Genomic DNA, 72,089 nt, shown 5'->3' with positions numbered 1-72,089 from the left:
CAAACTTGTTTGCAAACTAAATAGATCCTTCTAACTTGACTTTTAAAACACTTCAAGACCTATAATATATCATAATGATATGCTAACTTAACAAGATACAACTTGATTTTACAAAGAACACCTTAAAACTGAATCTACATTGTTGGAGTGCAACCGGGGGCTATTTTGGGTTGGATAATTAAAAACCATCTTAAAATTTGAATTGGAAGTTTATATTCTGAAAAAATGATATTTCTTATGAATATGTTAATATATAAAAATCTCATGGTGTAACTCAAAGTGTAAGTGTTTTTGTAAAAATGATCATCTATGTGTTGTTTTTACAACGGAAATGATCACTTTCATAAGATTTACCAAAGTTTGACCTATAACCTGTGATTTCGAATGCAAACTAAGGTATTTATAGTTCATATTCATAAATAACGACTCGATCCAAGGAAGTGACAAGTTGAACCAACAAAAACGGAGTTGTATTGAAGAAACTACGGCTAAAACAAAATTGGGTATCCGAAGCTAGTTTAGCTACGAAATTAATTGGAGTAAAACTAAACTAATCATGTCTTTGCTAATTAATATGATATTTTATATATATTTACTTATGATTTGATTTTATATATTTCAGGACCACCCGTAACAACACGAGAAGATTAACCATAAGACCTCATGATTGTACGCAACACGTCATTTGACAACACGGTACTTTATGTACGCAACACGTCATTTGACAACACGGTACCATGGGTCGAGATTAATTCCGATCAATACGAATACGATGGGGTCTTTATTTATTTTATTGAACAACTAATTGTGGACCACTAATATCGGACTGCTAACTACGGACAATTAGATATTAAAAGTATTATAAGTATACATGTAACGATTATTTGAAAAGAAAACAAGTTGATATATTATATATGGTTAGGTTCGTGATATCTATCGGAGACCAAGTCGTATTAAATATCTTCAAGGCAAAAGTGAGTATATAGTCCCACTATTAAACTCTAAATATTTCGGGATGAGAATACATGCATTTTATGATTTACGTTATGGACACAAGTGATTAAAAATATATATTCTACGTTGAGTTGTACCACTGGCATACTTCCCTGTAACTTGGTAACTACTATTTACATGCGATATTGTAAACGCGAATCCTGTTGATAGATCTATCGGGCCTGACAACCCCAACCGGACTGGACGACCAGTATTCAACGGTTGCACAGTACTTCGTTTCGGTAACTATACTTGGTACGGTGTAGTGAGATTTCATAATAAAGGGAATATGCGACGTTGATTAAATGTTAAGTATGGTTATCAAGTGCTCAACCACTTAGAATATTTTAATTAAAACGTTTATGTATATGAAATCTTGTGGTCTATATTTATAACGCTGCTAGCATTAAACCTATATCTCACCAACTTTATGTTGACGTTTTAAGCATGTTTATTCTCAGGTGATAATTAAAAGCTTCCGCTGCATTATGTCGAATTTAAGCAAGATTTGGAGTATGCATATTTGTGTCAAAAATAAAACTGCATACCGGAATATTTGTAATGTGAAATATGTTGGAAATCGTATTGTTATTATCAAATGTAAAGTTTGTAAGACTAATATTATCGCTAAACGATAATCATTATTATGTGGTTTAAGCCATTGTTTATAATAAAGATTATGATTTGTATCATAAAAACGTATGCAGATTTAAAAAAAAAAATGTCACATATAGAGGTCAATACCTCGCAATGACACCAATGAATACGTGACGTTTATAATCGATATGAACGGGACGCTTCAAGTGGTATCAGAGTGTTGGTCTTAGAGAACCAGAAAATTTGCATTAGTGTGTCTTATCGAGTTTGTTAGGATGCATTAGTGAGTCTGGACTTTGACCGTGTTTAGAAAACTATTGCTTATCCTTGTTGGTTAAAAATTAATATGTAAATATTATGTGGTACTAACGTGCTAGTTGTTATGTGATAGATGTCTGGCTTAGAACTTGTTATCACATTCAGCGACTCCGAACCAGAATCCTCAGATAGTGTTCCAGTCATTAACCTATCCGATGATGAAAACGACACCTTTGGGGAAGACTCACAATTTTCGGATGAATCAATTGAAGAGGAACCGGAAAGTGATCCTGAGGAGGAAGAAATACAGGAAATTACGAAAGACAAGTTCGAACGAGGAAAGAAACGAAAGGTACTGAATTGAAAAATCCAAATCCCGAGTTTAGTGCGGATGTTGTGGCACCAACTCCACCAGACACTTCCACCCCTATTCCCGCTATTCCTATTAGTTCTATTCCGACATCCAATTCTTCGGTCCCACAGCCAAAACGTAGGGAGATAGCCAGGATAAGCTTTAAGTGATTTCTTTGAACACAAACGTTTTGGGTTAAATGATGCGCTGTTGTTTTAAACCATGTGATCATATAACGTTTTGTATAATATTACTAGTGTGGTTTGCTTAATGTTTGATGTAAGATAAGCATATGTAAAATAGTGAAGTGTGAAATGCAATAATTTTCCATGGTGGAGTATTATTTGGATGGTAGTAATTAATTTCTGTACTAAGCTATTAAGTATGAACTTTAACGGGTAGGTACTACCCTAGATATAATTATAAAACGCTAATAGGAAGAAAAAGCTTTTATAATAATAATAACTGGTTCATATTATTAATAATCTAAGATGTACTGTAAATACACACTACATCCATAATATTCTATGTGAATAATTATTTTTTTCATTCTTATTGAAGAATATGGCGCGATTGAACCAAATGACGGAACAAGAAATTGAGGAACTCATCAATCAGCGAGTGAACGACAGAATGTTATGGGTCGAGGCTGCGAGAGGTGCTGCAGTTAACCCAAATCCTCGTGTGGGATGTACTTACAAAACTTTTCAAGGTTGCAAGCCCTCATCATTCAGTGGAACAGAAGGACCAGTCGGTTTAACTCGGTGGATCGAAAAAATTGAGTCTGTGTTTAAAATCAGTGGTTGTATTGAGAAGGACATGACCAAGTATGCATCGTGCACTTTACAAGATAGTGCACTCACGTGGTGGAAAAACTATGTGAAGGCCGTAGGAGGAGATGTAGCTTATGATACTCCATGGGAAGAATTCAAAACAATGCTAATCAACGAGTATTGTCCAAGGAACGAGGTTAGGAAGTTGGAAGCTGAACTACGAAATCTGAAAATTGTTGGTACTGAACTCAGCAACTACAATCAGCGATTCATGGAATTAGCTTTGCTATGTCCCGAATTGGTACCAACCGAAGAATGGAAGATATAACTGTACAAAGATGGTTTGCCTAAAAATATCAAGGCAAATGTTACAGCATCGAAACCCAAGACTATTCATGAAGCCATCACTATGGCAAACGAGTTGATGTACCAGATTATTCTAGATAAGAACACCGATATCAATACATCGGAAAACAAAAGAAAGTGGGAAGGTAATCAACAATCCAACAAGAAACAAGAAACCACGCAAGGTGAGGGTAGTGGTTCAAGCTCAGGTTACAAAGGACGAAATCCTTTATGTAACAGATGCCACAAACATCACTCTGGTTATTGTAATATGGTGTGCGATAATTGTAAATGAAGGGGTCATCTTGCTGAAGATTGTAGGATTCCTGTTACAAATACAAATGGCACCAAGACTCCTACCACCAATGCAAATAGAACTGTCTTGGCCACTGTTACTTGTTATGGGTGTGGGAAACAGGGTCATTATAAGAGCCAGTGCCCGAATCCAGAGAAGAATAACGGATCTGCACGTGGAAGAGCATTTATTATTAATGCTAGAGAGGCGTGTGAAGACCCGGAGCTTGTTACGGGTACGTTTACCATTAATAACTTATCAGCATCTATTATATTTGATACTGGTGCCGATAGAAGTTATATGTGTAGAGACTTTTATGCTAAATTGAATTGTTCATCATTACCTCTAGATGCTAAGTACATGATTGAGTTAGCTAATGGTAAACTAATTAAAGCCGATAAAATTTGTCGTGATTGTAAAATAAATTTAGCTGGAGAAACGTTTAAAATTGATTTGATACCCGTAGAATTAGGAAGTTTTGATGTAATAGTCGGCATGGACTGGATGTCCAACATAGGAGCTGAAGTTGTGTGTGCCAAGAAGGCAATTCACATTCCTCGTAAGGATAAAACGCCGGTGATGATTTATGGAGAGAAGGGTACTCAAAGCTAAAACTCATTAGCTGTTTGAAAGCCCAAAAGTGCTTGAAGAAAGGGTGCTATGCTATCTTAGCACATGTTAATAAAGTCGCAACGAAGGAAAAAAAGAAGTGCATCAACGATGTGCCTGTGGCAAGAGATTTTCCTGAAGTCTTTCCGGAAGAGTTGCAGGGATTACCTCCATTTAGATCTGTAGAATTTCAAATAGATCTAGTACCAGAAGCTGCACCAGTGGCTCGTGCTCTATACAGACTTGCACCATCTGAAATGAAAGAGTTACAAAGCCAGTTACAAGAATTACTGGACCGTGGTTTCATTCGACTGAGCACTTCACCGTGGGGAGCTCCGATTTTATTCTTCGAGAAGAAAGATGGATCCTCCCGAATGTGTATTGATTACTGTGAATTAAATAAGTTAACTATCAAGAATCGGTATCCACTACCGAGAATTGACGACTTATTTGATCAACTGAAAGGATCATGTGTTTATTCAAAAATCGACCTAAGATCGGGCTATCATCAACTACGCGTCAAAGAAGAAGATATTCTGAAAACTGCTTTCCGGACACGCTACGGTCATTACGAATTTTTGGTCATGCCGTTTGGATTGACGAATGCGCCAACTGTATTCATGGACCTCATGAATCGAGTTTGTAGTCCGTATTTAGATAAGTTTGTTATCATTTTCATTGACGATATTATCATCTATTCCAAAAATGAGCAAGAGCATGAGCAGCATTTAAGGTTGGTATTAGAATTGCTAAGAAAAGAACAGTTATACGCCAAATTTTATAAATGTGCTTTTTGGTTGAAAGAAGTGCAATTTCTTGGCCACGTTGTTAGTAGCAAAGGAATTCAGGTTGATCCAGCTAAAATTGAGGCCATTGAAAAATGGGAGACTCCTAAGACACCAACACAAATACGTCAATTTTTGGGCCTAGCCGGTTATTATAGAAGGTTTATTCAAGATTTTTCCCGAATAGCTAAACCATTGATAGCGTTAACACAAAAAGGGAAGAAGTACGAATGGACCTCTGAGCAGAAGAGTGCATTTCAATTACTGAAGAAGAAGTTGACTACGGCGCCTATTTATCATTACCTGAAGGGAACGATGATTTTGAGATATATTGTGACGCTTCGCGACAAGGTTTTGGTTGCGTCCTTATGCAACGAAAGAAAGTTATTGCGTACGCATCCCGACAATTGAAGATTCACGAGCGAAATTATACGACACATGATCTAGAACTGGGAGCAGTAGTGTTTGCAATGAAGATATGGAGACACTACTTATATGGGGTTAAATGCACTGTGTTTACCGATCATAAAAGCCTTCAACATATTTTCGATCAGAAACAGCTGAACATGAGGCAACGTAGGTGGGTCGAGCTGATAAACGACTATGATTGTGAGATTCGCTATCATCCCGGGAAAGCGAATGTAGTGGCCGGCGCTCTAAGTAGAAAGGAACGAGAGCCAATTCGAGTACGAGCGATGAACATAAAAATTCACATGAATCTCAACTCACAAATCAAAGAGGCTCAACGAGAAGCTCTTACTAAGGAAAACATAGGAAATGAAATAATGAAGAAGTATGAGAAGCAACTCATTATACAAGAAGATGGAATTCGATATTTTGCAAAACGTATTTGGGTACCAAAGTTGGGTGGATTAAGGAAGTTGATATTGAACGAGGCACATAAGACAAGATACTCGATACATCCTGGAGTTGGAAAGATGTATCAAGATCTTAAGACGCATTATTGGTGGCCTAATTTAAAGATAGATGTTACAACATATGTCGGGGAATGTTTAACTTGTTCTAAAGTCAAAGCAGAACACCAGAAGCCATCAGGGTTACTTCAACAACCAGAAATTCTAGAATGGAAATGGGACGGTATTACCATGGATTTTATCACAAAGTTGCCCAGGACTGCATGGGGTTATGACACCATTTGGGTAATAGTTGATCGTCTCACCAAATCTGCACATTTCTTGCCTATAAAGGAAACGGATAAAATGGAGAAATTATTACGATTATACATAAAGGAAATTGTTTCAAGGCATGGAATACCTATTTCCATTATATCCGATCGTGATAGTAGATTTACATCAAAGTTCTGGCAATCACTACAGGAGGCCCTAGGAACTCGTTTGGATATGAGCACCGCATATCATCCGCAAACTGACGGGCAGAGTGAAAGAACAATTCAGACTCTTGAAGACATGCTCAGGGCATGTGTGATCGATTTTGAAAACGGATGGGATAAATATCTACCATTAGCAGAATTCTCGTATAATAATAGTTATCATGCGAGCATTAAAGCTGCACCATTTGAAGCACTGTATGGAAAGAAGTGTAGATCCCCTATCTGTTGGAATGAAGTATGAGATCGACGATTAACTGGTCCCGAGATCATACACGAAACTACTGAGAAGATAGTACAAATCAAGGAGAGATTGAAAACAGCCCGTAGTCGCCAAAAGAGCTACGCCGATGTCCGAAGGAAACCATTAGAGTTTTAGATCGGTGACATGGTTATGCTAAAGGTGTCACCTTGGAAAGGTGTAATACGTTTCGGCAAAATGGATAAACTGAACCCAAGGTATGTAGGCCCGTTCAAGATCATCGAACGCATTGGACCGGTAGCTTATCGACTCGAGTTACCACAACAACTCGCTGGAGTACATAATACGTTTCATGTTTCAAACCTTAAGAAGTGTCTTGCAAAGGAAGACCTCACCATTCCTCTTGAAGAAATCCAAGTCGACGAGAAACTACAATTCATAGAAGAACCAGTCAAAATCATGGACCGTGAAGTTAAACAACTCAAGCAGAGCAACATACCAATCGTTAAGGTTCGTTGGAATGTTCGAAGGGGTCCCGAGTTTACTTGGGAACGAGAGGATCAGATGAAACAAAAGTACCCACATTTGTTTCCCGAGAATGCAAAATAGGTACAACTTTAAAATTTCGGGACGAAATTTATTTAACGGGTAGGTACTGTAACGACCCGGATTTTTTTACGATCGTTTTATACATATGAGATTAATATTTACATAAATTAAACATTACCAACATGATAAGCAATCCAAATTGTTGAGTCTTGTGTTTTTGAAAAGAGTTTTACACAACGTTTGACCGTCCAATTTGACCAATGATATCACGAACTATATAACATACGATAATTATACGATTGTGTACATATACGTATTTATATATATTTAACATGATCTAAGGATGGTTTAACATATCATTGTGTACTAATAACAATGAGTTATAAGTATACTTTGAGACTACTAACTTAAGTTTTCAAAACGGTAACTATACGTAACATTCTTTGACATATATACCTATAACCTATAATGCTTAGACAAGTATCGTATGGATACGTATTTAATCACTTTTAAAGGGCTTAAATACATAAAACAATATAAGTATATTCACAAAAGATAGTTATATTTGAATTCTCGTTCCGTTTCCTCAAGATTTCTACACGTATACTTAGGGTATATGTACCCGTATTATACGCAGCTTCTAGATGTATTTACTATTGGTATATACCAATAGAAAATACCAATGATCAGCCATGAATGATTAAAAGACATGATAGCAACTTGTGGGAACCATCCTTTGTCATTAATCAAGACTTATGAACTAAAAATCAAAACATAAAATCTATATATATACATGCATATATCACGCCATATATACACATACATACACTTTCATATCAATTTTCTTCAAGCTAGATTATCTCTAAACTCTTTTATCTTCAACCTTCAAGAGTTCTTCAAAGTCTTCATAAGTTTCTAGCTCCATAATCAAGGTAAAACTATGTTTAAACTTTGATTCAATTCATGTAAGTTAATTATCTTAAATCAAGATATAAACTTACTTACAACCTTTGTTTCTTTCATGATTTCACTTCTTAATCTTCCAAGTCATCAAGAACAAGTTCATATCTTGTTTATTCAGTAACTTTCTTCATCATACTTGAGGTATAACCTTTGTTCATCATCTTGTTCAATTATAACTATCTTATTAAGAATATACAAGTCATAACAACAAGAACATAGTTTGAATGATTTCAAACTTGTTTGCAAACTAAATAGAGACCTGTAATATATCATAATGATATGCTAACTTAACAAGATACAACTTGATTTTACAAAGAACACCTTAAAACTGAATCTACATCGTTGGAGTGCAACCGGGGGCTGTTTTGGGTTGGATAATTAAAAACCATCTTAAACTTTGAATTGGAAGTTTATATTCTGGAAAAATGATATTTCTTATGAATATGTTAATATATAAAAATCTCATGGTGTAACTCAAAGTGTAAGTGTTTTTGTAAAAAAGATCATCTAGGTGTTGTTTTTACAACGGAAATGATCACTTTCATAAGATTCACCAAAGTTTGACCTATAACCCGTGATTTCAAATGCAAACTAAGGTATTTACAGTTCATATTCATAAATAATGACACGATCAAAGGAAGTGGCAAGTTGAACCAACAAAAACGGAGTTGTATTGAAGAAACTACGGTTAAAACAAAATTGGGTATCCGAAGCTAGTTTAGCTACGAAATTATTCTCAGGTGATAATTAAAAGCTTCCGCTGCATTATGCCGAATTTAAGCAAGATTTGGAGTATGCATATTTGTGTCAAAAATAAAACTGCATACCGGAAGATTTGTAATGTGAAATATGTTGGAAATCGTATTGTTATTATCAAATGTAAAGTTTGTAAGACTAAGATTATCGCTAAACGATAATCATTATTATGTGGTTTAAGCCTTTGGTTATAATAAATATTATGATTTGTATCATAAAAACGTATGCAGATTTTTAAAAAAAATGTCACATATAGAGGTCAATACCTCGCAATGACACCAATGAATACGTGACGTTTATAATCGATATGAACGGGACGCTTCAGAAATTGGTGGTTATGGACGCCGATATACATATAGGGGAAATAAAGATGCTAATTAATAGTGTTAAGTATCCGTTGTGATAATTTAAACGGTAATATTTTTGCCAACGGATAAAAACGGTAACTTTATTTGCTAAAACGGTAACAAAGGCAAGGCGAAAACGTTTTAATGCGAATAATAGCCAAGATAACTGCGAATTTTTAGAGTTTATCATGATACATTTACTATGCAAGATATATCATAATAAACTGGGGGGACTTGATTATATACATAGTATTGTATATGTAAGTTTTGTTTGCTAAAGGCTAAAAACAGATGTTACGCGAACTATAATCAATAGGATTGGGATATTCGCTGAAAATAAAGATAGCGGATGAGTTTCCGCGCTAATAAAAGATTGCAGTTTACTCCGCTAAGTTTCCGCGGATAATTAAACAATACGCAGACCGCGAATATTTCAAATACTATAAATAATGAGCATGACCTCTCATTTATGGGTTGTTGGTTCTCTGCTGTTTACCTGAACCTTTGTAATTTTCTCTTGTGATCTTGCCCAAGGAACTTTACATTGTTTTCAAGGTGAATCATGCTAATTAACAATCAAGACCGGGTCGGGGTGGTTGATCACTTGATAGTTAAAGTGAAAGACGATCATCGGGGCCCAAAATAATCATCAAACATCTCATCCTCCATCTTAATTTCATTGCACTCAATCCTTAATTAAGTAACACATTAATTATGGATTGATCAACAACATATTTGCTCAAAAAGAGAAAAAAAGAACAAAATACAAGACACAAACGCTGGCATGACTCGAAAGCAGTTAACTAGACCGAACAACTCAATCAAACAAAAGCTAACTAAACCCGAATTCCACCGATTAAATTTTGATATACCGTTCAACACTAGAAATTATATTAATGGTGAAAAGAAGTTAAAATCGAAATCAAATCAAAATCAAAGTCGATACCTAGTATATTACGTGTAAGTACTTGATCCATCCTATCAAAAAGATTTTTTCTTTAAATAAACCGAAATTAAATTAAATTAAATTAAATTAAAGAGATCAAAAACATATAATTAAGTTACATATTGTCTAGATATATCGATCGTATTTCACCTCTCAATTGAGTAATTGACTAACTTGAGAGTTTATATAAAGAAATGATTATTTATTTATTGTTTACTCAATTTTATTTATATTTATATTATCAAAAAGAAAATTAATCAATAGTGTTACTAACTCCATTCCATAGTGTTCACCTACTTTTTTAACAATTTTAAGAATTTCAATTAACTTATTCTTTTTTTTTTTTCAAAATAATTTTTTGTTATTGATTGAAAAAAATATAAGATTGATAGTTCAAGTCCCACTTAAAACATATTCGTGGTTGTAAATATTACTATATCATATTACCATATATACTAATAGACAAAAGTTATGAATATTACTATTCGCACGCTTTAATAACTTGCACATCGCGCAACAATGGTTGTACACCGGTCACTATTCAAGTGAACAGTACTATTCATGTGAACAGTACTATTCACGTGAATAGTAGATTTTTTTTTGTAACAGTTTTTTTCCTATTTTTTTTCTTTTTTGATTTCCTTCATATTTTTCTTTACCCGCAGCAAATATCTACTAGACAAAAAATATGAATAGTACCGATAGTTTCTTTATAATTTGCAGCAGTAAATATCTACTAAGCAAAAAATATGAATAGTACCGATTGTTTACTTTATATTTTTTTTCTACCCGTTGTAACAATTTTTTTTTATTTTTTCTTTTTTGGTTTCCTTTATATTTTTCTCCACCCGCAGAGATGCACCTTTATTATTAATTTAAAATAACATTTAAATCTTTGACGGGTTATACCTTTTAGTTCGACTCGAGTTGCGATTCAACGACATTATCGTTAAACTAAACGCAATAAAATACATTGAAAACAGAACCCCCGGCGCGAAGCGAGTGTAAACAACTAGTTATATTATATTTATACCTATATACTAAAACACACCCGAATTTTTGTCGTTTCAGTTGTTTTGGATTGTCATTTTGAGTTTGCGTTCACACTGTAATCGGCACCTCAACTTCGGCTAAATTTACACAACGGTCCCTCAAGTTTACACTTTTTCAGGGTAAAAAGTACAAATATATAATTTTACTAAAATAAAAGAAATTAATTTCACCCGAATATATAACGAGCCCTATCTTCTCGCTCGATGTGAGTTATATTTTTCCGAGACCACCATTCAACGCGAAAAAATCTGACGAACCCAACAGGACTAACTATACGCGAAACAGACACTTCTCAAAAAACGCTAAACACCTCGGGCTATCTTCAATACATATACATACACTTATAATAAACAACCCAAACTATCTACATCATATCGATAGTGATGTTTCCATTTTTTACACAATCTTGGTGACGTTAAAAATGCATATGCCATTAGGTATACTAGGTACTAACGACGTGTACCCAAAAACACCTGTAGCAAAGCGTTTTTATTTCTATAAATACATAACACTACGTCGAAAGGCACCGCGACATCGCGCGAGCCACTTTTCTAATTCGTATTATTGAGTGTGTAAATTTGCTTTTAAAAAAGAAAAAAAAAAAAAAAAAAAAAAAGGGAACTACTCAAAATGAAAACGTGAATATTGTGGGGGGAAAATGGGAATAAGCGAGGGAGTATTATTTTGTTTTTGGAGTATATATAAGATTAAATAATAATGTGAGATTAGAGAGTATCGAGGTAAGGAAAAATGGAGAAGGAAAAGGTTAAAGAACAGCTACGAGAAATGGGTTTCTCCGATGACATTGTTTCTCAAGCTCTTTCTGCTACCAATGTCTTTTCCGTTTCCGATGCTACTAACTGGATTTTCTCCCGCCCCCAAATCCCTTCATTTCCCATTCACCCCAAAATTAATCATTTGTTTCGTTTCCCCAAATCTCCATCAACTAAATCACCGCAAGTCAAAAAACAACCACCGCCACCACAAGCCAAGAAACAATCACCGGCACCGGTAGTCATGAAACAACCACCATCACCACCGGAAGTCAAGAAACAATCGCCGGCACCGGAAGTCCAAAAAACCCCACCGGCACCGGAAGCACCACCGGAAGTTAAAAAAAGAAAGCGTGAAGAAAAACCCCTTGCTGAACGAATGCGGCCCCACACGATCGACCAAATTGTAGGTCAAGACCATCTCCTGTCGGGTAAATCCTCTTTTATTAGGTCTGCTATTGAGTCTAATCGCTTACCATCCTTCATCCTGTGGGGCCCACCTGGTACCGGTAAGACCACCATCGCCCGTTCCATTGTTAATTCCTGTTCTTCCACTTGCTCCTCTTATCGCTTTGTTTCTCTCTCTGCTGTAACTGCTGGTGTTAAAGATGTTAGGGATGTTGTTGATGAAGCCAAAAAACATAATAATAATAATAATAAAACTAGCACTAGTAGTAACATCTTTAAGATTAATAATAATAATACCAACAACAATAATAGAATTAGAACTGTGCTGTTCGTAGATGAGATTCATAGGTTTAACAAGTCCCAACTGGATTCATTTCTTCCTGTAATTGAGGATGGTACTATTATCTTCATCGGTGCTACTACTGAAAACCCTTCTTTTAATCTCACAACCTCCTTGCTATCTCGTTGTACAGTCCTAACCCTAAATCCCCTTCAACCACACCATATTGTCACCATCCTTAAACGTGCTATCGATGATCCCGACAATGGTCTGGTCCATAGTGTAACAAAATTCCCTACCATTCAAGTGACTGATCAAGTGGTTGAATATATATCGCAACAGTGCGATGGAGATGGGAGAGTCGCACTCAACGCCCTTGAAATTTCAGCCGTCACTGCTGCAGCCGCCCGCGTAGGTGGCGGCGGCGGTGATCATGATGATACTAGTAGTATTCTCGTTGTTACTTTTGATGATGCAAAACAAGCGTTGCAAAGCAAGCATCTTTGTTACGATAAGAATGGGGAACAACATTACAATCTCATCAGTGCACTCCACAAGTCAATGAGAGGTAGTGATGCAGATGCTTCGATTTATTGGCTGACGAGGATGTTGGAAGGCGGGGAACAGCCTCTGTACATTGCACGCCGACTAATACAATTTTCTAGTGAAGACGTTGGATTAGCGGACCCAACAGCTCTCACACAAGCTGTTTCTTGCTATCAAGCTTGCCATTTTCTTGGGTTGCCAGAATGTAGTATCAACTTAGCCCAATGTGTTGTGTATCTTGCACTTGCTCCTAAATCAGTAGCTGTTTATAAAGCACTCGAGGCTGCGAAAAAGGCTGTGAGAGATTCGGTTGGACAAAATGAAGGTGTGCCTTTGCATCTCAGAAATGCACCTACTAAGTTGATGAAACAAGTCGGATATGGAAAAGGTTATATGTATCCTCCTCATAATCCTTCTGCTGCTGCTCTTCAGTCGTATTTTCCGGATTCACTTCGAGGTTCTAAATTTCTCGACTGGCCAGACACTCATGACGCCCCTGCTGCTGCTGCTGCTGCTGCTGCTGCTGCTGCTGCTGATGATGATGATGATGGCATATAACGTAAAAATGACTACTTAGATGACTCATGACTGTTCCTTAATACAGTAGTAGTAAGTATGCTTTGTTTTGTTTCATCTGTTTTGGGTGATGTTTTTTGTTTGAAGCTGCAAATTACTTATCTGAAAGTTTTAATTTGCGTATTAAGGATGGAAAGTGAAGTAATGTATCTATTTTGATGTTTATGTATTTTCAATGACTTTAAGAATCTTGACTTTGTCTTTGTTGCTGCATTGCATTAATAGACGATCTTCATCCAACTAACCATATACATACATACATACATACATACATACATACATACATACATACATACATACATACATACATACATACATACATACATACATACATACCTTGGTAGACTTTTTAGTTCCATGAAAATAAGACTCCGTAATATGTTTTTATTGACGCTTTACGTCCAATTTGGTCATGTAAACTAGGTCCATAACTTGGTTCCATAAATTTGCAAACGAACAAAACAATAAAGTAAAGGAAAACGGAAGCAGTTTCTAAAATAATTATTTAACAACACTTTAGATCTGATTTTTGTTGCACCAACAATCTGAGGATTAAAGCTAAAACTTATATTCTTACGTGATTTGGTAGAAACAAGGTGAGCGACCCACTGGCCACTGCACGTTGCCGCAGGTTTTCCTTTGTTTGCAGTAATGTGTTTCGACGAGATGTTTACGTGATTTGGTAGAAACAAGGTGAGGGAACCACCAGCCACGGTGCCGCGGGTTTACCTTTGTTTGCGGTAATGTGTTTTCACTAAATATTTGTTGTATTCGTTTGACCTTAACAACAATTGTGTGTGGATGCACATAATTGCATCTTATAATTTAGTACTAGTAATTTAGTACTAGTGTATAACCCGCAAATTCGCGAGACTTAAACATAAAAATGTTAAATCGAATATATTCTATAAAGAATATACATGAATAAAGTGCAAACAAACTTCAAATACAATATATGATACATATACATATAATTGTAATTGTAAATGATATTAAAAAGACTGCAACAATCTAGGCACATCAAACAGCAGTGACAAAAGACTGAAAGAGGCAACCGTATCAGATAGTTTCGATCCATACTAAAGCAATTGGTGTGCTCAACGTATTCATGTACAACTTTTTATCGCTGATTTGAATATAAAGCTTTTCAATTACCTGCATTAGAATTGCATCGCACCACTTATATTTGAATAAATGTTAAATTAAACCCATAAATAACCTTCTTAATAGCGTAATGTTGTACAAGACAACTTTAGTACCTTCTAAAACATATACGTAGTTTATAATGTGATAGGTTCAAATGTTTAAACATGCTAAACGGGTTTAAAGTTGCTGAATCGATGTGTACTCACACTGTTGCAGAACGCATAACATGTCAAAACAACACATCTTGCGGGAGCTGGAATTGATCCCGACCACCTAGGGGTCGAGCACTTAATGAACTATCCGAACTAACCCACTTAATTTCTTCTTATGTTTTATTAGACAGGTTAGATTTTTGGCAATGGACACTTGACGCTTCCGGAATATTCACTACAAAAGCTCTTGCAACAATCATCGACAACCTAAAACTTGCTCAACCCACATCTAATAGAAAGACAAGTCTAAATAAAAGCCTGCCTAAAAAATGGGTCGTATTCCAACAAGATCGGAACTCGACAAACGTGGTGTTGATCTAGATTCGATACTATGCCCCCTATGCAATGCACACATCGAAACTGTCGATCACATACTATTTCAATGTCCCTTGACCTCAATGTAACAACCCAAACCATACCGCGTATAAAACCCCGTTAAATTTCATGACAAAAAATTTTTTTTTGCTGACTGACCCATTTGCGCGGCGCGCCGACAGGTTGCGCGGCGCGCAGAACCTGTCTGGCAGCCCGCTGTCCCGTTTTACTTAAAATGCCAAAATGTTTGACCCGTTCCCGACGTTTTTAGCCAAAACGCTTTTAACCATGAATTCATACATATAAAACTAACACGTTTAATTAATAAAATTAAGTTTACGAAGCGGGTCCCACATCGACCCATTTTACCACCTTAAGTACCAAAATACAATTTTCGACTTTAAGACTTTAATACAACACAAAGCCGAGCATGGCGATCGGGGATACGCTACCCAATCCTAAACGATCCAAAAGCAAGTCTCTAAAGCAAGCTATGAAAGTCTTCTAGTCCTCGCACTTACCCGAGCCACTGTCCGCATGAAATCTATAAAAATAATCAACAACGAGAGGGTAAGCTAGTGCTTAGTGAATGATAATATACTACATACATATATATGTATAAAATGAATACGCCACACAAAACAATTACCGCATACCGAAGCATCCAAGTATAAAGCGTCTACACTAAGCATACCGTACGATCTAAGCAACGAGCATTACAACCATGCTCCTTCCCTAACATCGGGAAAACTCAACCAGTCTCGTACCGAGATATAACTCCCTTAGCGTACTATTACCGAGTACAACGCTAAAAGCAACCAAGTCTCAACCTAAGGTCAACAACCCGAAACGATGAAACCGAACCAAACGAATCCTTACGGATATCACCTAATCATTAAACATCCCTTGTAGTGCGCAATACGACCAATACGCAACTACCGTAACAATACAATCCAACGGTTAGAAACCGATAGCGCCCAAAACGGCTATGGGAACGCAAATCCCAAGGGGTACGAAATCATCTATCGTCACACCCGTAACAAACATGTGAGCGAAATACGGCTATCGCACCACTAATCATACCACATGGTCCTCACGACCCCACCATCGACGCATAAAACGACCGATAGTTCCCACAACATGGTCCTTACAACCCCACCATTGGTGTATCAAACAACCAATAGATTACAACTCAACATGGCCGAAACAACCCGAGCCAAAATACATATGGAGGATGGTCGAAACAACCCGAACCTTAGTGAATTCGCACAACCCGAAATCCACCAACCCAATCCATATATCTCACAACGAAATGACCGCACAACCCGAGTCATCGTGAATACGCGCAAACCGATATTCACTACCACCGCCACATAGTATAACCGAGGATGGCCGTACAACCCGAGCCTTAGTGAATCCGAACCACCCGACATTCACTACCTCAAACTATGAGCCCAACCAACAGGGACAATCGTACTACCCGAAATATTGTGAATACGAACAACCCGATATTCACGTCCCACAACACAACTCTCTTGATGAAGTCAGCGGACCCCGAAGGTCATGCTCCACCAATCTCAATACCGGATGAAGTCAGCGGACCCGAAGATCATGCTTCACCGATCTCAACACCACGCTCATGACGAAGTCAGCGGACCCTAAAGATCATGCTCCATCAATCACGTACTCCCATGATGAAGTCAGCGGACCCTAAAGATCATGCTCCATCACGTAACCATACTATAATGAAGTCAGCGGACCCGAAAGTCATGCTTCATTAATCCACAATACTACGATGAAGTCAGCGGACCCCGAAGGTCATGCTTCATCAACCACATACCATAATCGAGCAAGAACCACCTATATCAAACATAGGTACCGAACAAGAATTCTCCAAAAGAGAACCCGACACACACCTTCCTTAACCGAAGGATTTCACCTTGCTCACCAAACACGACCATTATCTCTCAACGAGGTTTACCACATTACCACCTCGGTGGTAATTCCAATCTAAACCATAAGTACAATTTATCCGAAATCGTACTCTACCACAAATCGACCAAAACTAGGTCTCGACAAAGTGTCCGGATCTACCAAAAGCATCATCCGAAATATCACACTAAAACTTCCTCGTGCGGGAGTGCGACTCCCCCACTTGGAACCACGTTCCTATATCACAACTCGTACACCCGTACGATGCTACCAAAGGTAGACTTTACCAACAATTGGGTACACACGACCCATCACCACACCTTGCTCTAATCTTGAGCACGCGAAGGATTTCAATCAATCCTTAAACACTTCGAACGAAAAGTGTATCACGATTACACAAACCATACCCTCGCAATTATCCAATTGCTTTAGTTTGTCAAGTTTCACCTAGTCACTCATGTACCTAAGGGTTTCTCCCGGGACCCTAAGTACAATGTAACCACAACACAATCGGAGTCGACACCACGCTAGTAGGTATAAAAGAGGCACCTAATGTCGCGTCATAAAGACTCCATTACCAACACACATCGAGATTTTAAACACTCGATCTCAAAGGTTCCAATCACCCGACGAACCCCATGGTTCATCACTTCAACACCAAAAGCGAACACGTGCTAAACAATCGAACACCAAAACCATTTCCGTGGCTTGGTAGTAACATTCCCCAAATACTAAGGAATGCTTGGTTACACCAAGTCTTACGCCCTTCGTCCAACAATCAAACATCACCATAGGGTACTTCCGTTAGGAACGTCACCCTTAACCATAACATGCAAATCACTATGCAATTAACAAGTCCGAACATAAACGCCACATAAATAAATATTCAAAGACATATTTATCAAAACGAAACGTACCTCAACGTCTCCTTGCGGCATTCGCCGCCGCCAACTCGGGACAATCCGGCTTGCGATGTCCCTCTTTATGACAATAGTATCACATTCCGCCTTCACTTCTCGGCATCGTGCATTCCCACAACTTGTGACCCCTAACGCCACAATTGAAACATCTAGGCGCACGAGATTCCACCGCGCCCTTTACCACTTTACTCGTACTCGCACTCGGACCCTTAGTCCTCTTACTCGGAGCACCATAAGAAACAACCCTTCCCTCACTTGAAGGTTCGTCCTTTTTCGATCGTGTATAAGACTCGAAACCTCTAGCCACCGCAAATAACTCCGCAAACGACTTCGCGTAACCCCGGCTAATTTTGCTTTTCAAGTCATCGCTCAAAGTTCGATAGAAATCCTCCATCAACAAACGATCGTTCCCCAAATATTCCGGGCAAAAACGAGCCTTCGACATAAAAGTCGTCTTTAAAGTATTCAAGTCCATAGAACCCTGTTGCAAATTTCGCAACTCACAACGCAATTCCGATAAATCGGCTGAAGTTCGGAATTCCTCGAAGAATTCCTCCTTAAATTCGTCCCATGATAATGCCATAAACGTCTCACCACCGACAAGATCAATCTTGCCATCCAACCAATCCTTCGACCTACCCCGCAACAAACTAGTAGCGAGTCTCGTCTTTTTCTCGGGAGGGCATTCCATAGTACGAAAACACCCTTCGACATCCGAAACCCAAGTCGTACTCACCAAAGGATCCGGTTTCCCATCATACATCGGGGGTCTAGTCCTCATGAAGCTCTTAAGACAACGCTCCATTTCACCCCTATTTTGAAATTCGGAATACTTCCCATCCATTTCTTCTCGAAACGCTCTCATTTGCTCCGCAACGGCGGCCGCAACTCTAGCGTTAAATTCCGTGTCATTCGTCTCGGTCTCGTTTCGCGTCGTCATTCTAAAGAATGCAAAACGATTAGTCCACGCACGTATAAAACGACACGCACAACACCACCCCATCTTGCTAAACACTCGTCGTACATCACTTGTTAGACACGATTTGCACCCGTAATAAGGTCTGCAAGTTCTTATTACGCACGCACGCCGCATCGACTCGTTAGTACAACGACCGCCTCGCTCGATGCTATAAACAAACACAAACAAAATTCTACGCGACAGAAGCACACGCGAGATTTACACCACAACACAAATAATATATTAATAATATCCGCATTACTAATATAAATGTTAGTCGACCTATAAACAAGGCACTAACTAAACCCGTTCCTGACCCGTAATCCTACAAGTCCCGCAATAAATTACGCGCACACAAAAGTCTAAGTCTAGGCACCTATCTCAAGTCACCTAAATCCCTTAGACCAGGCTCTGATACCACTTGTAACAACCCAAACCATACCGCGTATAAAACCCCGTTAAATTTCATGACAAAAATTTTTTTTTTGCTGACTGACCCATTTGCGCGGCGCGCCGACAGGTTGCGCGGCGCGCAGAACCTGTCTGGCAGCCCGCTGTCCCGTTTTACTTAAAATGCCAAAATGTTTGACCCGTTCCCGACGTTTTTAGCCAAAACGCTTTTAACCATGAATTCATACATATAAAACTAACACGTTTAATTAATAAAATTAAGTTTACGAAGCGGGTCCCACATCGACCCATTTTACCACCTTAAGTACCAAAATACAATTTTCGACTTTAAGACTTTAATACAACACAAAGCCGAGCATGGCGATCGGGGATACGCTACCCAATCCTAAACGATCCAAAAGCAAGTCTCTAAAGCAAGCTATGAAAGTCTTCTAGTCCTCGCACTTACCCGAGCCACTGTCCGCATGAAATCTATAAAAATAATCAACAACGAGAGGGTAAGCTAGTGCTTAGTGAATGATAATATACTACATACATATATATGTATAAAATGAATACGCCACACAAAACAATTACCGCATACCGAAGCATCCAAGTATAAAGCGTCTACACTAAGCATACCGTACGATCTAAGCAACGAGCTAAAGATACAACACAAAAGATAGTCCACCAACGACAAAGTAAACATCGCCAAATAGCTACACCCGGAGGGTTAGCTACAACACAACAACACATTAATATATATATAACAATATAAACGAACAAGGTTAACCCCTTAACCTCAAACACACGAACATTGGCCGAACAACCAGAGCCTTGTGAATTCGCACAACCCGAAATTCACTTCTCAACCATAAGATGACCGAACAACCCGAGTCATCATGAATCCGCACTACCCGAGGTTCATTACCTCCAATAAGGTGACCGAACAACCCGAGTCACCATGAATCCGCACTACCCGAGATTCATTTCACAATACTAAAACCCACGGTCACGGGATTATAAAATCCACCACACAACCATATCAACCCTTCGCCATTAGGGTTATAACAACCAAATCACAACCAAGTGTGATAACGTGCACACAAACGTGTACTTCGCCAAAGATGGTCAACCAAGACGCACAAACGTGCCAATTGGACTCATACACAAGTCCTTCAAATCCACCTATATGTGAAGTGAGCTCTATAACCGAGAATCACCTCACCCGACCCGCACCCATCCTACACATACATATGCATATAGGATATTATCACTCACCTTGAAGTCTTGAAGAAGCTTCCAAGTGAATCCGCAACTTGCCAATGGAAGATACCTATTCCATTATCACAATTACAACAATACAATTAGGATGGATTTATAAACCACCCAATTCGACCCTTAGTGCAAATTCGACCCAAATGCACTTCCAAGTACAAACCGCGCCCAAAACTAATCAATAATCACTAACACGAGTGAGAATTGTCCTAATACATCCATTAAACCCGAACACAAGTGCCAAACACGTGTCATACCCATTTTGACACTTAAACCCTAATTTTGACCCATAAAGGTCAAAATCTCATCCTTTACAAGTTTTGACACCAAAACACATTTAACTTGGTTTAATACTTCAACTTAATCCATTTTAAGTTTACAAACCTCATTAAATCGCCAAATGGGTCATAATCACCACCAAACCCTAATTTGACCCAAAGTCACAACTAGTCAACCAAATTACCCTAAATGGGTTTCAACACTTCCATAATCACCTACTTAAGTGATTAAACTCAAATTAAAGTTCTAAACATGGCCAATTAGTTCGCCAACTCAAAATCCACCAACAATTAACAACAAACCCGATTACTAGCTTCACTAAACCCATTTCATCACATAAAAGGGTTTTACAACTAATTAACTCAAAACCCTAACTTGAATATCAAATTAAATAATTGAAATTCGGAGTTTGAGCTTACCAATACTATCACCGTGTAGCCGAGAACGAAAGGAACAACTTTAAAACCCGAGACTTTGAACGATTCGAGCTTCTTCTTCACCAAAACCTCCAATCTCTCTCTAAATATCTCTCTCTCTCTCTAGATATTTGGAAGGGATGAATGGACATGAAAAATGATCCAAAACTGATCCAAAGTAGCTAATATGGCACACAAATCCGGCCCCATGTGATTTTACCCTTTTACCCCTCATTTAATTAAATAAAAACAAGGGAGTTCTGTCAGCGCCATTTTGCGCGGCGCGCACCAGAACCGCGCGGCGCGCAACAGGCCAGTTCCAGCTTCTTTTGCCTTTTAACTAATACAAATAGCCAACGCAACCAAAACCCGAATGTTATAAGTACATAAGTACGTAATATAAATATTTGGGTCTTACACTCAAACAATTGGACACTAGTTTTAAAATAGTGGAATCAACAACAACTTACCATCGCTAACAAGGAAGAAGCTCTCACATCCATGCAACCTTTTACAAATAATTCACTTGGATCCAATATTTAGCAAGCAACCAAGTGGACTTGCACGTATCTAATATGGAAACATCGAAATCTAAAGGTTTTTAGTAAAAAGAAATGGATCCCCGCCAGTATCCTATCCGAAATTCAAACTCAAAGTTTCGGATGGATATCCAAATATTGCAAAAAATCATCTCTCGAATGGCACCAATGGTTGATCAACCCATCTTCATATGCTTGCTCATCTTACCTTAGAACGGGGGCGGCTAAGTTGCTCCACTTTGAAATCGACACTCCTTTGTCGTGCCTTTATGTTTTGATGGTCTATTTTCATTGAATTTAGTTATAAAGAGTAATTAATAAATTAAATATTATATTTTATGTTAAATTTCTAAAATTAAAAGGGACGTAATTGAAAATTTTAATGATTTTTTAATAGTTATTTAAAGTAAGAGACAATAACTTTAGAATAAACAAAAAAATAGTGAGGTGAATAATTTTTTGAAATGAAGGGTGTATTTGTTTAAGATAACATATTGTATTGTGATAGTATAACATGACATAATTGTTAATATAGTGAATTTATTTAGAGTACTATAAGGTGCAAACAAATTAATTTGCCAAAAAAACAAGAAAACGTTACCATTTAGGGGTGAGCATGGGGCGGTTGAGGGCGGTTAATGACAACACCCGCCCTTTAACCGAAACTTTGGTTAATTAAGATTCTTGTTCGATTCGGTTAACAACGGTTTGGTTAATTCGGTTAATACGGTCAATGTGTAGATATAAAGTGGTTAATTCGGTTAACCATTCACAAGAAATGAAAATTTAATGAGTTTGGACAACGAATAACGATATATACAGTTTTAATTTTAATGACACTAATTAAGAAATATATTGTATAAAGAGATATACCCCAAACAAAAAAAAGTTCACATAGATGGAAAACGCCAAATATTCAAGTTAAATTTAACCAAATTATGGTTTAAATACTATTGTATATACATCTCTTATGCTATAATATATCATTACGACGTAACATATCAAATGTTAATGACATTGTAAACATACTCTAATGAAATCCTAATCATGAATTGGGTTGTCACGTTTTTTAAGGTCAGTCGACGAGAGAAAAAATATTTTCTTTTTAATCCTCAGATATAAAGACAAAAGACTTATGAAGTGGTACAATTCATAAAAATATATAACTCAGATTCTTCTCACAATTTTATTATTTGACTATTATTCAAAATTTTATTTATATTATATACGTAGTATACAATTTTCACATATTGCTCCGTAATTATTATAAAACCAACTTGTATTAGTAGTATAATGGTGCGGTGCGGTTAAATCGGGGTGTATAATCTATATTTTCGTAACCACCCCATAAAATTCGGTTAATTAAAAAAACGTTAACCATAACCGCGGTTATACGTTCGGTGTGGTTAATTCGGTTCGGTTTTAACGGTTAAAACGATTATGGTTCAGTTAATTCAGTTTTCTGCTCAGCCCTATTACCATTTACAATACGGGAGGTGATTCTCACACACCACTTTTTGATTCGTGTACAATTTTGGCTTATAAATTTACAGCTATGCCCTTAAAGAGTTGAATTTATATTATTATTAAGGGTTAAACAGATAGATAATTAAGTATAAATGAATTAAAAAGTGGTGTCCGAAAATCATCTCCCTTTACAATAACTTTTTAACTTCAAAAGTGAAAATTCAAATTCACCTTCCGGCTTAAAAGAAAATTTTACTGCGTATAAACATACAAAAAGGAAAATACAAAAAGGGGGAAAATTTACTTTTAAACCATAAAATACAAAAAGGGGGAAAATTCACCCTCCAAAAAGAGGGAAAATTCACCCTCCGCACCCTGCCAACTATCATTTCATTATACCGTTAAAACCCTAAAAGACAAAAAGGGGGAAAATTTACTGCAAGTATAAACATATCCATACCCAGAAGCTTAAAAGGAAAATAAAATTAAAATGGTGCATGAATCAAAAGGTCGAAAAAGAATCAGTGCATTGCGTCGTGCACCTGATGGTAGTGCATTTCAGTTTTGGTATTCATTATTTATCCCCTTTTATTTCTCTAATTTTTTATGTAGATATATTAGAATTTTATGTTTATATATTTATGTATGTATTTTGATGTGTGTGTTATATAATAAAATTGTCGTTGTAGTGAAAAATGTGGTGTATCAGTAGCAGTTGCATTGGTGGATATGCATGAATGCGATTCTAAAAATATAAAGAAATTGAAAGGGGACTCACAACTAGAACAGAGGTTTCGTGATCAACCCAGATCAGAATTTCGATTTTTCATGTAATATATTCTTTCATCCATCATAATATATATATATATATATATATATATATATATATATATATATATATATATATATATTTGTGTGTGTGTGTTTGTGTTTGCTAATTGTAGCTTTTATCCATCCTTTGAAATTTTTTTGTTGAAAAGTTAGTTGTCAGTTACTCATATTAAAGTACTACTTTTGAGAAATTCAGACGATTTTTGACAAAATGTGTGGGTGGGTTTTTTTGTTCCTTATACTGCTTTGTTCCGGATACATGCTAAAACTACTGATTTTTGTTAACCATATGTTCTTTTTTAGCATTTATTTTTCAATAGAAATGATTTCTTTAATGAAAAGTTAAACTGTATCCTTTTTTATGATAAAATTGTTACCAAAGTTTTAATTTTGAAAGCAAATAGATGATGATCTTTTTCTATGGTGAAGTCTGAAGTGTGATTTTACCTTTAAAGTCTTTAAGCAAATAGAGTTGCCATATGGGCATAGTTATAAGGATTTTAGGCTTTCTTCCCACTTGTTTGATCACACACCCTTTTGGTTTTGATTATTTAAAAAAGCATGAGCAGTTATATATATCAGCAATAATATCAAACACCCCCTAATAGTTCATCTCTCAGAGTGCTCCAACCATGACACAATGTCTTCCAGGACTAACCAACCATTCAGCGCCACATCAGCACCTCCATCTCACTTCCTTCCCAGGACTAAACACTCCCAACAAAGACACTCCTCCTTCCATTTTTTTTTATTTTTAAATTATTTTATATTATCAAATAATTATTAATATTTATATTTATATGATAAATTAAAAATAACAAACATAAAACTACCATTTCATTAAAATTAAAAAAATACAATAATTAAAATTTAAAACATTACGACAATTTAAAATTAAAAGATTACGACAATTAAAAAAAAATACTAGAAAGCTAAATAATCAAACTACTCCTCGTCGTCGTCGTTCATGTTTTGCAATTTCTTCGCATATTTTTTTCTTAATTTTGTCTCGAGCAAGCATTAGCATTTCGTATTCATCGGGAGGCAAATCTCGTGACACCGGTTTGGAAAGAAGCTTCAACCCTTTAAACATAGTCCGCATGTTGCTATCATCTTTTAGCTTTTTCATGGTTTGATTCGCCACATCTTGTGAAGCTTGGACCGATTGAGCAATTTTAAAGCGAGCTTCTTCGGAAGACATACGGCTCACGGCATCGGATGAGTAAGAGTCCCTTTGACTTTTAGCTCGACTTGGAGGACGTCGGATTGGGTCGGTATCCTTTAACAAATTTTCCATTTGGGTTGGGTCGGGGTGCATGCTTGTGTTCGGGTTGGAACTTCCCTCGGTTTGATCATTAATTGGTATATGATCGGGTTCTTTTCGTTTGTTGCTACTCGAAATACTTTCGCCTTCTAAAAACTTCGGGCAATTGCTTAACACTCGCCACGCATCCTCAAACGCAAAGTGTCGTCCCTTTGTTTGCGCTTTGAAAGCCATTCGTGCCGAGGACATAATGTCGTCATTATTACAACCACTTTCCCACATTCTCTCGTATTTGTTGTAAATACCGATCCATATCTTGACATCCCTTTGCATTTTCGACCATTTTCCACTTATTTGATCCGGACGTCTTTTCACCGGGACAATCGAATTGTATTGTCTTCGAACTTCTCCCCAAAAAGAAGTATGACTTTGGTCGTTTCCGACACTCGGGTGTTCGGAAACATATACAAAACGCTTGGCTAAAATTTTTGTCTCCAAGTCGGTCCACGCGGTTTTCTGACACCTCACTTTCTTTTTCTACCACTTTTCCTTTTCCTTTTCCTTTTCCTTTCGGATCACTTTCGGGTTCGGGTTCGGGTTCGAGCTCGGGTTCGGATTCGGGTTCATTTTGGAGTGGTGTTTCGGGAACTTCTTCGTCGGACGATTCGTCACGGAGACTAGGATAATAAGGTGTTTGTTTCGTTTGTTGTTGGTTCGGGTAGATTTGAACGTTTTGAGATAGTTGGTTATGGTAGAGTGGAACATTTTGAGATTGTTGTTGATGGACGTTTCCGAACATACCCGCAAATGCATTAGTATTTGCAAAACGAGAAAACCCGGTAGTTTGTTGCGAGTTATCGAGTAGCATTTGCATCATATCTCGACTAACCGAATTTGAATCTTGAACTACCGGACGTTGTTTCGTTTTTCCTTTGTTTGGTGTTTTTTTGGAACTCATTTTTTTGGTGATAGATGTGAGAAAAAATATTAGAAATGGAGAAGTAAGATGAAAGTTGTGTGTAAAATGGGGTTGGAATGTTGAGTATAAATAGAGTAAAAAAAGAAAAAAATAAACAAAAACAAAAAAAAAAAAAAAAAAAAAAAAGAGCCGTTAGGAGCCGTTGGAGGTGAATGTATCCGTTGGTGGCTCTCAACGGGTCAAAAAACCGAATTTTTTTCGCCCTCAATTATGCTCAACAAAGTAATTCACCTGGACGAAAGAAGCTGGGCGGCTCCTGGGCGGGCCCTGGGCGGCTCTGGTGCCAACGGCGCCCAGGGTGGGCGGGGGTGGGCGGAGGTTGAGGACGATGCGTTGGGAGCACTCTCAGTAATTCCACAAGTTAGTACCATAGGCATAACTATGAACTATTGAAACTTTATGGTGTACAAAAAGGATGTTTATTTGAATCTAATATTATTATTATTATTTTGAGCTCTCGAGTTTTCATACAGAAAACGTTAAAAACAACATTGCTTAAATATAGATGTAATAGTGGTTACTGCTAATGTAGTATGTACTTGGTTGCAGGGAATCTTTTGCGTTGAATTGTAACATGGATGATTTACTTGAAATTGATCGGAAAGGGTTTGAAACATGGAAAAACATGTCTTCTGAGGTACCTTTTTCGAGTTGTGATTATTTGTTATTGGTTTCCTTGTGATCTTTGAATTGATATGGTTTTTAACCCATTTCCTTGTTGTTTTAGGAAAAATTAAAATACAAACTTCAAGCAAAGAAGGTGAATAATGCTTATTATCAACAACTAATGGAAGAAGAGGATCAAATGGTTTCGCGTGTAAGTTTTTTTAGTAAAATGATTCATAAATGAAATAACCTTCGTATTCAAATCATTAATCTTGATTTTTGATTTACTCTTTGCTAAGACTGACGAGGATGGAGATTCTGCTAAGGTTCGGAAATTTGAGGTGGTTTGTTTTTCTTTGTGCTTATGTCTTATTACCAACTTTTTATTAACTTTTTGAATCATTTTATTCGCTTTCTTACTGCAGATAATCTATTGTTAACCTTTCACAGATTTCTTGATGTGTTTTTATTTAATTACAGAATGGTGCTTGTTATGAGGTTGAATCTTATTATTCTTACTATTCTGATTAATTTGGTAAGAACTTTATTACTACCATTTTCTATGTTATTTAAAATCAAGCATATAATATGGTCCATGGTGTATTATTACAACCATACACAAGAACAACCTTTACGATCATTTTCTATGACACTGCTGCTGCACCATTGAGCCCATGTATGCATTTTTCAATGATCAGTTTTTCTGAGCCTGATGCATTGGGCTCATTGCCTTTGATGGGTTTAAAAGCTTGAACCAGTGAACAGTCTTTGTTGATCCGTTTGATTCACTGATTTTTACTACGGTTTAACAGGTGTTGCTCCTTGGTGGTGGTAATTGACTAATGGTGGAACTTGGATGGCACAGGCAAATCATTTTGGGCGCTGTATAGTAAAATATTTGGACTCTATGTAATTAAAGTGGCTTAATTTGGTCATTTTCAGTGTTTTTATGGCATTTCTGGAAAGAAAATTAATTTTTAAGTTTGTGGTAAGATATTTTGATTTTTTGAGATTGGTTGCTTCTCCTTTTAAAGCTAACATTTCTGCTTCATATATTTTAAAATGCCATGATATTAGATATTTACTTAAAATTGTGCTTGTCGTTTCTACTAAACGGAGTATAATTAATTATTAATTAATAAGTACTAAAAATGCCGCTGTAATTTGTTGTATTTGGGCGTTCTAGTTTCTTGCTAGAGCGTGTCCTTTTTTTTATTTTTTATTTTTTTAATTTTAAGCACTAAAATCAAAGCTGCTATTGTACTTGTCAAATTCCATAGATGAAGAGAAAATTGGTTAATCGTTCAGTTATTTCAATCAATCGTATAACAAAAAGCTAATTGTTTAATTATTTTTAGAAATAAAAATCTACTTTTATTTTGGTAAGAATTGTTACTACTATTCTTATAGGATTTAGTATAAACTAGTTAGCCGCGAATTCGCGAATTCTATGAAATGGTGATATTATAAAATAATAATTATCTATGATAACACAAATAATCAATTAAATAGTCCAAACATTCAAATATGTACAAAACAATGAGATATAAAGTGATTTCTGTTGTTCTAGATTCAGATTCTAATAAGTAGTGTTAAAGTGCAGACATTACAACAAAGGACATCAAAGTCAAATAACCATTTTTGGTTATTTGACTTATTGGAATCAGAATTTAATCACATCACTTCCCTTTTTGGCATATCACATGGGTCAACTAGCAGACAACAAAACGGGTCAAAAGGACAACCAATTCAGCAGTTTCCCTTCTTGTATATGGGGGTTCCAAAAGTGATATTGGAGCCATCCCACATTTATAATTAGTTGTTAGAACAACTTGTGTATAAAACACCATAACTTGTAAGCATTGAAACCAATTCAATCTCTATCAATTTAAATCAATACAAAGATTAGTTTTCTGCTTTCTAATTATCAAATTATCATGGTATCAGAGCTGAAGGTGTAGATCCAAGGATCATTACACCCTTCTTAGCTTAATCATTTAATCCTTCCTGTTTCAAAATGACCACCATGCCTAATGAAGGCGGCAGCCATTCTCCACCATCTGTTCAATCAACAAACCAAATCAATGAGTTAACAAGCCAATTAGCGAGTCTGCTGAGAAATAATATGAGTTTTCAGCAGCCCAAAATCTCAGATACATTAAAAATTAGTTTGAATCTTAACAGCTCAAACTACTCCCTGTGGTCTAGAATGATGAGGGTTGCTATCGGAGGTAAATCCAATGCACTCCTTGCTCATTTGACCACTAATCCTCCTGCTAACGACCACGAATCATACGAACAGTGGGAGCAAGAGGATCTAATCGTGTGTTTTTGGTTAATACAGAATATTGAACCAAGTTTGGCCAGCAATCTCACATCTTTTTCAACGGTCAAACTACTATGGGAGGCATTAATTACCACTTATAGTAGTGGTGTTGACAAATTACAGACATATGATCTATATGTCAAAGCCACGGAAATGAAGCAAAACAATTTAAATCTTGAAAAGCTTTGGATCCAGATGCAAGGAATATGGGGTGAGCTCGAAATTCGAGACCTCAATCCTATGGAAAATGCATCAGATATCAACAAATACAACAAGATTAAGGCTGAACAGAAGCTCTTTCAATTTTTAAAAGCCCTTGATCAAAAACATGATACAATTAAGAGAGAGCTTCTGCGTTCAAGCCCATTACCAACGGCGGAGGAAGCCTACGCCGCCGTACGAAAGGAAGCTGCTCATCGCCAAATTTTAGGGTTATCACCAAGTGAATCTTCAACCAATAATGGGATAACAACCGAGTTGGCAGCAATCGATGGCAAAGAATCCTCGGTTCATCTAACCAAAACCCACCGAAGTGGTTTTCCACCAAAAATCGACAAATCAAAACTCAAATGCACAAGGTGTGGAAAATCAAGGCATACCATAGATCAATGCTTTGAAATCAAAGGATTTCCAGAATGGTGGAACAAACCCATTAAAGGCAAAGCAGCAATGGCAACGGCGGCTGAGGAAACCACCACTACCACCACCACAGACCACGGCTACGGTGGTATTGCATCAACCATCACAGAGACCAACGGTACAAAACTCAGACCTTTAATCTCTTTATTCACAGGCATAGAAAACGAATCTAGGGTTAGAGTTACCCCTAGGGATAAAAGAACAAATAAAGTGTCTGGGGAAGATAAGAGTGAAAGGCTCGACGTAGGTTGGGAAAAGGAAAAAGGATATGATATTAAATCGGGTACCAGCTCAAGGGGTAAAGGGATGAGTGTTGGGCCAAATAATAATAAGCACACTAAATTAAATAATAAAGTTAATTATGTTGGACCAATAACACAGAAGCCCACTCGATTAAAACCACACACAAAAGTGGGCTGGGTTAATTGTAAACATGGTGAGCCAGACGGGCTAGGAGCTAATATTAGGTCCAATGATATAACCAAAATTAACAATAGCGTATATAACAAGCCCAACCCTATTCCGTGCCAAAATAAATACTTTGTTTTAACAAAAACTCAAAAATATTCTTCCGAAGTAAACGTTGTCTCAAATACTTTTAAAACTAAATCTTGGATATTTGACTGTGGAGCAACGGATACAATGACTTTCGATGAATAAGACATTATTTTCAAAATGAAACCAAGAAAAGATAAGATTCAAACGGATAACGATGAAATTGTTCAAGTTAAAAGTGGTGGTACGATTGAAATTTCACCGACTGTTAAATTACCTAACTGTCTATATATTCCAGCTTTATCTCATAAGCTGTTATCGGTAAATCATGTCACAAAAGAATTAAACTGTAAAGTCCTTATGTATCCGACTTTCTGCATCTTGCAGCATATCCGGACATGACTGTTGATTGGACGTGGCACTGAAAAGGGAGGGTTATACTATGTTGACGAGGTTTCTCAACAAGGCACCGTGTCACTTGCTCACGGAACACCTACGAGGGAGGCCTGGTTATGGCATAGAAGATTAGGACATCCGTCAGCCGGATATTTACATGCTTTGATTCCTAGTTTATTTTTGTCAAATGTTGTTTTAAATTGTGAAACTTGTATTCTGGCGAAAAGCCACCGACGTACATTTAAACCTAGTGATACTAGAAAAGATGAACCTTTTGCCTTAATTCATTCTGATGTGTGGGGTCCAGCTTCGGTTATTGGGGGTAAAAATTTGCGGTATTTTGTCTTGTTTATTGATGATCATATGAGAATGACATGGATTTATTTTTTAACACACAAATTAGAAGTTTTTGAGAAGTTCTCTCACTTTTATAAAATGGTATAAACTCAATTTCATAAAAATATAAAAATCCTACGATCTGATAATGGAGGTGAGTTTGTCAATACCTCTATGAAATGTTTTTGTGAACAAAATGGGATTATTCACCAAACCTCTTGTGCCCATACTCCCGAACAAAACGGAGTAGCTGAACGAAAAAACAGAATACTCTTACAAATGATAAGAGCCTTATTAATCGAATCTAAGGTTCCAAAGAGTTTTTGGCCTGAAGCTCTTGCTTCTGCCACCTATCTCTTCAACCGATTACCTAGTAAGGTTTTGGGCACCAAAACTCCTAGAGATGCTTTGTCCCAATTTTACACTCTACCAACCTCATTAAACATTGAACCACGGGTTTTAAGGTGCTCTGTCTTTGTTCACATTCCTAAGACTGAGCGCACTAAACTTGATCCTTGTGCCGAAAAATGTGTTATGGTTGGTTATGGCATAAATAAAAAAAGGTATTGATGTTATAGTCCGAGGAAACGGCATGTCTTTACTACTATGAACTGCGACTTTATAAAAACCGAATACTTCTATAATACCCAACTCACGAGTGAGGGGGAGAAAGAGGATAATCACACTCTTAGATGGATATCTTGGATACCTAAACCTGACATCATTTAAACATCAAATCATGATCACGAATCCCCAAACTTACCAAATCCATCAAATCCGGATCCCGAATCACCAAATCCACCAAATCCTGATCCCGAATCACCATACCCCGATCCCGATATACCAAACATCAAACCAAATGAAAACTCCTCGAGTAATGAACAAGGAGAACAAGACAATCCGACTACCGCTAATACCATAGACATATATGTTTTATCACAGAGAGTTAACAGAGGGGTACCACCAAAGAGATATTCACCAGAAAAAGAAGCTCAAAGATCAAGATACCCAATTGCTAATATTGCACGAGGGAACCTATCAAATGAAGCACAGAAATTTAACTCTGCTCTATATTCTGAAAAGATTACAAGTACAGTTGATCAATCAATGAAATCTGACAAATGGAGAAAGGCTATGGAAGAAGAAATAGAAGCTCTTAAGAAAAGTGACACATGGGAGAAATGTACAATTCCTCAAGGAAAAAAGCCTGTAGGATGTCGATGGGTGTTTACGATAAAACGCAAACCAGATGGCACCATTGAAAGATATAAAGCTCGTCTTGTTTCTAAAGGTTACACTCAAACCTATGGGATAGATTATTCTGAAACCTTCTCTCCTGTGGCAAAAATTGATACTATCAGAGTCCTTTTTTCAATTGCTGCAAATGAAAACTGGACACTTCACCAATTTGATATAAAAAATGTCTTTCTCCATGGTGAGCTTAAAGAAGAAGTGTACATGGAAGCTCCACCAAGATTTGTGGGAAACTTTAATGATAGGGAAGTTTGTCGACTTAAGAAATCTTTGTATGGGCTAAAACAATCACCACGGGCTTGGTTTGGAAAATTCACGTTATTTATGAAAAAAATATGATTTCAAACAAAGCAACTCAGATCATACTCTTTTCTTAAAACAAAGAGGAAAGTTAGTTACTTGCTTAATCATTTATGTGGATGATATGATAATAACAGGAAATGATAAAGAAGAAATTTCTAACGTAAAGTCAAACTTATTTAAAGAATTTGAAATGAAAGATTTAGGCAAACTCAAATATTTCTTGGGGATTGAAGTACTAAGATCCCAACAGAGAATATTTATTTGTCAAAAGAAATATGTTCTTGATTTTCTTGGAGAAAAAGTATGATCGATTGCAAACCTGCGGATACTCCTATGATTCCAAATCAAAAGCTGTATATGGAAGACGAGGCTGAACTTGATGATAAGGGGCAATATCAAAGGATGGTGGGAAAACTCATCTACCTTGCTCATACCCGACCAGATAGCACATGCAGTAGGAGTTGTGAGTCAGTTTATGCACCAACCACAAGTTCATCATATGGAAGCTGTTTTGAGGATAATCAAATATTTAAAGAAAACAGCGGATCATGGATGATCAATCCTATATTAAAGGAGTTACTTAATTAAGGATTGAGTGCAATGATAAAGATGGAGAATGGGATGTTTGATGATTATTTTGGGCCCTGATGATCGTCTTTCACTTTTCGATCAAGTGATCAACCATCCCAAAAAGGTCTTGATTGTTCATTAGCAAGATTTACCTTAACTCAATGTAAAAGTTCCTTGGGCAAAGTCACAAGTAAAAATTACAAAGGTCTGGGCAAACGACAGAGAATCAACAACCTATAAATGAGAGGCCAAGCTCTCTATTTATAGTATTCAAAAAATCCACGGTGTGTGGATTTAACTGCTGTCCGCGATAACTTAGCGAAGATAATCCGCAGTCTTTTATTAATGCGCCATAATCCGCAGACTTAACTTTCAGCGGATATGTCAAGCCTTTTGAGTATACTTCGCACGACTTAAAATATACATATACAATGCCATGTATATGATCAAGTCCCCCCAGTTTATTATGATACATTTCGCATAGTAAATGCATCATGATAAACTCTAAAAATAAAATTCGCAGTTTTTTATGATCATAAACTGCATTGAAACGTTTCGCTATGCCTTTGTTACCAGTAGATTAAACAAAGTTACCGTTTCTATCCGTTGGAAAAAATTCTTACCGTTTAATTATCATGATGGATACTTAATCATAACCGATTAACATTCCCATCTCACCTATACATATATCGGCAGCATCTGTAACGACCCGCACTTTTTCGATCATTCTATACTTGTAAGATTAATATTTACATAAATTAAACCTTGCCAACATGATAAGCAATCCAAATTGTTAAGATTTATATTTCCGAAAAGAGTTTTACACAACGTTTGACCGTCTAGTTTGACCGATGATATCACGAACTATACAATATATGATAATTATACGTTTGTGTATGTATATGTATATATACATATTTAACATGATTAATAAATGTTTTAATATCTTATTTTGTATTAATAACAATAAGTTACAAGTATATTTTGAAACTACTAACTTAAGTTTTCAAAACGATAACAATACGTAACGTTATTTGACATATATACTTAAGACTTATAATGTTATACATATATTGTATAAGTAATGTATTTAATTACTTTTAAAGAACTTAAATACATAAAACCATATAAGTGTATTCACAAAAGATAGCTATATTTGAATCCTCATTTCATTTTTCACAAAATTTCTATACGTATACCTAGAGTATTTGTACTCGTATCATACCTAGCTCCTATACGTATTTACTAATAGTAAATACACATCAAAATCACCACCTAACCAGCCATTATTCATGCCCTTAGAGCTAGGTAATTACTTTTGGATGATTACTTGACTAATTAACAAGATTACAAACTAAAATTTGTCCATGTATGCCCATGAAACACGTTTTTTATGGTGTATATATGTATCATCATTTTAGTTCATTTTTACTTCCATTCTCTAGCTAAAAACACACACACATTCAAGAGTCTTAAACTCCATAAACATTCAGTAACTTACCTTGAAGATCTAGCTTCAAAAACCATACTAAAACACCATAAGAAAACCATACAAAAACACTTCAAGAAAACCTTCCAAGAACACCAACTTACTTTCAATCTTTCATCCACTTCTATCACCCTTTTGATTCTAGCTTCTTACTCCTCTCTTACAGCAACTTCATCCAAGGAACTTGAGGTAGAATCTATGTTCATAACCTTATTCGATTCATATATATATAGCTATCTTATTTTGTGGTACAAAAGTTTAACAACAAGAACATAGTTTGAATGTTTTCAAACTTGTTTGCAAACTAAATAGATCCTTCTAACTTAACTTTTAAAATACTTCAAGACCTGTAATATAACTTATGTATATGCTAATTTAACAAGGTAAAACTTGGTTTTTCAAAGTATAAGTATTTTTAGAAAAATGGTCATTAAATGATTTTGTTGTAACAAAAATGTTTAACTTCATATGTTTCACTAATGTTTCACTTATGCCGTATGATTTTGAATACAAACCAAGGTATTTACAGTTCATAGTCTTAAAGAAGAACTCGATCCAAGAAGATGGCAATTTGAATCAACGAAAACGGATTTGTAACGAAGAAACTATGACCGAAACAAAATTGGTTATCCTAGATCATTTCAACTACGGGATCAATTGGAAAAAAATGATATAAATCACATATTTCTAAGATAACATGATATTTTATATATATGTACTTATAATTCAATTTTATATGGTTCAGGATCACCCGTAAACAACACGAGAAGATTAATCATAAGATCCCATGATTGTACGCAACACGTCATTTGACAACACCGGTACCATGGGTCAAGATTAATCTCGACCAATACATATACGATGGGTTTTTATTTATTTCATTGAGGGTTTTATTTATTTCATTGCGGGTATATTAAACATCTAAAAATGAACCATTAAAATTGAATTACTAACATCGGACTGCTAACTACGGACTAAGGAATTATTCAAAGTATTAAAAGTATAACAAGTATATATTTATAACGTTTGTTTAAAAATGAAAACATATTGATATATTATATATGGATAGGTTCGTGATATCAACCGGAAGACCGAGTCAAATTATTTATATCATCAAGACAAGAGTGAGTATATAGTCCCACTTTTAAACTCTAAATATTTCGGGATGAGAATACATGTATTTTATGTTTTACGATATGGACACAAGTAACTGAAAAATATGTTCTACGTTGAGTTGTACCACTGGCATACTTCCCTGTAGCTTGGTAACTAATATTTACAGCGGTATTGTAAACGCGAATCCTGTTGATAGATCTATCGGGCCTGACAACCCCAATCGGACTGGACGACCAGTATTCAACGGTTGCACAGTACTTCGTTTTGTGACTACACTTGGTACGGTGTAGTAAGATTTCATATTAAAGGGAATATGCGACGTGAAAATGTTAAGTATGGTTACCGAGTGCTCAACCACTTAGAATACTTTTATTAAACTGTTTATATACGAAATCTTGTGGTCTATATATATATTGCTGCCGGCACTAAACCTATATCTCACCAACTTTATGTTGACCTTTTAAAACATGTCTATTCTCAGGAGATTACTAAAGCTTCCGCTGCATTATGTTGGATCTAAGCAGGATCTTGCGTACGCATGTTTGTGTCAAAAATAAAACTGCATATCCGAGATGTTGTACTGTAAAATATGCTAGAAACCGTGTTGTTATTATCATTTGTAAAGTTTGTAAGTCGAAGATTATCGCTAAACGATAATCATCTTTTTATTGTCTAAAGCTTGTAACAAAAATAACGGTTGTGGTTTGTAATGTATAATATATGCAGTTTCTTTTAAAAATGTCGCATATAGAGGTCAATACCTCGCAATGAAATCATACGTTATCTAACACGTTCTTATGGTTAAGGACGGGTTATGACATGTGGTATCAGAGCGTTGGTCTTAGCGAACCAGGTTTGCATTAGTGTGTCTAATCGAGAAGTCGTTAGGATACATTAGTAAAGTCTGGACTTTGACCGGGTCTGATTTTAAAAAAAAAAAAAAAAAAAAAAAAAAAAAAAAAAAAAAAACCATTGCTTATCACTGTTGGTTAAAATTTATATGTAAATATTATGTAGTACTAATGGGTTAGTTGTTGTGTGATAGATGTCGGGCTCGAAACTTATTATCACATTCAGCGACTCCGAATCAGAATCTTCAGATGGCGTTCCAGTCATTAACCTGTCCGATGACGAAAATGATATCTTTGGGGAAGACTCACAAATCCCGGATGAACCGACTATAGAGAACTCGGAAAGTGAACCCGAGGAGGAAAGTGAACCCGAGGAGGAAAGTGAACCCGAGGAGGAAAGTGAACCCGAGGAGGAAAGTGAACCCGAGGAAGAAATACAGGAAATTACAAAAGAAGAGTTCGAACTAGGAAAGAAACGAAAGGCTAATGAATTAGAAAATTCAAATCCTGAGTTTAATAAGGATGATGTGGCACCAACTCCACTAGACACTACCACCCCTATTCCCGCTATTCCTATTCGTTCTGTCCCGGCATCCAGTTCTTCAGTCCCACAGCCAAAATATAGGCAGACAGTTAGGATAAGCGTTAAGCAAATCTTTGTGTCTAAACGTCCTAGAAAATAGATCAAACGATGCGCTGCTGTGCCAAACCATGGAACCGAATAATGTTTTGTATAATATTAATAGTGTGGTTTGCTTAATGTTCGATGTAAGATAAGCATATGTAAAATATTGAAGTATGAAATGCAATAATTTTCCATGGTTAAGTATTATTTAGATTGTAGTAATTGATTCTGTACTAAGCTGTTAAGTATGAACATTAATGGGTAGGTACTACCCTAGATATAATTATAAAACGCTAATAAGAAGAAAAGGCTTTTATAATAATACCTAGTTCATATTATTAATAAGCTATAAATGTACTATAAATACACACTACATCTATAATATTCCATGTGAATAATTATTTTCTTTCATTAGGAAATGGCGCGATTGAATCAAATGGCGGAACAAGAACTCGAGGAACTCATCAACCAGCGAGTGAACGACAGAATGTTATGGGTTGAGGCTGCAAGAGCTGCTGCAGTTAACCCAAATCCTCGTGTAGGATGCTCCTACAAGACGTTTCAAGCTTGCAAGCCATCATCATTCAGTGGAACGGAAGGACCGATCGGTTTAACCCGATGGATAGAAAAGATGGAGACGGTGTTTAAAATCAGTGGTTGTGATGAAAAAGACATGACCAAGTTTGCATCGTGCACTTTACAAGATAGTGCACTCACATGGTGGAAGAATTATGTGAAGGCGGTAGGAGGAGATGTAGCTTATGATACTCCATGGGAAGAATTCAAAGCAATGATAATCACCGAGTATTGTCCAAGGAATGAGGTTATTAAGTTAGAAGATGAGTTACGAAGTTTGAAGGTGGTTGGTACTGAAATCACCAACTACAATCAGCGATTTATGGAATTGGTTTTACTATGTCCTGAATTGGTTCCAACCGAAGCACGGAAGATTGAAATGTACAAAGGTGGTTTGCCCAAAAAGGTCAAGGCAAATGTTACAGCATCGAAACCTAAAACAATTCATGAAGCTATAACCATGGCAAACGAGCTAATGGATCAGGTCATTCTGGATAAGAAAGCATTCAATACTGAGGTGAAGGTATTGGGGAACAAGAAAAAGTGGAATGGAGGTTATGATCGAGGTAACCAACAACAACCTTATAAGAAACAAGAAACCACGAAAGGTGCGGGTAGCGGTTCAGGCTTTGGTTACAAAGGACAAAGTCCTTTATGCAACCGTTGTCACAAACATCATTTTGGTTACTGTAGTGTGTTGTGCACTAAATGCAATAGACAGGGACATCTTGCTGAAGATTGTAAGGCTCTCGTTACAAATGGTAACAAGACTCCTGCTACCAACGCAAATAGAACTGCTTTGGCTAACGTTACTTGTTTTGGATGTGGAAAACAAGGTCATTATAAGAGTCAGTGCCCGAATCCAGAAAAGAATGGCGGACCTGCACGTGGAAGAGCGTTTGTTATTAATGCTAGAGAGGCACGAGAAGACCCGGAGCTTGTTACGGGTACGTTTACCATTAATAACTTATCAGCATCTATTTTATTTGATACTGGCGCCGATAGAAGTTACGTGTGTATAAATTTTTACACTAAATTGAATTGTTCATCATTACCTCTAGATGCTAAGTACTTGATTGAGTTAGCTAATGGTAAGCTAATTAAAGCCGATAAAATTTGTCGTGATTGTGAAATAAATCTAGCCGGAGAAACGTTTAAAATCGACTTAATACCCGTAGAATTAGGAGGTTTTGATGTAATAGTCGGCATGGACTGGATGTCCAAAATAGGAGCGGAAGTTGTTTGTGCCAAGAAGGCAATTCGTATTCCTGGTAAGGATAAAATGCCAGTGATGATTTATGGAGAGAAGGGTAATTCAAAGCTAAAACTCATTAGCTGTTTGAAAGCCAAGAAGTGTTTAGAAAAGGGATGTTACGCTATTTTAGCACATGTTAATAAAGTCGAAAAGAAAAAAAAGTGTATCAACGACGTGCCTGTGGCAAGAGATTTTCCTGAAGTTTTTCCGGAAGAATTGCCGGGATTACCTCCATTTAGATCGGTAGAATTTCAAATAGATTTAGTACCAGGAGCTGCACCAGTGGCTCGTGCTCCATATAGACTTGCACCGTCCGAGTTAAAAGAACTTCAAAGTCAGTTAAAAGAATTACTGGACCGTGGATTCATACGACCGAGTACTTCACCGTGGGGAGCTCCAATTTTGTTTGTTAAGAAGAAAGATGGATCTTTTAGGATGTGTATAGACTATCGTGAATTAAATAAGTTAACTATCAAGAATCGGTATCCACTACCGAGAATTGATGACTTATTTGATCAATTGCAAGGATCATGTATTTATTCAAAAATCGACTTAAGATCGGGCTATCATCAACTACGCGTCAAAGAAGAGGACATTCCGAAAACTGCTTTTCGGACACGTTATGGTCATTACGAATTTTTGGTCATGCCGTTTGGATTGACAAATGCGCCAGCTGTATTCATGGACCTCATGAATCGAGTTTGTAGTCCGTATTTAGATAAGTTTGTTATCGTTTTCATTGATGATATTCTTATCTATTCCAAGAGTGAGCAAGAGCATGAAGAGCATTTAAGGTTGATATTGGAGTTGTTAAGAAAAGAACAGCTATATGCTAAATTTTCTAAGTGTGCTTTTTGGTTGAAAGAAGTGCAATTTCTTGGCCACGTTGTTAATAGCGAAGGAATTCAGGTTGATCCAGCAAAAACTGAAGCTATTGAAAAATGGGAGACTCCTAAGACACCAACACAGATACGCCAATTTTTGGGTTTAGCCGGTTATTATAGAAGGTTTATTCAAGATTTTTCCCGAATAGCTAAGCCGTTGACAGCATTAACACAAAAAGGGAAGAAATACGAATGGACCTCGGAGCAGGAGAACGCATTTCAATTACTGAAGAAGAAGTTAACTACGGCGCCTATTTTATCGTTACCAGAAGGGAACGATGATTTTGAAATATATTGTGACGCTTCGCGACAAGGTTTTGGTTGTGTTCTTATGCAACGGAAGAAAGTTATTGCATTTGCATCCCGACAATTGAAGATTCACGAGCGGAATTATACGACGCATGATCTAGAACTGGGAGCAGTCGTGTTTGCATTGAAGATATGGAGACACTACTTGTATGGGGTTAAATGCACTGTGTTTACTGATCATAAAAGCCTTCAACATATTTTCGATCAGAAACAGCTGAACATGAGGCAACGTAGGTGGGTCGAGTTAATAAACGACTATGATTGTGAAATTCGTTATCATCCCGGGAAAGCGAATGTGGTGGCTGACGCACTAAGCAGAAAGGAACGAGAACCAATTCGAGTACGAGCGATGAACATAAAAATTCGCATGAATCTCAACTCACAAATCAAAGAAGTTCAACGAGAAGCACTTACTAAAGAAAATATAGGAAATGAAATAATGAAGAAGTATGAGAAGCAACTCGTTATACCGGAAGATGGAATTCGATATTTTGCAAACCGTATTTGGGTACCAAAGTTGGGTGGATTAAGGAAGTTGATATTGAACGAGGCACATAAGACAAGATACTCGATACATCCTGGAGTTGGAAAGATGTATCAAGATCTTAAGACACGTTATTGGTGGCCTAATTTAAAAACAGACGTTGCAACATATGTTGGGGAGTGTTTAACTTGTTCCAAAGTCAAAGCAGAACACCAAAAGCCGTCAGGGTTACTTCAACAACCAGAAATCCCAGAATGGAAATGGGATGGTATTACCATGGATTTCATCACGAAGTTACCAAAGACTGCCTGGGGATACGACACCATTTGGGTGATTGTTGATCGTCTCACCAAGTCTGCACATTTCTTGCCTATAAAGGAAACAGATAGAATGGAGAAACTATTACGATTGTATATAAAGGAAGTTGTTTCAAGGCATGGAATACCTATTTCTATTATATCCGATCGTGATAGTAGATTTACTTCAAAATTCTGGCAATCACTACAGGAGGCACTAGGAACTCGTTTGGATATGAGTACCGCATATCATCCGCAAACCGACGGGCAGAGTGAAAGAACAATTCAGACTCTTGAAGACATGCTCAGGGCATGTGTGATTGATTTTGGAAACGGATGGGATAAATATCTACCGTTAGCAGAATTCTCGTATAATAATAGTTATCATGCGAGCATTGGAGCTGCGCCATTCGAAGCATTGTACGGAAGGAAGTGTAGATCTCCTATCTGTTGGAATGAAGTAGGAGATCGACATTTAACTGGTCCCGAGATCATACACGAAACAACCGAGAAGATAGTACAAATCAAGGAGAGATTGAAAACAGCCCGTAGTCGCCAAAAGAGCTACGCCGATGTCCGAAGGAAACCATTAGAGTTTCAGGTCGGGGACATGGTTATGCTAAAGGTGTCACCTTGGAAAGGTGTGATACGTTTCGGCAAAAGGGGTAAATTGAACCCAAGATATGTAGGTCCGTTCAAGATTATCGAACGCATTGGACCGGTAGCTTATCGACTCGAGTTACCGCAACAACTCGCCGGAATACATAATACCTTTCATGTCTCGAACCTTAAGAAGTGTCTTGCAAAGGAAGACCTCACCATTCCTCTTGAAGAAATCCATGTCGACGAGAAACTACAATTCGTCGAAGAACCAATCGAAATCATGGACCGTGAAGTTAAACAGCTCAAACAGAGCAATATACCGATTGTTAAGGTTCGTTGGAATGCTAGAAGAGGTCCCGAGTTTACTTGGGAACGAGAGGATCAGATGAAGCAAAAGTATCCACACTTGTTTCTCGATGACGCAAAATAGGTACAATTTTAAAATTTCGGGACGAAATTTATTTAACGGGGAGGTAATGTAACGACCCGCACTTTTTCGATCATTCTATACTTGTAAGATTAATATTTACATAAATTAAACCTTGCCAACATGATAAGCAATCCAAATTGTTAAGATTTATATTTCCGAAAAGAGTTTTACACAACGTTTGACCGTCTAGTTTGACCGATGATATCACGAACTATACAATATATGATAATTATACGTTTGTGTATATATATGTATATATACATATTTAACATGATTAATAAATGTTTTAATATCTTATTTTGTATTAATAACAATAAGTTACAAGTATATTTTGAAACTACTAACTTAAGTTTTCAAAACGATAACAATACGTAACGTTATTTGACATATATACTTAAGACTTATAATGTTATACATATATTGTATAAGTAATGTATTTAATTACTTTTAAAGAACTTAAATACATAAAACCATATAAGTGTATTCACAAAAGATAGCTATATTTGAATCCTCATTTCATTTTTCACAAAATTTCTATACGTATACCTAGAGTATTTGTACTCGTATCATACCTAGCTCCTATACGTATTTACTAATAGTAAATACACATCAAAATCACCACCTAACCAGCCATTATTCATGCCCTTAGAGCTAGGTAATTACTTTTGGATGATTACTTGACTAATTAACAAGATTACAAACTAAAATTTGTCCATGTATGCCCATGAAACACGTTTTTTATGGTGTATATATGTATCATCATTTTAGTTCATTTTTACTTCCATTCTCTAGCTAAAAACACACACACATTCAAGAGTCTTAAACTCCATAAACATTCAGCAACTTACCTTGAAGATCTAGCTTCAAAAACCATACTAAAACACCATAAGAAAACCATACAAAAACACTTCAAGAAAACCTTCCAAGAACACCAACTTACTTTCAATCTTTCATCCACTTCTATCACCCTTTTGATTCTAGCTTCTTACTCCTCTCTTACAGCAACTTCATCCAAGGAACTTGAGGTAGAATCTATGTTCATAACCTTATTCGATTCATATATATATAGCTATCTTATTTTGTGGTACAAAAGTTTAACAACAAGAACATAGTTTGAATGTTTTCAAACTTGTTTGCAAACTAAATAGATCCTTCTAACTTAACTTTTAAAATACTTCAAGACCTATAATATAACTTATGTATATGCTAATTTAACAAGGTAAAACTTGGTTTTTCAAAGTATAAGTATTTTTAGAAAAATGGTCATTAAATGATTTTGTTGTAACAAAAATGTTTAACTTCATATGTTTCACTAATGTTTCACTTATGCCGTATGATTTTGAAAACAAACCAAGGTATTTACAGTTCATAGTCTTAAAGAAGAACTCGATCCAAGAAGATGGCAATTTGAATCAACGAAAACGGATTTGTAACGAAGAAACTATGACCGAAACAAAATTGGTTATCCTAGATCATTTCAACTACGGGATCAATTGGAAAAAAATGATATAAATCACATATTTCTAAGATAACATGATATTTTATATATATGTACTTATAATTCAATTTTATATGGTTCAGGATCACCCGTAAACAACACGAGAAGATTAATCATAAGATCCCATGATTGTACGCAACACGTCATTTGACAACACCGGTACCATGGGTCAAGATTAATCTCGACCAATACATATACGATGGGTTTTTATTTATTTCATTGAGGGTTTTATTTATTTCATTGCGGGTATATTAAACATCTAAAAATGAACCATTAAAATTGAATTACTAACATCGGACTGCTAACTACGGACTAAGGAATTATTCAAAGTATTAAAAGTATAACAAGTATATATTTATAACGTTTGTTTAAAAATGAAAACATATTGATATATTATATATGGATAGGTTCGTGATATCAACCGGAAGACCGAGTCAAATTATTTATATCATCAAGACAAGAGTGAGTATATAGTCCCACTTTTAAACTCTAAATATTTCGGGATGAGAATACATGTATTTTATGTTTTACGATATGGACACAAGTAACTGAAAAATATGTTCTACGTTGAGTTGTACCACTGGCATACTTCCCTGTAGCTTGGTAACTAATATTTACAGCGGTATTGTAAACGCGAATCCTGTTGATAGATCTATCGGGCCTGACAACCCCAATCGGACTGGACGACCAGTATTCAACGGTTGCACAGTACTTCGTTTTGTGACTACACTTGGTACGGTGTAGTAAGATTTCATATTAAAGGGAATATGCGACGTGAAAATGTTAAGTATGGTTACCGAGTGCTCAACCACTTAGAATACTTTTATTAAACTGTTTATATACGAAATCTTGTGGTCTATATATATATTGCTGCCGGCACTAAACCTATATCTCACCAACTTTATGTTGACCTTTTAAAACATGTCTATTCTCAGGAGATTACTAAAGCTTCCGCTGCATTATGTTGGATCTAAGCAGGATCTTGCGTACGCATGTTTGTGTCAAAAATAAAACTGCATATCCGAGATGTTGTACTGTAAAATATGCTAGAAACCGTGTTGTTATTATCATTTGTAAAGTTTGTAAGTCGAAGATTATCGCTAAACGATAATCATCTTTTTATTGTCTAAAGCTTGTAACAAAAATAACGGTTGTGGTTTGTAATGTATAATATATGCAGTTTCTTTTAAAAATGTCGCATATAGAGGTCAATACCTCGCAATGAAATCATACGTTATCTAACACGTTCTTATGGTTAAGGACGGGTTATGACAGCATCGACCACAAAATTCTTACTCGCCACTTGAAACATTTGCAATTAAACAAATTCACAGCCAATTTTCGCAACTTTTTCATTACACACAACTTCTTCATTATCAACAATGAAGATCGACGAGGTTGATAGCAAAGTATAACCTAATACCCTGATAACGAAGCTGCTTACAAGCCCGGAGTGTAAATCAACAACATTGTTTGGCAAGGAGAAGCAGGAGATTCCAATTGTCGATTTAACTTCTAAATCGCCTCTCACCAAACCAGGCTCTGCCAAACGACCATACCAGACGCCACCATCATCGCAAAGTAAAAAGTTAAAACAGCGGGACACCACCCTTTTTGATAATCCGGTCATATCCGATTATGAGGGTGAGCAACAAATGGGTAAGTCCTGAACATTATCGCATGATTACAGCACTTGCGTTGTTTATGCTTCTTCGCTAATTTATAAACTTATTTATATCGCATGTGAATCAACCAGTGACCCAGTTTTCCCCAGCCCTAACACCTTTGATCAAGTTACTGAGCTATTCCGCACTCCACCCGACTCATATGGGGTGAGAGTTGACGGTTTGTCAGGATATACCTGCACTTCTTCTTCTGCGGCACTAGATCAACGCCATCAGATGAAGATGGAAAATCCTAACGAGCTTCGCCGTGAGTTCACGAAACTTCCCGCACCTGAAGCACACAATTGCTTCGTGCAGAACTTCTACATGACTTTCAACTCCGCCTACAACATGATGTGCCGTCAAGAGCAATTCTTTAATGTTCTTGAGGCTGAGAAGGCCAAATATCTTACTGAGAAGGCTAATGTGACACCGCTAATTTTTTTAATTTTTTTTACACGTGGCGGAAGCATTAAATTATTTAAATACGATGTCAACATTTGTACAAACCGATGTCACGTGTCATTAAAACAAATTACATATTTAACTGGAAAAGACGTAATTACATTCTACTTTCAAAAGTACACAGTTCAAATTTTAAAGACCACATCAGAGTTAACCCTGTCAAACATAACATCATCATGCCCGTCTTCTCCCAGAAAGCACTATCTACAAAAGCTTTCAACCTGCAGGGAGGAGATGGAGGGGAATTAGCACGAAGCTAAGTGAGTACGACTAACTATAGGCCATAGCATACAGAAGTGTTATACTAATCATGTCACATAGTCTAACACATAAATATCACCCAAGTGCCGTCTACAGAGACTCTGGCGGCTCGGCCAAACCATTAACCACCAGCTGATCGGAATGGCGCTTACCAGAAGTTCCTCCACCACCGTATGTATATACATAATCCACACGTGACGGACACGTCATTCACACATATATACACCATGGTTGTCTAGGCTACCAAAGAGGAACCCAACCCGCAGGTTGATCTCTCCTATCGAGGCTACCACACAATAGGGACGCACTGGGCTCTAGCAGACAAGCATCAACTAACATGCAGTCATCACAAAGTACTAACTAACCACAACAATAAGTATATCTAACAAGCATGACAATCATAATATAACATGCTTTTATATACTATATTCTCCAGTTAGTCTCACTCACCGATTACCAGCAAACGAGAAGGTATTCAGCTATCTAATCACTGAACCTTCTCTTTCTCCTTTTCTCCTAAGAAAAACATATACACAAGTTAGTTTCTGTTTGTTAATCCCAAAACAGCACAATACAGAAATTTTGTATCAAAAAGTGAAAGGACCCGTTCATATACATTATAAATGGTTCACAATAGTTGATTACATCGCGAGGTATTTGACCTCTATATGATACGTTTTACAAACATTACATTTGTTTTTAAAAGACAAACTTTCTTTACATCAAAAATTGACGGCATGCATACCATTTCATATTACATCCAACTATAATTGACTTAATATTAATCTTGATGAACTCAACGACTCGAATGCAACGTCTTTCAAAGTATGTCATGAATGACTCCAGGAAATATCCTTAAAATGAGCTAATGCACAGCGGAAGATTTCTTTAATACCTGAGAATAAACATGCTTTAAAGTGTCAACCAAAAGGTTGGTGAGTTCATTAGTTTATCATAATCAATCATTTCCGTAATAGTAATAGACCACAAGATTTCAGTTTCCATAAATATTCGTACATTCGCAAGTGTATAAAAGTATTCTCTAAGTTGTTGAGCGCTTCGGTAACCATACTTAACAATTAATGTGGCATATTCCCTTTATTATGAAATCTCCCTACACTGTACCAAGTGTAGTAAAAATGAAGTACTATGCAAGCGTTTACGATACTAGAGCGACTAGCCCGGTTGGGGTTGTCAAACCCGATAGATCTATCAATAGGATTCGCACTTACATGCTCTTACAACATGTTAATATTAGTTACCAAGCTATTAGGGAAAAATATGCAAAGTGGTACAACTCAACGTAGAATATGTTTTTAGTACTTGTGTCCATTTCGTAAAATAGTTATAAAACAGTGCATGTATTCTCATCCCAAAAATATATATAAAAAGGGAGTAATGAAACTCACAATACTGTATTTCGTAGCAATTATGTATATGACGGCACTGAACAAGTGCAGGGTTTGTCTCGGATTCACGAACGTATCAATATTGTGATTCAATATTGCAGGAAAGTACGTAGACGCAACGAAAATGATAAACGTTAGGTTGACCTCACGAGCAATACCCTCGATCAATACCCATAACCTCCATAGCTATAACCCATAATTTCCTTAGCTCTATCCCGTTTGAAAACTTATTTTGAAATCGTCTGAATATAACTCCGTCGTAGTATTTTATGTATACTAATAATATCTTGAAATAATACAGAGAAAATATATATATGTAATTCAATTGAGAGAGTTTAAAGAAATATATTTTCAAGTTTCTATGAAATAATGAAACCTATTGAATTCTATTTATAATAGATTTTTGAATTATTAAAGCGAATTATTAAAGTATGAATTATTAAAGTGAATTTTTAAAGTATGAATTATTAAAGTGAATTATTAAAGTATGAATTATTAAAGTGAATTGTTAAAGTATGAATTATTAAAGTGAATTATTAAAGTATGAATTATTAAAGTGAATTATTAAAGTATGAATTATTAAAGTTAAAGTAAAGTAAAAGTAAAGTAAAGGTAAAGTTAAAGTATAGTAAAAGTATAAAACTATGTACGTATAATATGCATATAAATATATATAATATTAATTTAAATCGTTATATATATTTAATAAAATAAAATATAAATATCGTTATCTTTATCATACTGGTTAAGTAATGAGTTGTCAAAAGTGGTTCTAGATATTTATAAAAGATATATATGTTTTAATAATAAAGTTCTTTTTAAACTGAAAACGTTTTTTGTACTTTTGAAACTAAATCAAATAAATATGGTAATTTTGTTTTCCAAAACTAAATATATTTAAGAATCATTTTGTTAAAAGGTTAAAATAATGGAAATCGTTATATCATAAAACATTTTAGAAAAGTAGAATTATATAAATTCATAATAGATTTCAAGTTTTTAAATTACAGTCTGTTGGTGAAGCATGAGATAAAGTCCAAAGGTTAAATAAACGTATGAAATCATCTTAATGAAAAATGTCGAGTTACTTAACTTGTCGATATCCAACATCTAAGTTATTTACACTCCACGTTCTTATTTTCATATTAAATAAAATGAAAGTTAACATAGTTATCTTATCAAGGTCACGAGGAAAATATTATAAAACATGCCTTGGAAATTAAACAGGAATCTCCACTAACCCTTGTCTAGTTCCTATTAATTGACACATTTGTTCTTACTTATAAATCACTTTACCATTTTCCGAATGTTGTAAAAAAGAATAGATTTCTTAAATCACAGTGGACCTCATAACATAGGCCCGTAATCATATCATAATGTATCTAATAATTCAATCATTTGATATTATCTCTTAATTCTGTCGATAAATATATCGAAACAAATACGTTCATGTAAAGTATCATATATCTAATACTTTGTTAATGTTTTCAGTTATTATTATATATTATATATACATATCTATATGCTCACAATTGTTCGTGAATCGTCGAACACGGTCAAAGGGTAATTGATTACATGAATGTAGTTCCAAACTTTTTGAGATTCAACATTACAAATTCTGCTTATCGTGTCAGAAACATACAAAGGTTAAGTTTAAATTTGGTCGGAAATTTTCGGGTTGTCACAGTACCTACCCGTTAAAGAAATTTCGTCCCGAAATTTGATCGAGGTCGTCATGGCTAACTATAAAAATGTTTTCATGACGAATATGAGTTGATAAATAGAGTTTTATCATCATTGAGTAATATAGATAAAACAATTTGATTACGCGAAGAGTATAAGTGAAGCTATCGCAAGAGAGTGAAATGAGTAAACGTATATTTGTTTTAACCGATGACGTAGTTATGATTGATTTCCGAAATTCATGGGATTTAAAGAAAATCTTTGCAATAAGATTTGGTTCTTTGGCGATTAAGAAAATCATGATCTTCTTTGATTAAATGCGATAATCTGTCTCAATTTCTCTGTCTGATATTTTACTATAAATCCACCTCCTTCGTTTCTTTATTTCCACAGCTCACACCTTCTAGTCTTTCTCCCCAATTCATACTTTAAAGCATTCGTTAATATGCTTCATCCAGTATTGATTCTTGATATACTCTTAACTTTCATATCTGTAATTCTTCTTTTTCATCTACCACCGGAGAAAGTTATTTTCTTCTACCATTACCTTGGGGTTATTGTGTTTTTCATTCTCCCGTGTCTTTATATTGCTATACGCATTGATATACACAGTTTGTAATTTTGGGGTTGTTATCGGGCTTTATATTCTCCATTATACTTCGGAGCTTCATGCTTTCGTTTTCTCTTCCCGGCCTTAAGTCAAGCGGACAATGGTCCAGAATTCGTAGATATGAATTTTTGGATGAACATAGTTAATGTTCCAAGAAGAAAATCGTAATGACACGATCTTGATTTGGCAAATTACCAGAATATCTGAAAATATAGAGCTATCAAGATGATATGTTCTTAATATGTTTGGAAATTGGGTAGAATGTAAGAGTAGTGTAAATAGTACATGATGACGGTATACTCTGTGAATCATCACGTTCCATTAGAAACTCAGCATGACTTACTGTAATATAATCACGTTGATCAAGTGTCATTATATTATACTAACTCATGCTTCAGTTCCCAACACTACTTTAAAAACATTCCTATTTTAAATTCGAATTTTTTTTTCTTCAGAATTTAGAAACTAACACAGTTTCTTTTTATGTTGTAACGCAGATATTGCGAAGAGATAAAAGATTTCGGATAAGAATAGTTGTGAAAATATCTTCAGGAATATCGAAGATATTTATAATAAAAGATACGATAATATCTTAGAATTCTTAACATAGATGGATGATGAAGAAGATTTGTCTGTGCAGGTTTAGAATAAGAAGTAAGGTGTTTGCTAACGCTTTCAATAGACACTGAATCATTTGGATCCTTTGAAGGCAGGTTTAGTCTTTGTGATTTGTCCACAGCCTCCTTCATGGTCTTCTCAATCCGTTTTCCAGTTTCAAACCTTCTCTTTTTCTCAGCTTTACCACCATATTATTCTTTATCATCAAACTTTTGACTGTTAAAGTCGTTTACAGTTTTTGCTGCTTCATCAGCATTTTTCCAATTTCGGAGAACTAGTTCATAGTTTGGGATGTTTTTCAGAAAATTCACATTCGAAGTATGTAAGTCTAGGAGATAGACGTTATATGTATACATATAACTTTTGACGTAAAATTGTCGTGAAATTCAAAATACTGATTGCTAATTCCCAGTAGTTGGTGTGACAATTATTGTTACAAGATGTAGGTGAGTACATGATGGGGTTTTAATGAATAAGTATAGTGACTTTTTGGAGAAGCTTAAGTCGAAGGTTAATGAAGTTGTTGATAAGTTTACTGCTAATGTGGCGAGATATGAAAGGTTCCCCGGTAACCATGATGAAGGGTTTATTCGTATAAACAAATGAAGGTGATTTGCTGGAGCTGTGACAAAACTGTCTATTTTGGAAAGAGATTGAAAAATTATATTTGGTAATAAATATCAAAGGATCTGACACGGATACGTGTTAAACTATAACTTTGGTTTCGAGATATTTTCAGGTGCATGACAGTGGGTAATGTGTGGTTGGATCATCATCTCGCATGTCTTTAGGAATTTCGAAGTGTTTGAACACATATTGTAATTGTTTATATACATATGATGTTCTAAGATTTTGAATGATACAAATATTTTTGTGAGTTCCTTGAATAGAAATGAGGTTCTAGGGCAGTTTTGAAGTCAAAGTATAGTTTTGAAAGATGTAGAAATCTAAGAGTGATGATTTCGGTTATATCTTGAATCGAATTCTGAGATTTCAAAATCGGAATATGTAATTAGATTTTGAATGAATATGGTTGTTTTGATTTCTATAAAAGAATGTATATTGTTGTGAAAGTAGGGAGTATAATGGATGACTTGCTGAATCAGATTCGAAGAATGTAACATATTAATTGTGAATTTATATATCTCTAGGGTATTACCTACCCGTTAAAAAAAAATTTCACAATTAATATTTTGTACAAAAGAATTTTATTTACAGTCTTTATGGAAATATATATGTGTATATTTATTCAGATGTAATATAGATTTAATGAGTTAATATTAAATTAAACTCATTTGATTTATGTTTAAGGCTAGGATAGATAATTTCTAAACTTTAGAAATTACATAATCGCCGTAGAATGTTTCCCCAATGAAGTTATGAATCAATACTTCATCGTTGTGGTATTCCTTTGTATCTACATGGCGTATGACGTCGATGCTCGTGGGACAGATTGTGAAGTTGAGGTTTACGATGCGGTTGTTTTTGGTGGTGGTAATGGTACTGTTGATGTTGTTGATGGTGGTACTGGTTATGCTGCTGGTGCTGCTGCTGGTGTTTGTAACCTTTGCACCATATTCTCCAAAGCCACTACCCGAGCGCGAAGCTCGTTGACTTCTTCTATTACACCGGGGTGATTGTCGGTTAGAATGAGCGGATAAATAAGATCTAGAATTTGGTGTAGTATATAATCATGACGAGATACTCTGGAAATGAGAGAGAAAATGGTGTTTCGGACAGGTTCGCCGGTAAGTGCTTCAGGTTCATTGCCAAGAGGGCAATGTGGTGGATGAAAGGGATCACCTTCTTCTTGTCTCCAATGGTTAAGTAGATTACGAACCCATCCCCAATTCATCCAGAACAGATGATGGCTAATTGGTTGATCTATTCCGGTCACACTGCTTTCGGAGATCATGTGGAAATCCATATCGGCATAGCTGTCGGAATCCGAGGAACTCGAACTGGTTGAGGGATCCATCTTGTATGATCAGGGAAAGAATTTTTTTGTATGAAATAGATTGTAGAATTAAGATTTGGTATTCTTCAATACATAATTTACATATGTATATCTAATACCAAAATCCCATAAATTACGGAGGAATCTTTGAAAGATGTCAGTCAAAGTTCTCAGTAACAGATATGCTAAGATAAGAATTCGTCTATACACTATTATGCAATAAATGTAGGAAAACGCGTCTAGAGTTAAGAATGATAAGCAGGTAATTTCCTAAGGATGGTAAGTAGATGACTTCCGACTAAAAATGATAAGCAAAACTTTTGACATGCAGACACGGTCGAAGTCCAGACTCACTAATGCATCTTAACAACTATCAGTTAGACACACTAATGCAAGACCTGGTTCGCTAAGACCACCGCTCTGATACCAACTGAAAGGACCCGTTCATATACATTATAAACGATTCACAATAGTTGATTACATCGCGAGGTATTTGACCTCTATATGATACGTTTTACAAACATTGCATTCGTTTTTAAAAGACAAACTTTCTTTACATCAAAAATTGACGGCATGCATACCATTTCATATTACATCCAACTATAATTGACTTAATATTAATCTTGATGAACTCAACGACTCGAATGCAACATCTTTCAAAGTATGTCATGAATGACTCAGGTAATATCCTTAAAATGAGCTAATGCACATCGGAAGATTTCTTTAATACCTGAGAATAAACATGCTTTAAAGTGTCAACCAAAAGGTTGGTGAGTTCATTAGTTTATCATAATCAATCATTTCCGTAATAGTAATAGACCACAAGATTTCAGTTTCCATAAATATTCGTACATTCGCAAGTGTATAAAAGTATTCTATAAGTTGTTGAGCGCTTCGGTAACCATACTTAACAATTAATGTGGCATATTCCCTTTATTATGGAATCTCCCTACACTGTACCAAGTGTAGTAAAAATGAAGTACTATGCAACCGTTTATGATACTAGAGCGACTAGCCCGGTTGGGGTTGTCAAACCCGATAGATCTATCAATAGGATTCGCGCTTACATGCTCTTACAACATGTTAATATTAGTTACCAAGCTATTAGGGAAAAATATGCAAAGTGGTACTACTCAACGTAGAATATGTTTTTAGTACTTGTGTCCATTTCGTAAAACAGTTATAAAACAGTGCATGTATTCTCATCCCAAAAATATATATAAAAAGGGAGTAATGAAACTCACAATACTATATTTCGTAGCAATTATGTATATGACGGCACTGAACAAGTGCAGGGTTTGTCTCGAATTCACGAACGTATCAATATTGTGATTCAATATTGCAGGAAAGTACGTAGACGCAATGAAAACGATAAACGTTAGGTTGACCTCACGAGCAATACCCTCGATCAATACCCATAACCTCCATAGCTATAACCCATAATTTCCTTAGCTCTATCCCATTTGAAAACTTATTTTGAAATCGTCCGAATATAACTCCGTCGTAGTATTTTATGTATACTAATAATATCTTGAAATAATACAGAGAAAATATATATATGTAATTTGATTGAGAGAGTTTAGAGAAATATATTTTCAAGTTTCTATCAAATAATGAAACTTATTGAATTCTATTTATAATAGATTTTTGAATTATTAAAGTGAATTATTAAAGTATGAATTATTAAAGTGAATTTTTAAAGTATGAATTATTAAAGTGAATTATTAAAGTATGAATAATTAAAGTGAATTATTAAAGTATGAATTATTAAAGTGAATTATTAAAGTATGAATTATTAAAGTGAATTATTAAAGTATGAATTATTAAAGTTAAAGTAAAGTAAAAGTAAAGTAAAGGTAAAGTTAAAGTATAGTAAAAGTATAAAACTATGTACGTATAATACGCATATAAATATATATAATATTAATTTAAATCGTTATATATATTTAATAAAATAAAATATAAATATCGTTATCTTTATCATACTGGTTAAGTAATGAGTTGTCAAAAGTGGTTCTAGATATTTATAAAAGATATATACGTTTTAATAATATAGTTCTTTTTAAACTGAAAACGTTTTTTGTACTTTTGAAACTAAATCAAATAAATATGATAATTTTGTTTTCCAAAACTAAATATATTTAAGAATCATTTTGTTAAAAGGTTAAAATAATGGAAATCGTTATATCATAAAACATTTTAGAAAAGTAGAATTATATATATTCATAATAGGTTTCAAGTTTTTAAATTACAGTCTGTTGGTGAAGCATGTGATAAAGTTCAAAGGTTAAATAAACGTATGAAATCATCTTAATGAAAAATGTCGAGTTACTTAACTTGTCGATATCCAACATCTAAGTTATTTACACTCCACGTTCTTATTTTCATATTAAATAAAATGAAAATTAACATAGTTATCTTATCAAGGTCACGAGGAAAATATTATAAAACATGCCTTGGAAATTAAACAAGAATTTCCACTAACCCTTGTCTAGTTCCCATTAATTGACACATTTGTTCTTACTTATAAATCACTTTACCATTTTCCGAATGTTGTCAAAAAGATTAGATTTCTTAAATCACAGTGGACCTCATAACATAGGCCCGTAATCATATCATAATGTATCTGATAATTCAATCATTTGATATTATCTCTTAATTTTGTCGATAAATATATCGAAACAAATATGTTCATGTAAAGTATCATATATCTAATACTTTGTTAATATTTTCAGTTAATATTATATATTATATATACATATCTATATACTCACAATTGTTCGTGAATCGTCAAACACGGTCAAAGGGTAATTGATTACATGAATGTAGTTCCAAACTTTTTGAGATTCAACATTACAAATTCTGCTTATCGTGTCGGAAACATACGAAGGTTAAGTTTAAATTTGGTCGGAAATTTCCGGGTCGTCACAAAAAGCGTCCGCTAAAATTTTTTGCTTAACACTTATGCACTTTCAAAATTTACATCCTAAACATCAAAATCCAAACGGGCAACATAACGGCTAAAATTCAACACTTAGTAATATAATTTCACTGCCAAAGACACTCGGTCGACTGTCAGAGACAGTCGGCCGACTGTCCACACTCACTCGGCCGAGTGTCTAGTCACTCGATCGATGGTCTCTCACAGACACACTCAGCTGTGGGTCATACACACTCGGTCTCATGTCGGTCGGTCGAGTGTCTTGAGACACTCGGTCGACTGTGTTTATCTGCAGAAGCTGAAGAACAAAGTGACGGGTTTTACCCAAAATCGACCAATTCCTGCTTTAGAGCTCGATTATGACCTCAAAACTAACCAAATCAAAGACACTAAACATGTAGAAACATAAACCCACAAGATTTAGACTCAAACAACATCAAATTTAACCACTTTGACCCAAATTACTCACTTTATAAAACTTTACACAAAAACTCAATTTTCTCAAAGATTAAAGCATGAAAACTTGTGATTCTTACCTTGATAGAATCAGTAAATCATAAGGAACACGAAAATGTAAATGATTTGAGCTCAAGAACAAGGATTAGAGATTAGGGTTTGAAGTAGGTGAGGGAGATGAAGAACGGGTGTGTTTGGGAATTTTCTAGAAATGGAAAGTAGAACACATGCACTAGTCACTAAATTGTGGTTAATTCCCACACTGTGCAACACACGGGTATTTATCAGTTATCTGAAATCTTTCGTACATCATTTGGCGACCCAAACGAAGTCTAATTTAAATAAACAAACCTGTTCTGTGACTCTTGTCACAAACTGGTCCTAACCACATCATTAATTAATAGTAAATATTAAATAAAAAAATAAAAGCATATAATAACACAATACTAACTTAAGAGCAAACTAGTAATCTTACATCTAGGCCCGATTGAGGATGTTACAGCTAAAGTTGCAGACAGCGAAAAATGCTGTGTTGATTTGTCTTATGAGCTTACCGCAGGAAAAACTGCTATTGAGGATTTAAAACAACAAGTTTCTACTGCGGCAGATAAAGAAAACAACTTTCAAGCTACTGTTAAAGCACTAACAGAGGATGTTGCAAAGCTGACTGCAGAGCGGGACAACGCTAGTTGCTAAATCTTCTGCGGAGCTTGAATTCACAAAGCTTCGCCAACATCTTCCCGAGTTGTTAAAGGAAATTCTCAATTCGTACCCTGTTTTCGCTAAATTTTCAACATACGCCGCTGCCCTGCAATTGCGCGAAAGGGTGGAATTCATGGATCAGATTGCCACGCACTGCCCTTTGCCAGAGTCACTACCATCTGCAATAGATGATCGCTTATGCTCTGCGCCAAACGCTCAATCAGCGTTTGCTGTTGCAAGGGATAACATAGCGGACATTCCTATTCCAAAAATTACAGCGATAAGCGAGCAGGATGATGCTACTACAGAAGACATCATCAAGCTTGATTTAATAAAAATTTTCGCTGCTTATATTTTTACAAGTACTTATATTTATATAGCGCTTTATCAATAATATTCATAACATAGACTTGCCCTTTGCAATTTCCAACTATTATTATCGTGCACATAATAAGTATGTACTTTCGCGAAACAATCTGTATTTGTATATATTTATACGTTATGAATCTTCTAAGTCCGCCAAAACGATCCTTAGGCAATGAATTAGCATCGAGAAGCATCTAAGTATGACAAAATCAAACACTTAGGAAATTAACATCCTTTCGCGATAATTAGCTTTTGCGTAAGTGGGCAATGTCATCACTACGCGACTTAGCCTTCGCGAAACATACCAGTTCTAAACATTTTTAAAATGTTCCATAAACTATAGATATGCCGTGAAGTATTATTTATTTCACCAATATAAACAAGCTTTTCGCGTATTCTTACAAGTGTTTATTCAGCATATTCTTGCAAGTGTGATCAAGACTTACAAAAATAAAAAATAAAAACACATAGAAAAATAGCAACCGTGTTTCTGTTTTTTATTTCTCAAGCTGCATTTTGAATGTATATGCACATTGGCCAACACTTTATTTATCTACAAGTTTATGCATAATATCACTTTAATAAAGCAGCATGCCACGCATTAGGGAGATTGCGTCCTTCTATGTCTGCTAGTTTATATGATCCTGTCGCGTTAATAGCAACAACTTGATAAGGACCTTCCCAGTTGGGTCCCAACTTACCAAGTTTTTCTGCTCTACTTGCATCATTATTTCGCAGTACCCATTCGCCTACATCCAAGGATAATGCGAGCACTCTTTTATTATAATACTTAGCAATTTGTTGTTTGTTATTTGCCTACCTGATAGCAGCCATTAATCTTCGCTCTTCTATTAAATTCAAGTTTTCACATAAAGCCTCACTATTTGCGTCTTCATCAAAGTTAGCTACTCTATGCGTTGGCACAAGAATTTTAGCGGGTATTACTGCTTCAGAGCCATATACTAAGCTAAAGGGTGTTTCCCCAATTCTTTTCTTAAAAGTAGTGCGATGCGCCCATAATACGTTGGGTAGCTCGTCCACCCAACCAGTGCGCTTTTCATATAACCGCTTTTTAATACCGCTCACAAATGTCGCGGTTAGTTACTTCGCACAAACCATTATCCTGTGGGTGTGCCACTGACGTAAACTTTTGAACTATATTTAAATCAGTGCACCATGTTTTAAAAGGATCTTTCGCAATTTGTGCACCATTATCGCTAACTAATTCACGTGAAATGCCAAATCTGCAGACAATATATTCCCAAACGAAATTACGCACTTGTACTCCAGTTGTAACAACCCAACCCGTTAACCAACCAATAACGCGAAATAAAAAAAAAGAATTTGGTGGAACAGCATATGGCGCGGCGCGCCATATGGCCGCGCGGCGCGCCAAACTGGCCTGTCCAAAAAGTCATGAAATGCGAAAATGTTTGACCACTTCCCGACGTATTTAAACAAAACGCTTTTCACAACCTATTCATATATGAAAAACTAACATGTTCCATTCATAAAATAAGTTTTACGAGGCCGGGCCCATATCGGCCGTTTTACGACTTTCATACGAAAATACAAGTTTTCAATCACACGACTATTAACACAAAATAAAGCCGAGCATGGCGATTGGGGATATGCTACCCAATCCTAATCAATCCAAAAGCAAGCCTTCTAAAGCAACTACGCGAGTCCACTAGTCCCACGCTTACCCGAGTCACCGCATCCATGCAAATCTATAAAAAGGTAAACAACGAGAGGGTAAGCTAACGCTTAGTGAGTGAGAATATACTACATACATATATATGCATAAAATGGACACGCCACACAAAACCAAATATCGCATACCGGAGCATCCAAGCATAAAGGCAAGCTAGTCTAAGCATACCGTAAGATCACTAAGAAACGAGCTAAAGATACATCAACAAAATATAAGTTCACCAACAACGATGTGAACAATGCCAATAAGCTACACCCGGAGGGTTAGCTACATCACGACAATACAACATTATATGTATACAATATATATATATATATATATATATATATATATATATATATATATATATATATATATATATATATATATATATATATATATATATATATATATATATATATATATATATATATATTGTAGTGACCCGAATTTTTCCATGTTTATATACATTAATTGAGATTGATGTTTACATGATTAAATGTTTCCAACATGTTAAGCAATCAAACTTGTTAAGACTTGATTAATTGAAATATGTTTCATATAGACAATTGACCACCCAAGTTGACCGGTGATTCACGAACGTTAAAACTTGTAAAAAAAAAAACTATATGATGACATATATATGGTTATATATATAGTTAACATGATATTATGATAAGTAAACATATCATTAATTATATTAACAATGAACTACATATGTAAAAACAAGACTACTAACTTAATGATTTTGAAACGAGACATATATGTAACGTTTATCGTTGTAACGACATTTAATGTATATATATCATATTAAGAGATATTCGTACATCATAATATCATGATAATATAATAATTTAAAATCTCTTTTGATATTATAAACATTGGGTTAACAACATTTAACAAGATCGTTAACCTAAAGGTTTCAAAACAACACTTACATGTAACGACTAACGATGACTTAACGACTCAGTTAAAATGTATATACATGTAGTGTTTTAATATGTATTTATACACTTTTGAAAGACTTCAATACACTTATCAAAATACTTCTACTTAACAAAAATGCTTACAATTACATTCTCGTTCAGTTTCATCAACAATTCTACTCGTATGCACCCGTATTCGTACTCGTACAATACACAGCTTTTAGATGTATGTACTATTGGTATATACACTCCAATGATCAGCTCTTAGCAGCCCATGTGAGTCACCTAACACATGTGGGAACCATCATTTGGCAACTAGCATGAAATATCTCATAAGATTACAAAAATATGAGTAATCATTCATGACTTATTTACATGAAAACAAAATTACATATCCTTTATATCTAATCCATACACCAACGACCAAAAACACCTACAAACACTTTCATTCTTCAATTTTCTTCATCTAATTGAACTCTCTCAAGTTCTATCTTCAAGTTCTAAGTGTTCTTCATAAATTCCAAAAGTTCTAGTTTCATAAAATCAAGAATACTTTCAAGTTTGCTAGCTCACTTCCAATCTTGTAAGGTGATCATCCAACCTCAAGAAATCTTTGTTTCTTACAGTAGGTTATCATTCTAATACAAGGTAATAATCATATTCAAACTTTGGTTCAATTTCTATAACTATAACAATCTTATTTCAAGTGATGATCTTACTTGAACTTGTTTTCGTGTCATGATTTTGCTTCAAGAACTTTGAGCCATCCAAGGATCCATTGAAGCTAGATCCATTTTTCTCTTTTCCAGTAGGTTCATCCAAGGAACTTAAGGTAGTAATGATGTTCATAACATCATTCGATTCATACATATAAAGCTATCTTATTCGAAGGTTTAAACTTGTAATCACTAGAACATAGTTTAGTTAATTCTAAACTTGTTCGCAAACAAAAGTTAATCCTTCTAACTTGACTTTTAAAATCAACTAAACACATGTTCTATATCTATATGATATGCTAACTTAATGATTTAAAACCTGGAAACACGAAAAACACCGTAAAACCGGATTTACGCCGTCGTAGTAACACCGCGGGCTGTTTTGGGTTAGTTAATTAAAAACTATGATAAACTTTGATTTAAAAGTTGTTATTCTGAGAAAATGATTTTTATTATGAACATGAAACTATATCCAAAAATTATGGTTAAACTCAAAGTGGAAGTATGTTTTCTAAAATGGTCATCTAGACGTCGTTCTTTCGACTGAAATGACTACCTTTACAAAAACGACTTGTAACTTATTTTTATGACTATAAACCTATACTTTTTCTGTTTAGATTCATAAAATAGAGTTCAATATGAAACCATAGCAATTTGATTCACTCAAAAAGGATTTAAAATGAAGAAGTTATGGGTAAAACAAGATTGGATAATTTTTCTCATTTTAGCTACGTGAAAATTGGTAACAAATCTATTCCAACCATAACTTAATCAACTTGTATTGTATATTATGTAATCTTGAGATACCATAGACACGTATACAATGTTTCGACCTATCATGTCGACACATCTATATATATTTCGGAACAACCATAGACACTCTATATGTGAATGTTGGAGTTAGCTATACAGGGTTGAGGTTGATTCCAAAATATATATAGTTTGAGTTGTGATCAATACTGAGATACGTATACACTGGGTCGTGGATTGATTCAAGATAATATTTATCGATTTATTTCTGTACATCTAACTGTGGACAACTAGTTGTAGGTTACTAACGAGGACAGCTGACTTAATAAACTTAAAACATCAAAATATATTAAAAGTGTTGTAAATATATTTTGAACATACTTTGATATATATGTATATATTGTTATAGGATCGTGAATCAACTAGTGGCGAAGTCTTACTTCCCGACGAAGTAAAAATCTGTGAAAGTGAGTTATAGTCCCACTTTTAAAATCTAATATTTTTGGGATGAGAATACATGCAGGTTTTATAAATGATTTACAAAATAGACACAAGTACGTGAAACTACATTCTATGGTTGAATTATCGAAATCAAATATGCCCCTTTTTATTAAGTCTGGTAATCTAAGAATTAGGGAACAGACACCCTAATTGACGCGAACTCTAAAGATAGATCTATTGGGCCTAACAAACCCCATCCAAAGAACCGGATGCTTTAGTACTTCGAAATTTATATCATATCCGAAGGGTGTCCCGGAATGATGGGGATATTCTTATATATGCATCTTGTTAATGTCGGTTACCAGGTGTTCACCATATGAATGATTTTTATCTCTATGTATGGGATGTGTATTGAAATATGAAATCTTGTGGTCTATTGTTACGATTTGATATATATAGGTTAAACCTATAACTCACCAACATTTTTTGTTGACGTTTTAAGCATGTTTATTCTCAGGTGATTATTAAGAGCTTCCGCTGTCGCATACTTAAATAAGGACAAGATTTGGAGTCCATGCTTGTATGATATTGTGTAAAAACTGCATTCAAGAAACTTATTTTGTTGTAACATATTTGTATTGTAAACCATTATGTAATGGTCGTGTGTAAACAGGATATTTTAGATTATCATTATTTGATAATCTACGTAAAGCTTTTTAAACCTTTATTGATGAAATAAAGGTTATGGTTTGTTTAAAAATGAATGCAGTCTTTGAAAAACGTCTCATATAGAGGTCAAAACCTCGCAACGAAATCAATTAATATGGAACGTTTTTAATCAATAAGAACGGGACATTTCAGTTGGTATCCGAGCGTTGGTCTTAGAGAACCAGAAAATTTGCATTAGTGTGTCTTATCGAGTTTGTTAGGATGCATTAGTGAGTCTGGACTTCGACCGTGTTTTCTTTAAAAATGATTGCTTAACATTTTTGTTGGAAACTATATATTTTTAACATATGAATATTATGTGATATATTAATCTCTTAACGTGTTTGATATTATGTGATAGATGTCTACCTCTAGAACAAGTCCCATTGACTCACCTAATAATAATGAAGAGTCAAATGTAAATTGGAATGATTTGTGGACTGATTCACAAGTTCCCGAAGAGGAACCGGAAGAAGAATCGGAACCGGAAGAAGAATCGGAACCGGATGAAGAAATAGAACCGGTGGGAGAAATAATAAAACGGTTAAGTAAAAGAAAATCCTCAACCAACCGACCAAAGTTAATTATGGTCAATGGCGTTTCCGCCAAGGAAGCAAAATATTGGGAGGATTACCAATTCTCCGATGAATCGGATTCCGACGAGAATTCCGATGATGTTATAGAAATTACCCCAACTGAATTTAAAAAGGCAAAAGAAAATAATAAGGGAAAGGGCATAAAAATAGAGAAATCTAATTCCAACCCCGATGAACTTTATATGTATCGTCAACCCCCGAAGTCCTTAAGTTGTAACAATGACCCGGGAACCTCTAAACCACCAGGTTTTTCTAAACCAATGTGGACAACGACGGCTCGTATTAGGGGAACATCATATATCCCTAGAAACTTGGCAAAACGAACCAAAACCGAAGAAGAAGAAACGAGCGAGTCAGAATAAGATAGTTGTATTCGTGTGGTGTAATATATGTAATATAGTGATTCTTATGCTTTATGATATGTGTAAAAATTGCTTGTATTAATAAATATTTTTTTATGAAACTAACTCTTGTCTATTTTACAGTTTAAAAACACAAAATGGATAGACAACCCAATATTTTAAGAGACCTACCCGGAGACATGATTGATGAAATCTTGTCTAGAGTCGGCCAGAATTCTTCGGCGCAACTATTTAAGGCGAGATCAGTTTGTAAGACATTCGAAGAACGTTCCAAGAATGTCTTGGTTTATAAGAGACTTTCGTTTGAAAGATGGGGGATATCACATTGGGAAACCCATAAGTTACGATGTGTTTACTTTGACGCATATATTGCGGGGAACCCAAATGCTATTTTACGCAACGGGTTAAGAAATTATTTTGACTCAATATATCCGAATATTGGACTTCGTGATTTAGAAAAAGCGGCTAACATGCAACATAAAGAAGCATGTTATGCTTACGGATTAGTAATGTTCGCTTCTCACCAAAGTGAGAACAAGAACATCGGGCTACAACTATTAAACAAAACGTTTCCACAAGTGACGGAGTCGGTAATTGGGGTAAGAAATGAGGTTTTTAGATTATTACGGGACAGTTGGACATTACGTAACCCTCGTCCCTTTGATGACGTTACAACACGCTGTCTTATCAACGGCCATAACGGTTATGTTGCACAAGACCAAGGATGGGAAGTAGTCCTAGTAAAACCAGAATGCATGACTTGTTTCTGGACGTATGAATTACGTGTCTTTATTGCCTTTGCTGAACGACTTGTGTACTAGCTAGAATTGTCTTCACAACTATCTTGTATCAAAGTTATTGTGTGCTATATTTCATGCTTTATGTAAAATAAGCGGTATTGTAAGTTTGTAAAATATTGTATAAAAGTTTGAACGCGAAATATTATTATAATCAGTTTTTCATATAGAATTGTAGTAGTTGAATTGTATATTAGCTACTAAGTATGAACTTAACGGGTAGGTACTACCCGAATTTAAACTTATAAAACGCTAATATGAAGAAAAAGATTTTATAAATGAGTTCATATTATGCTACGAAATACTATTAACTACTCTTAATATTCTGTATGATTAACTTGTTCCATTTAACTATTTTGAAGGAAATGGCACCGACTACTCGACACACCGTGAATATGAATGAAGAGGAATTCCGTACTTTTCTAGCTTCAAACATAGCCGCAGTACAGGCTGCGCTACATACCAACAATAACCTTGGATCTAGCAGTACAGGAAATCGTGTAGGATGCACCTACAAAGAATTCACTGCCTGCAAACCTTTGGAATTTGATGGAACCGAAGGACCGATCGGATTGAAACGGTGGACCGAGAAGGTCGAATCGGTGTTTGCCATAAGTAAGTGTACTGAAGAGGACAAAGTAAAGTACGCTACGCATACCTTCATAGGTTCTGCGTTAACATGGTGGAATACCTATCTAGAGCAAGTGGGACAAGACGATGCGTACGCACTACCGTGGTCAGCATTCAAGCACTTGATGAACGAGAAGTACCGTCCCAGAACCGAGGTCAATAAGCTCAAGACAGAACTTAGAGGGTTACGAACCCAAGGATTTGATATTACCACGTACGAAAGACGATTCACAGAATTATGCCTATTGTGTCCGGGAGCATTCGAAGATGAGGAAGAGAAGATCGACACGTTTGTGAAAGGATTACCGGAAAGAATCCAAGAAGATATAAGTTCACACGAGCCCGCCTCCATACAACAGGCATGTAGAATGGCTCACAAACTCGTGAACCAAATTGAAGAAAGAATTAAAGAACAGACTGCTGAAGAGGCCAATGTGAAGCAAGTCAAAAGAAAGTGGGAGGAAAACGGTGATAAGAATCACCAATACAACAACAACAGCAATTACAACAATAATCGCAACAATTATCCCAACAATCGCAACATCAATCGCAACTACAACAAACGGCCCAACAACAACAACAACAACAACAACAACAGCAACTACAACAATCATCCCAACAACAATAATAACCGCAACAACAACAACAATCAGAAGCAGCTATGCCAAAGGTGTGAAAAGAATCACTCGGGGTTCTGCACCAAATTTTGCAACAAGTGTAAAAGAAATGGTCATAGCGCGGCGAAGTGTGAGGTCTACGGACCAGGGGTTAATAGAACGAAAGGAACAAATGGTGTCGGAACGAGTAATGGCGGAGCAAGTAGTGTCGGAGCAAGTTATGCCAATGTAGTTTGTTATAAATGTGGAAAACCGGGCCACATTATTAGAAATTGCCCGAACCAGGAGAACACGAATGGACAAGGCCGTGGAAGAGTTTTCAATATTAATGCGGCAGAGGCACAGGAAGACCCGGAGCTTGTTACGGGTACGTTTCTTATTGACAATAAATCTGCTTACGTTTTATTTGATTCGGGTGCGGATAGAAGCTATATGAGTAGAGATTTTTGTGCTTAATTAAGTTGTCCATTGACGCCTTTGGATAGTAAATTTTTACTCGAATTAGCAAATGGTAAATTAATTTCAGCAGATAATATATGTCGGAATCGAGAAATTAAACTGCTTAGCGAAACATTTAAGATTGATTTGATACTAGTAGAGTTAGGGAGTTTTGATGTGATAATCGGTATGGACTGGTTGAAAGAAGTGAAAGCAGAGATCGTTTGTTACAAAAATTGCAATTCGCATTATACGAGAAAAAGGAAAACCCTTAATAGTGTACGGAGAAAAGGGCAACACGAAGCTACATCTTATTAGTAATTTGAAGGCACAAAAACTAATAAGAAAAGGTTGCTATGCTGTTCTAGCACACGTCGAGAAAGTACAAACTGAAGAAAAGAGCATCAATGATGTTCCCATTGCAAAAGAATTTCCCGATGTATTTCCGAAAGAATTACCGGGATTACCCCCACATCGATCCGTTGAATTTCAAATAGATCTTGTACCAGGAGCTGCACCAATAGCTCGTGCTCCTTACAGACTCGCACCCAGCGAGATGAAAGAACTACAAAGCCAATTACAAGAACTTTTAGAGCGTGGTTTCATTCGACCAAGCACATCACCGTGGGGAGCTCCTGTTTTGTTTGTCAAAAAGAAAGATGGTACATTCAGGTTGTGTATCGACTACCGAGAGTTGAACAAACTTACCATCAAGAACCGCTACCCACTACCGAGAATCGATGACTTATTTGATCAACTACAAGGCTCGTCTGTTTATTCGAAGATTGACTTACGTTCCGGGTATCATCAAATGCGGGTGAAAGAAGATGATATTCCAAAGACTGCTTTCAGAACACGTTACGGTCATTACGAGTTTATGGTCATGCCGTTTGGTTTAACTAATGCACCAGCTGTGTTCATGGACCTTATGAACCGAGTGTGTGGACCATACCTTGACAAGTTTGTCATTGTTTTCATTGATGACATACTTATTTACTCAAAGAATGACCAAGAACACGGTGAACATTTGAGAAAGGTGTTAGAAGTATTGAGGAAGGAAGAATTGTACGCTAAGTTTTCAAAGTGTGCATTTTGGTTAGAAGAAGTTCAATTCCTCGGTCACATAGTGAACAAAGAAGGTATTAAGGTGGATCCGGCAAAGATAGAAACTGTTGAAAAGTGGGAAACCCCGAAAACTCCAAAACACATACGCCAGTTTTTAGGACTAGCTGGTTACTACAGAAGGTTCATCCAAGACTTTTCCAGAATATCAAAACCCTTGACTGCATTAACGCATAAAGGGAAGAAATTTGAATGGAATGATGAACAAGAGAAAGCGTTTCAGTTATTGAAGAAAAAGCTAACTACGGCACCTATATTGTCATTGCCTGAAGGGAATGATGATTTTGTGATTTATTGTGATGCATCAAAGCAAGGTCTCGGTTGTGTATTAATGCAACGAATGAAGGTGATTGCTTATGCGTCTAGACAATTGAAGATTCACGAACAAAATTATACGACGCATGATTTGGAATTAGGCGCGGTTGTTTTTGCATTAAAGACTTGGAGGCACTACTTATATGGGGTCAAAAGTATTATATATACCGACCACAAAAGTCTTCAACACATATTTAATCAGAAACAACTGAATATGAGGCAGCGTAGGTGGATTGAATTATTGAATGATTACGACTTTGAGATTCGTTACCACCCGGGGAAGGCAAATGTGGTAGCCGATGCCTTGAGCAGGAAGGACAGAGAACCCATTCTAGTAAAATCTATGAATATAATGATTCATAATAACATTACTACTCAAATCAAGGAGGCGCAACAAGGAGTTTTAAAAGAGGGAAATTTAAAGGATGAAATACCCAAAGGATCGGAGAAGCATCTTAATATTCGGGAAGACGGAACCCGGTATAGGGCTGAAAGGATTTGGGTACCAAAATTAGGAGATATGAGAGAAATGGTACTTAGAGAAGCTCATAAAACTAGATACTCAATACATCCTGGAACGGGGAAGATGTACAAGGATCTCAAGAAACATTTTTGGTGGCCGGGTATGAAAGCCGATGTTGCTAAATACGTAGGAGAATGTTTGACGTGTTCTAAGGTCAAAGCTGAGCATCAGAAACCATCAGGTCTACTTCAACAACCCGAAATCCCGGAATGGAAATGGGAAAGCATTACCATGGATTTCATCACTAAATTGCCAAGGACTGCAAGTGGTTTTGATACTATTTGGGTAATAGTTGATCGTCTCACCAAATCAGCACACTTCCTACCAATAAGAGAAGATGACAAGATGGAGAAGTTAGCACGACTGTATTTGAAGGAAGTCGTCTCCAGACATGGAATACCAATCTCTATTATCTCTGATAGGGATGGCAGATTTATTTCAAGATTCTGGCAGACATTACAGCAAGCATTAGGAACTCGTCTAGACATGAGTACTGCCTATCATCCACAAACTGATGGGCAGAGCGAAAGGACGATACAAACGCTTGAAGACATGCTACGAGCATGTGTTATTGATTTCGGAAACAGTTGGGATCGACATCTACCGTTAGCAGAATTTTCCTACAACAACAGCTACCATTCAAGCATTGAGATGGCGCCGTTTGAAGCACTTTATGGTAGAAAGTGCAGGTCTCCAATTTGTTGGAGTGAGGTGGGGGATAGACAGATTACGGGTCCGGAGATTATACAAGAAACTACCGAGAAGATCATCCAAATTCAACAACGGTTGAAAACCGCCCAAAGTCGACAAAAGAGCTACGCTGACATTAAAAGAAAAGATATAGAATTTGAAATTGGAGAGATGGTCATGCTTAAAGTTTCACCTTGGAAAGGCGTTGTTCGATTTGGTAAACGAGGGAAATTAAATCCAAGGTATATTGGACCATTCAAGATTATTGATCGTGTCGGACCAGTAGCTTACCGACTTGAGTTACCTCAACAACTCGCGGCTGTACATAACACTTTCCACGTCTCGAATTTGAAGAAATGTTTTGCTAAAGAAGATCTCACTATTCCGTTAGATGAAATCCAAATCAACGAAAAACTCCAATTCATCGAAGAACCCGTCGAAATAATGGATCGTGAGGTTAAAAGACTTAAGCAAAACAAGATACCAATTGTTAAGGTTCGATGGAATGCTCGTAGAGGACCCGAGTTCACCTGGGAGGGTGAAGATCAGATGAAGAAGAAATACCCGCATCTATTTCCAGAAGATTCGTCAACACCTTCAACAGCTTAAAATTTCGGGACGAAATTTATTTAACGGGTAGGTACTGTAGTGACCCGAATTTTTCCATGTTTATATACATTAATTGAGATTGATGTTTACATGATTAAATGTTTCCAACATGTTAAGCAATCAAACTTGTTAAGACTTGATTAATTGAAATATGTTTCATATAGACAATTGACCACCCAAGTTGACCGGTGATTCACGAACGTTAAAACTTGTAAAAAAAAAAAACTATATGATGACATATATATGGTTATATATATAGTTAACATGATATTATGATAAGTAAACATATCATTAATTATATTAACAATGAACTACATATGTAAAAACAAGACTACTAACTTAATGATTTTGAAACGAGACATATATGTAACGTTTATCGTTGTAACGACATTTAATGTATATATATCATATTAAGAGATATTCGTACATCATAATATCATGATAATATAATAATTTAAAATCTCTTTTGATATTATAAACATTGGGTTAACAACATTTAACAAGATCGTTAACCTAAAGGTTTCAAAACAACACTTACATGTAACGACTAACGATGACTTAACGACTCAGTTAAAATGTATATACATGTAGTGTTTTAATATGTATTTATACACTTTTGAAAGACTTCAATACACTTATCAAAATACTTCTACTTAACAAAAATGCTTACAATTACATTCTCGTTCAGTTTCATCAACAATTCTACTCGTATGCACCCGTATTCGTACTCGTACAATACACAGCTTTTAGATGTATGTACTATTAGTATATACACTCCAATGATCAGCTCTTAGCAGCCCATGTGAGTCACCTAACACATGTGGGAACCATCATTTGGCAACTAGCATGAAATATCTCATAAGATTACAAAAATATGAGTAATCATTCATGACTTATTTACATGAAAACAAAATTACATATCCTTTATATCTAATCCATACACCAACGACCAAAAACACCTACAAACACTTTCATTCTTCAATTTTCTTCATCTAATTGAACTCTCTCAAGTTCTATCTTCAAGTTCTAAGTGTTCTTCATAAATTCCAAAAGTTCTAGTTTCATAAAATCAAGAATACTTTCAAGTTTGCTAGCTCACTTCCAATCTTGTAAGGTGATCATCCAACCTCAAGAAATCTTTGTTTCTTACAGTAGGTTATCATTCTAATACAAGGTAATAATCATATTCAAACTTTGGTTCAATTTCTATAACTATAACAATCTTATTTCAAGTGATGATCTTACTTGAACTTGTTTTCGTGTCATGATTTTGCTTCAAGAACTTTGAGCCATCCAAGGATCCATTGAAGCTAGATCCATTTTTCTCTTTTCCAGTAGGTTCATCCAAGGAACTTAAGGTAGTAATGATGTTCATAACATCATTCGATTCATACATATAAAGCTATCTTATTCGAAGGTTTAAACTTGTAATCACTAGAACATAGTTTAGTTAATTCTAAACTTGTTCGCAAACAAAAGTTAATCCTTCTAACTTGACTTTTAAAATAAACTAAACACATGTTCTATATCTATATGATATGCTAACTTAATGATTTAAAACCTGGAAACACGAAAAACACCGTAAAACCGGATTTACGCCGTCGTAGTAACACCGCGGGCTGTTTTGGGTTAGTTAATTAAAAACTATGATAAACTTTGATTTAAAAGTTGTTATTCTGAGAAAATGATTTTTATTATTAACATGAAACTATATCCAAAAATTATGGTTAAACTCAAAGTGGAAGTATGTTTTCTAAAATGGTCATCTAGACGTCGTTCTTTCGACTGAAATGACTACCTTTACAAAAACGACTTGTAACTTATTTTTATGACTATAAACCTATACTTTTTCTGTTTAGATTCATAAAATAGAGTTCAATATGAAACCATAGCAATTTGATTCACTCAAAAAGGATTTAAAATGAAGAAGTTATGGGTAAAACAAGATTGGATAATTTTTCTCATTTTAGCTACGTGAAAATTGGTAACAAATCTATTCCAACCATAACTTAATCAACTTGTATTGTATATTATGTAATCTTGAGATACCATAGACACGTATACAATGTTTCGACCTATCATGTCGACACATCTATATATATTTCGGAACAACCATAGACACTCTATATGTGAATGTTGGAGTTAGCTATACAGGGTTGAGGTTGATTCCAAAATATATATAGTTTGAGTTGTGATCAATACTGAGATACGTATACACTGGGTCGTGGATTGATTCAAGATAATATTTATCGATTTATTTCTGTACATCTAACTGTGGACAACTAGTTGTAGGTTACTAACGAGGACAGCTGACTTAATAAACTTAAAACATCAAAATATATTAAAAGTGTTGTAAATATATTTTGAACATACTTTGATATATATGTATATATTGTTATAGGTTCGTGAATCAACTAGTGGCCAAGTCTTACTTCCCGACGAAATAAAAATCTGTGAAAGTGAGTTATAGTCCCACTTTTAAAATCTAATATTTTTGGGATGAGAATACATGCAGGTTTTATAAATGATTTACAAAATAGACACAAGTACGTGAAACTACATTCTATGGTTGAATTATCGAAATCAAATATGCCCCTTTTTATTAAGTCTGGTAATCTAAGAATTAGGGAACAGACACCCTAATTGACGCGAACTCTAAAGATAGATCTATTGGGCCTAACAAACCCCATCCAAAGAACCGGATGCTTTAGTACTTCGAAATTTATATCATATCCGAAGGGTGTCCCGGAATGATGGGGATATTCTTATATATGCATCTTGTTAATGTCGGTTACCAGGTGTTCACCATATGAATGATTTTTATCTCTATGTATGGGATGTGTATTGAAATATGAAATCTTGTGGTCTATTGTTACGATTTGATATATATAGGTTAAACCTATAACTCACCAACATTTTTTGTTGACGTTTTAAGCATGTTTATTCTCAGGTGATTATTAAGAGCTTCCGCTGTCGCATACTTAAATAAGGACAAGATTTGGA

The 72,089-nt window shown here is 35.6% G+C and overlaps 3 protein-coding genes across 3 annotated transcripts; all 3 read left to right on the top strand.

The window, feature by feature from the left end:
* The first annotated feature begins 11,916 nt into the window (after nt 1-11,916).
* LOC139877352 (uncharacterized) lies at nt 11,917-14,472 on the top strand. Its single transcript, XM_071864776.1, has 2 exons — nt 11,917-13,787; nt 14,344-14,472. Exon 1 carries the CDS (start codon nt 11,922-11,924, stop codon nt 13,734-13,736), a length of 1,815 nt encoding a protein of 604 aa, XP_071720877.1. The 5' UTR covers nt 11,917-11,921; the 3' UTR covers nt 13,737-13,787; nt 14,344-14,472.
* Nucleotides 14,473-24,096: 9,624 nt separating this feature from the next.
* LOC139875480 (uncharacterized) lies at nt 24,097-28,125 on the top strand. Its single transcript, XM_071862817.1, has 6 exons — nt 24,097-24,173; nt 24,296-24,436; nt 27,230-27,317; nt 27,408-27,497; nt 27,586-27,630; nt 28,099-28,125. The coding sequence occupies exons 1-6, from the start codon at nt 24,097-24,099 to the stop codon at nt 28,123-28,125; spliced, it is 468 nt and encodes a 155-aa protein (XP_071718918.1).
* A 2,801-nt stretch (nt 28,126-30,926) lies between these two features.
* Nucleotides 30,927-33,071, top strand: LOC139875479 (uncharacterized). The gene is made up of 3 exons (XM_071862816.1): nt 30,927-31,067; nt 31,176-31,580; nt 32,421-33,071. The coding sequence occupies exons 1-3, from the start codon at nt 30,927-30,929 to the stop codon at nt 33,069-33,071; spliced, it is 1,197 nt and encodes a 398-aa protein (XP_071718917.1).
* Nucleotides 33,072-72,089: the final 39,018 nt, after the last annotated feature.

This window comes from Rutidosis leptorrhynchoides, chromosome 11 (genome assembly GCF_046630445.1).
Source record: "Rutidosis leptorrhynchoides isolate AG116_Rl617_1_P2 chromosome 11, CSIRO_AGI_Rlap_v1, whole genome shotgun sequence".
In the NCBI taxonomy this organism is placed as follows: Eukaryota; Viridiplantae; Streptophyta; class Magnoliopsida; order Asterales; family Asteraceae; genus Rutidosis; species Rutidosis leptorrhynchoides.
This window is presented reverse-complemented; position numbering and strand designations above follow the sequence as displayed.

Coding starts and splice junctions, on each gene's coding strand:
- LOC139877352 (XM_071864776.1), top strand. CDS start 11,922: ATGGAGAAGGAAAAGGTTAAAGAACAGCTACGAGAAATGGGTTTCTCC.
- LOC139875480 (XM_071862817.1), top strand. CDS start 24,097: ATGGTGCATGAATCAAAAGGTCGAAAAAGAATCAGTGCATTGCGTCGT. Junction 24,174..24,295: donor GGTAGTGCATTTCAGTTTTG/GTATTCATTATT, acceptor TTGTCGTTGTAG/TGAAAAATGTGGTGTATCAG. Junction 27,498..27,585: donor AGGATCAAATGGTTTCGCGT/GTAAGTTTTTTT, acceptor CTCTTTGCTAAG/ACTGACGAGGATGGAGATTC.
- LOC139875479 (XM_071862816.1), top strand. CDS start 30,927: ATGAAACCAAGAAAAGATAAGATTCAAACGGATAACGATGAAATTGTT. Junction 31,068..31,175: donor TATCTCATAAGCTGTTATCG/GTAAATCATGTC, acceptor GGCACTGAAAAG/GGAGGGTTATACTATGTTGA. Junction 31,581..32,420: donor TCTCTCACTTTTATAAAATG/GTATAAACTCAA, acceptor GTTTTATCACAG/AGAGTTAACAGAGGGGTACC.